This window comes from Theobroma cacao, chromosome 2, assembly GCF_053813885.1.
Source record: "Theobroma cacao isolate CCN51 chromosome 2, ASM5381388v1, whole genome shotgun sequence".
In the NCBI taxonomy this organism is placed as follows: Eukaryota; Viridiplantae; Streptophyta; class Magnoliopsida; order Malvales; family Malvaceae; genus Theobroma; species Theobroma cacao.
This window is the reverse complement of record NC_142640.1, coordinates 34,065,099-34,137,187: the sequence shown is the minus strand read 5'-3', so window position 1 is coordinate 34,137,187 and position 72,089 is coordinate 34,065,099. Positions and strand designations below refer to the sequence as shown.

Here is a 72,089-nt window from a genome sequence, read left to right as displayed (position 1 = left end):
ATAAGTTTTCACTTGAATTGATGCATGACTTTAGAGATTAGCTGAATGTTATCTTAAGCTGGAATTGAGTTAATTTTTTAGGGACAAATTGGGGAATCATGATTTCGTACTTCTATCTCTCGTTCAAGGATTGTTATGTTCAGTTTTCTTTTTGTCATTTTCTTTTCTCAAGGACTAGCAAATCTTAAGTTTGAGGGTGTGATAATTTTATTTTATAAAATTATTTTAGTTCAATTTTGTTATTAAATATTAGCTGAGTCCTTAATTTTCAATTATAATTTAGTTGTTTTTATTGTTTTTATAATTAGTTTATTTTTAAGTAAGTTATTTTAATTTTATATTTTTTTATTTTAATTTGGTTATTATTTACTAGTTTTTATATTTTTATAGGAACTAAGGGAATTTGGCTTTATTTTGGAAAGTAAGGTATTGAAAGACCCGAAAGTCTACTTGCATATATTTCAATATTTTGATCATAACTCACGCTACAAAACTCCAAATGCTGCGATTATTGAACCATTGGAAAGTTAAGAGATGGAGCTAAAACTTTTGTAAAGATCACTTTTCCCAGTTCTGCATTGAAGATAGAGGAAATTGCATTGGAAAATGATTAAGCCTACTATTGCGGGAATGGCAATTTTAAGACTAGATGTTTAGGCCTCATTACACTATTACGCCCAATAGTTAGAATTAGTAGGTTAGTTTAGGGACTTATAAATTAAGTTTGTTAGTATAAATAGGATATTTTTAAAAGACATTAGGTAGACAATATTTAGAGATTCAAGAAACTAGAAGTTGAGGCTGAAACTTAGAGAGCAAGGTTGCAAATATTTGCTTTGTTTTCTTTCTTAGCTTTTATTTTTTCTTGTTACTCTCAATGATTGAAATTTATATAATATTATTTGTCTTTGCAATTATGAGTAGTTAATTTTCTTTTTCTAGGATTGCAATTGAACTCACATGTAATCTACATTTTTAATCTCTTTCTTGCTTATCTTTAATGGGATTTGAATTGTTTATTTCAATTTGTTCTTAATGCTTTTAATTGCCTGATCACTAATTAAATTGACTTAGGAACCTAAACAAACTTGGGAAAGGGAGTTTAGTGCAGACTAAAATTGAGATAGCAAATGACATATTAATTGATTTACGTATAGGATAAGCATATACCTATAAGCCTTATATAGCTAGACTAAAGCCTGAACTTAATGAATCTGTTTTAATTTCAATTCACATAAGGATATAGTGTTTTGGTTAAAATAGATATTTTTATAAGATGAGTCAGGAGACCTTTATAAATAATTGAGGAGTCTAAGTTAGCAATTCAACCCATTGAAATATGTTAAGGATGAGAGGTAAGATTTAGATGAAGTGTGAGGGATATTGTAACCCTAAGCTTGTTTGATTTGATCTATACTCAAGTTATTATTACTTTGATTTTTCTTTTTAATTTAAATTTTGGTTAATTAGTTTTTGTTAATTAATTAATTTTGCTTGTTTGGATAAGATTAAATTGTTATAATTTTAATGCTTAGCAAACTTTTAGATCAATTCTCCATATGATCGATACTTTGCTTGCTTATATACTATCTTTTCAATACGTATATTTGCGTAAGTAAAAATTTAACTGACAAAATACATTAATTATAAATATATTTTTAAATATCGTATTAATAATATTTCCTCAAGGCAAGCAAAATTTAAGTTTAAGTGAAAAAACGAAGGGTTTTTTAGGATATCCGTTTCCATTTGGTTCAACTTAAACCACAAATTCTGACAGATCTATGAATGAATGCTAACAACTCAACAACTAAGATATTTTATAGTTTTTTGCTCAATAAGATATTTTTCCTTAAGGCAAGTAAAATTTAAGTTTAAGTGAAAAAACGAAAGGTTTTTTAGGATATCCGTTTCAATTTGGTTCAACTTAAACCACAAATTTTGACAGATCTATGAATGAATGCTAACAACTCAACAACTAAGATATTTTATAATTTTTTGCTCAATAAGATATTTTTATAGTTATTTGTTAAGATTAGTAACAAAATTTTATTTTAATTATTTTTCATTTAATGTATTATTTTTAGGATAAACTCCACATAGACCCTTATAGTATTTTCTTTGCACCTGAAGTTATTTTTTTCCCACATAAAAAAACTTAAAAAACCGTTCAAATCTTTTTTTTTAATTAAACAACCAAAAAACAAAAAGATTATAAAAGAAAGGTTCTTATTGTCTTTTTACAAAAAATTAATTAACAATTTAATATTGTTACTCCCTTTAGGAACAAAAGTAAAACATAGGATTTTATGTGGGAAAAAAATAACTTCAGGGTGCTATGTAAAAACCTGTCATACTACAAAAGGTCTATGTGGAGTTTACCCAAATAAATATGTATTGTACAGTAAAACCTCTATAAATAAATACCCTTGGGACCACAAAAATTTACTGATTAATTGAGATATTATTTAATCGATAAATTAATAATTTATTAATTTATACATTAAATAATAAAAAATTAATTTATCAAGGTTTAGGGTTTAGGGTATATTAAGTCAAATAAAAACATCTATAAAAAGAACATAAAATATCACAAACGGTAAAACTAAAAATAATGGTTTATCATCTCAAAGGTGTAAAAAATCACAATGACAAATGAAATACGTAAAACTTTGTATGCATATAACATATAAAATCCAAATTGCACCCAGAAGCAATTGCAACAGTAGGTGTTAGAAAAGTTTAACTTGTAATTGAATCAAGCAACAATATCAAATACAATCAAGAGTTCATCAGAGTATTTATCAGTCAACATTGAAAAAGGTGATGTCAAATGATACAAAACTACAAAATTCTCAGTGCTAGAAAAGGTTCTCTATGAGTGGTTTATTCAATACCATAAACATGTGAATATGACAGGAGATCTAATCATAGAGAAGGTAACGGAGTTTATAAAAAGATATACCCTGAAGATACTCCAGAATTCCCTTTTTCTAAAGGTTGGCTTGAACGTTTCAAATCAAGACATGGCATCAAAATGTATTGTTGTTTCAGAGAAAGCAGATCGGTTGATATGGAGCTCATGGAGAGCAATTTGCTGTCCATTAGACAGAAACTAGATTAATTTCCCGTGAAAGATATTTTCAATATGGATGAAACATGATTGTTTTATGGGCTACAACTAGATCATTCTCTTGCAACAAAGCAACTTGAAGCTAAGAAACAAGGCAAGGAACTTACAATTGTTATTTGCTATGATGAGGATGGCTCTTAGAAAATTCTTTTATGGTTCATTGGCAAGTATGCTAAACCACGATGTTTCAAGAATGTGAACTTAAGCAATACGAACTGCGAATATCATGCCAACAAACAAGCATGGATGACTGAGATTCTATTCCAAGAATATGTTCAACAACTTCATAGAAAAATGGATGGTAGAAAAGTTCTCTTGCTTGTTGATAATTGTCTCGTTCATCCAAAAGCTATTGAAGGTTTGAAAAATATTGAATTGGTTTTTTTGCCACCCAAAACAACATCAAAGATTTAGTCTTATGATGCGAGGATCATATGAGCTTTCAAGATGCATTATCATCATTGATTTTATTGAAATCTTTTAAAGGGTTACGAAATTGAGATCCCAAATTCAGAGAAAATAAATGTTTTAGATGCAATGAATCTTGCAATCTCAACTTGGACAACAAATGTTCAAGCAAGTATAATCACAAATTGTTTTCGACATTGTAAAATTTGGTCTATGGATAACGTGGCTTTAGAGAATTTGGATCAACACTTAAATGATAGAGCCGTTCAACAATTGCATGTTTTAATCAAAAATTGGAGTGTCATGATACAACAGATGTTGAGTACCTTTTGAACTACCCTGGAGAAAATAATGCAACTTGAAAGTTGTAGAGTGACAGGCAAATTATTGAAAATGTAATGAGAAATGACAAATAAGATGAAGTTGAAGACGATAGTTTTGTACTATAGCTTATCTCGTGCAAATATGCACTCAAAGCAATAATTACATTGCATAATTTTCTCTTACAAAATGAGAATACTACACCAGAGCTTCTTAATGCACTAAGAAAAATTAGAGATGAGATCTAAGGAGACATCAATTTCAAGAACAAACAAATAACATTGGAGTCATACTTTACAAAGGCCTCCTAATTGAGTCATATTTTACAAGTAACATTGAAGTCATATTTTACAAGATCCTACGCGAGCACATGAGTGTGCAAAATGAATGATGTTCTGATTGATATATATATATATATATATATATATAAAGAGAGAGAGAGAGAGAGAGAGAGAGAGAGAGCTAACTTGAGTTCAGTGTTTGTGATAAATGAAAGTATGCCTATTAATATGGTTGTTGAAGTCTACAAACTTTCAAGCATACGTGTGACAGTATCATGTATAGGTGTATTACAAAAAGTAAGGCTTGCTTGGATTAAAAGGGACTATGATACCCCATACCCCCATATAGTAGTCAACATAACTGTATCGATAAGACAAAGGGCTAATTGATGTGGATTTAAGTGTCAAAGAGCGGTGGCGGGTGAAAGGAATATTCTAGAGTAAAATATTTCGCACGAGAGGAAATAATAATTAAATAATAATATTTTTATTGAGAATAAATTAACTAGATAAAAAGTGATCCAGAAGTGAATCGGGGCATAATAAGACATTTTGGATACCAAAGAGACACGTGAAAAATTTTAGAATAAAATAATATTAAAATATTAATATTTTATTCGATGTCGAAATTGGTCATGAAGGAGGAGTATATAGTCAATCTAAGTGGGGGAGAAGAAGAACAAGGGAATTTCAGAGAAAAATGACGTTAGTGGAGCCCGCCTTTCTTTATTAAATAAAGCTAGCGCTGGTAAGTATATATTTAAATATTATAGTGATACCGTGTTGAAGTACGAACTTGATATTTTATTGGTACAAGTGTTAAGGAGGAAAAATAGAAAGAAATTGGAATTAAAAGATTGTGGGAGGACTTAATTAAAAAAGGGAAAACCTTAGAGGGCAAAATGATAATTTTGCCATTAACTTGGTCAAGGCCTCCAAAGGAAGCTTTGACTCTTATCTTCTTCTTCCATGACCGGTTCTTATCTTCACCAAAAGGCATTTTCTTCTTCTTCTTCATACTCCCACACCATTTTCTCTCTCCATCATGAAAAATCAATTTTCTTTCATTTTCTTTTCCTTGTTTTCATTTCCTTTCCTTTCTTTTCTTACTTCTTCCTTCTCCTAACTTCTTAGGCACCAAAACCCACAACTTTTAACCCTAATTTTCAGTACAACCAAACCCTAGGAGAGAGAAAGAAAAATCTCTCTTTCTTTCCTTCATTTTTAAAGCCAAAAGGTATGTATTTTCAAGTTTTGAATTTTAGAATTTATGGGTTATATTTTCATATTTTATTTCCTAATTTCTTCAAATTCTTTTTCTTGGAAATATTATGTTTTTGTTGATCTTTATGCCTCCAAGCTCACTAAGGTAAAGAATCTTTAAATTGGAATAGTTGGTATAGTGGGTTATGAATTAGACTAGAATTCTAGGTTAAATATTAGGCTAGAATGTAGTTTATCTAGTGTGTGTTTATTGGAATTATTGAGTTCAAATTTATGATATATTTGAAGCTATTATTGTTTATTGGCAGATATAGGTTTTAATGGTACTTCAAGACTTAACTTGGAGTAAAGCCTTATTGGTGCTAATTTTGTAAGGTGGCATTACCAAGGTGAGTAAACTTGCATTAAAATGTTTTGGGATAAATGCACATGTGTTGGATTGAATCACTTGAAATATTTTATTAGTCTTTTCTTTAAAATGTGGATGGGAACAAGCCATTGATGAAACATTTTTATGCTGTGAAATGTGTAATATAATGAAACCATGTGTTCCTATATTATGTGGATATGTATGTTATGCCTTACATGAAAATGTTGTATGATAACTATAACCGTGCATGTGCAGTGTGGGAGTGCACGTGACGGTGCCGATTGTGTGCGATGTGGGAGTGCACATGCCGATGATGATGTGGTGTGGGAGTGTACATGATATTTGCCATGTGAGGTGTGGGAGTGCACATGAGGATATCAGCTATGTGCGGTGTGGGAGTGCACATGAGCTGAGTTGAGGATGGTGGTTGTATGCGTTGAGCCATGTTCACTAGTGTGGGAATGATCTTGATATATTTGATGAATGTTTGAAAATATATATATATATATATACAAAATGTATACATGAATTCTTACACGCTTGTGTACTTGCCCTGTAGAGCAGGGATGTTTAGAAAATGAAATGTGATTGCATTGATTATTGAAAGTTGAATTTCCTAAGCGTTTTAAAACGAGTTAAAGCGTCAACATGGTATCGAGCTGTTTATGATATACAAATTGCATGGTTTTAAAACGAGTGCATCATGTTTTCGAAAACCTTCAGTATCGTTTGCTTGTTCCCTTCCTATGTTCACTCACTGAGTTTATACTCATTCTTTTCAATTTCATGTTTTAGTTTTTAGGTTCGAAGGTAGTTGGATCCTATGTAGAGGTGCTTCCTCTCGTTCATCATACGGTAGGTTTACCAGGACACTCCATGATAATACCCACACCAAAGCCACTCCGTTGATAGTCAAAGTCTTTTGTATGTGTATATGGTCATTTAAATGTAATTCATGAGATTTGTTGTAAACACTGTATGTTTGGTTTTCATGATAATGTCGCCACAGGTTGGCAAATGGTAATATTATTTTGTGAATGGTATATGTTCGGTTACCATGATTTATTCTTGAGAAGAAATTATTTTTGAAAACTATGAATTAAGAACTTTAGAGGTAAATGAGGGACAGAGGGTCTAATGAACAAGTTTTCATAGAAAGGCTTGCTTGGGCCCAATGAGCCATGCCTATTAGGTCCATGTGCCGGTCATGGCTAGGGATTTGGGCTGTGACAGGAACATGTCTTCTTGGTCTTCGTGCTGGTCATGGCTAGGGATCAGGTCATGACACCTAAGCTCACTTAGGTTAAACTTAATCACCTTGTTGTGCGGCCTAAGGCACTTTTCATACTAACTTGGTAACCTAAGTTAGCCTAAAAACCCATTTCTACCCATCGAATTGGAATCAACTAGATATATACAACACACACACACACAGAGAATATAAAAGTGAATGAGGCAAAGAGTGTTTATACACAAGTATACAAATATACAAGAGAAACCTCCATTTCTCTATACAAGGATTGAAGAAACCCTTTTTATAGCCACAAGAGCTCCCTTCAATGGTAGAGAGCCTTGGAGTTCAAATTGAAAAGCCCTCAACAATTACAAACAATTTTGGTACATAAGAAAGGCTCCTTAACCGTTGGAATAGTGCTTTGCCAAATATACCCCTTTTGCTAGTTATTGCATAATGCTTAGGTTCCTTACCTGGCCAATTGTTTGGCTTGGCCCACTAGCCTACTCCTAGCCTTTCTTCTTGTTGGGCAAACCCTTGCTACCTTACCAAAGCTTTTTGGGGCTTGGCAAAACTCACAAGTCACAACGAGTCGTGATGGTAGAATTTAGTAGGGTTGAGTAAAACCAAAGCAAACCAATTACCCATCCAAACCAAATACGATTTGGGTAAAATGGTTCAGTCTAATTAGTTCATTGGGTCAATTGATCCAAAATGCTTGGTCCAATTAGTTTTTTTGGTTAGTTCTCAGTTTTAAAATTTTTAGATCAATCCACCCAAAAAACCAAACTAATTTTTCTATATATTTATACATATATATAATATTTTTTATATATATTAAGAAGAATTGATGGTAAACTTAATTAATAATATATAATAAATTAGTTTATTATATGTACGTATACAAATCATAATCATAACAATTTAATTTTAGTTATATATTTATTTATAAATCTGTGTTAATATGCAATTATTAGTTATATAGTTTAAATGATATAACTTATATGTTAATATTATAATATATGATAATAAATATCCTACATATTAATATGCTATAATTATTACATCTTAGTAATGGTTTGCAATATAAACTGTTATGAATGTATATATAATTGTATAAATATTACGTATATTTAATTTATATATAAGCATTATTATAAGTTATAATAAACTTTATTTATATGATTATACTTAATAATCTTATTAATTATCACCTTAGTTTTTATAACATATTCTGTATAATTAGGTATTATTTATACAAACTTTGATATAATACATTATAACATATAAGTTGTGTCATTAATTTCATATATAAATAATAAAGTAATATATTATACATATATATTTATTTAATTTATACATAAGCATTATTGTAACTTATAATAGACTTTATTTATATGATTACACTTAATAATTTTATTAGTTATCGCCTTAATTTTTATAGCATATTATTTATAATTAGTTATTATTTTTTCAAACTTTGATGTAAAAATTAAAATATTATAACATATAAGTTGTGTCATTAATTTCATATAAATAATAAAGTAATATCTTATATATACATATATTTAATTTATATATAATTTGTATATTTTATAATTATGGATAAAGTTTATAAGTTTTAGTATTATAATTTGTAAAAAAAATGATAAAATTTTGGTTAATTAGTCCAAAACCAAACTGACCAAACCAATTTTATGTTTGGTCGATTTTGGTCGATTTTCAACAAATGTTTAGTCATTTAATCTTTAGATATGACAGACCAAATCACTTAATTCACTCATTCACTCACCCCTAGAATATAGCTATTCCATGAGTGGGGCGAAAGTCTTACTTGATTTAGAGCATTAACTTTTAGCTCTTAAAAGCCCATTTTCATCTTTTGTAAAAATTAAAAGCTATCTTTTTAAGAGCTATTTTTAAAAAAAAATCACTCAATCCTATTGGTGCATTTTGCTTTCTAGAGTAGACATGTAGTTCTTGAAGTTGGGCCGAACATGCGTTTAAGAGCTACTTGATTTTTGGTTCAATTTGTTCGCATACTTACAAGGGTGAGCATTTAGCTAATTTGATTTTAAAATTTTGAAAATTAAATTAATGGAATTCTCATAAAAAAATAATTGAAATTGATAAAATTATAATAAAAAAATTGAAATAACCAAAACCGACTTATCTCAATTGGTTCCATTGATTATAACACTTTTTCAACAATTTTCAGCAACTTTTTCAACAATAAATTTCAAGAAAAAGATAAGTAAAATTATTCATCTTCGCATTTTAATCAACATAAATTCAACCCACAAAGGTAGTTCAAAATGCAAATCGGAAAAAGTATTCCTCTTGGTGGGAAGTCAAATGCTAGTGCAGTGGTGTGCTTGTGGTTGTTAGCTACGGTTGCAAGAGACGAGAAGAAATAGAGGAAGTAGCTGTTGGGCACAAATATTTGGGGATTAGGGTTTTTTTATATAATGTTCAAAAAAACTTTTGAAGTATTTCAATAGAATTTAAATAAATATTTATATTTTAGTACATTTAATCAAGTTTTGTATTTTTATTTTAGATCAAATAAGCTTTTATAATTAATAATTGATTAATTATTATTAGTCAAAATACTATTTATTATTTTTTGGTCGCGTGGCACTGAAGTGGAGGGTAAAAAGTTTTCTTTTGAAAGGTTGGAGTGTGACAAATACCACATAATTATGTCATCATGCTAGATAAGCATATCATGTCATCATTCATTATGACATGTCAGTATATCTATCAGCAACATGTGGCATAAAAATCATAAGTAACATTTTGATTAAGTTAACAATTAGTTATAAAAGCTTATTTGGCTTAAAATAAAAAGATATAAATACTTATTTGGCTTAAAATTAAAATCTATGGGTTTGATTGAATACAAAAAAAAAAGAACTTATTTGAATTTTTAGAATAGTTTAGGAGTTTCTTTAGATATTTTTTGCTTTTTTTAGTATGGAAGGGGATTTTTTGGGGGTATTGAGATTTATTTTAAAAATATTAATAACATCTTGATATAATGATATTTTAAAATATATTATTAATGATCAGTTTGATTGTAAATTTTAAACACAGTAAATCGATTGAATAGTCAAATAAATTGTCCCTTTAAACTGATTAATATTGAGATAAAAAAAAATCAACCTAAATTAACCTAATTCAATCTATTTCAATCAATTATTTCGATTTGAACTGATAATACTCACTCTTACGTTATTTTTAAACATCCGTACTTTTACTGTGTATAACACATCACGAAGTTCTTGTTTGATAGATTGAACAACCTAACTATTCCAAATTATTTATTTGAATAAACAAAAGAGATAACATATCATATCAGTATTCAATAGAAAAAAAAATTCTTTTTCTCAAACTTTTCCTTTTGAAATACATAAAAATGAAAAAGTGAAATAAATGAATTTATCCTTTCTCAAATGCAATGGGGTTCTTTTTTTTTTTTTTTTCTATCTAAAAAGCTTTTGTCTCTTATTACATGAATATGTGGTATACATTTAACATTTAAGTTCTGCTCGTAAAGTTTAAAATCTGGCTAGAGTATATCCATAGGATAATTCGTTTTGAAAGCAGGTCATAAGAAGTGGATGAGTATGCATGATTAAAATAGAAAAAAAAAAATGGATGTGTCATGCTTATGTTTGGCACACTTTGATTGATAAAATATTTAGGAAGCAATAATTATGGATAACCCACCAAGATGAAAGTTGCCACTAACTTACATGGTTCACAAGATGGAAATGGGTGCATCATTTCCACACCTTTTCGTTTGTTTTTGTAAAGCCACTTCCTCAAGTTGATAATTTTTTATAGAAGTATACTGATCTTTGGATACATTATTAGCAGAGGGAATCTAGTGTACTTGGCAGGTAACTGTTTGAAAGTTTGATTTTGCTGTATAGATTAAATGTTTACCAACAAAGTAAAAGAAAATACTTGAAACTTCAGGGATTAATTAAAATTGGGTAACAGTAGGAGGATTGAACTTAGACACATATGCAAGGAAAGTATAACCACTTGCTAGTTCAAACTTATACTACATCATTTGTAATGAAGAAGACATTGTCTGTATGGATAAGTTGTACGTACTACAAGCTAAATCAATTTGATTATGTTGGAGTGATATTGTTATTTTACGATACGATTACGATTACCATATTATTAATTCGATTCTCTTTTAAATCACCGAAAATTTTGTATATATATTTTATTAGTCTCTTTGTAAAACACATAATTTAGAATACAAGATTTTTCTTTTTGTAACATGATATTAAAACTACCAGACGTTGGCAACCCTGTTTCATGTACCCCATGTGCCAACAACGCCTATCTCACGCATTAGTTGCCCTTGCATTGATGTCTTCTGCCACCACAACTTATTTGACATGTTAATTGCCATGTGCTTTATGACATCATTCTACGACATGTTCTGCCACATATTCCGTCACCTATTTTGTCATATAATCTGCAAAGTGTTCTGTCACATTTACACTTCTATAAGATCATTACTTTTGCTAATTTTGACTTCTTGATTTTAATTTTGATTTCTATTTTGTTAATTTTGATTGTAAGATAGAGAAATCTGAAATTTTCAAACCAATTGCAATTGTTTTGATGAAAGCAACTACAATTTGTAGATCTAAGGTATGAGAAGCTTTTTGATTAGACGCAAACATCGGCCTTACGTCACCGGGGATTGTTGTTCAGTCACTAATAAGTTTCAAAACTTAATCTTCAAACTCAAGTTAACATTTACCAAATCACTTTAAATTTGAGAAACGGGTGTTAATATAATTATATAATTATAAGCTAAATCAATGTAATTATGTTAGAGCGATATTGTTAAATTGCAATATAATTATGATATTGTTGGATTACAATTATCATATTATTAACTTGATTCTTTGTTTTAGAATACAATATTTCTTTTTTCGTAATAGTTATGTATGTTGTTATCTTATGAAAAGTTTTACAAAATCAAATGTGAAAGATACATATAAAGTTAGAGTACTAAAATGAATAAGAAAATATTAAGTGTGGAAGAAAGTCAACTATTTTTATTCAAAATTGTACACCACGTTCTTTTCGTAGAAACAAAATCATTAAGTATAGATCATAAGTCAAACATTTCAACGGTTTATTCATCAACATAAACAACAAGATTATTTGTTGCAAAATATTATTTTAACACATTTTACCACTAAAAAGCTACTTTATTGATTGAGTAGAGAGTAAAACAATCAATATAAGACAGATCAATTTATCAACTAGAAAATACATCTTTGGCATCTGCCTTTCTACTAATTTTTAACTTAGTCATACTTCACAGGTAAACCTGAAAAAATTAATAATTAAAAAAAGAAACATAAAAGAATTATTAATTTCGAATATTTATGCAATTTTGTAATTATATAAAGCAATTATTAGTTGAGAAAGGATCTCTATGACACAATGCATATTTTCCTCTTTTAACTTACAATTAGTTTTGATTGATGTTTGATTTATTTATAGATCTCAAAATTTATTTTTATTAAACTAAATTTGTTTGATTATTGGATATAATAATCACATTGATATTACACTATGTTTTATATTAAATTTTTTTATCAATTTTGATTATAAAAAATACAAAATTTTATTTTAAAATATCAACGTATGAACTCATTTACGTGCAAGGTAAGAAGTGATTGGTATAAAGGAATAGAGTAGATTAGAGAGAGGAGTTAAGGTACAATGTGGAAGTGGAGGCTTGGGCGTGGGCTTAGAAAGCCTCTGGCGTACGACAGTTGCGTGTATGTTCGTGGATTGGGCCAAAGACCCACAGTCGGCCATTCGCCTAACGGTAAGCCAACGGCCATCAACCAACCCCGGGCTGTCTCAGTTTCAGTCGGACTGATCAAAGAGCAACTCCCAACTCCCATCCTACCATTAATTCTTGACCACATCTTAACCCCTAGACCCTAACACTAACTCTAACCACCCCTCACTCCCATTTTACCTATGTCTTTACACTCCTCTTTTGTCTTCCATTGACATCTAACAACCCCTCACTTTGAACTCTCAGTTCTCAACCAAACCAAGACCCAGAGAAATGGCTACTCATAACCTTGCTGTTATCCTCGAAAACCCATTCAACGACTCCCAGTTCCTCCTCCTTAAGCAAACTCCTCCGCCTAAATTCGGCGAAGACGAGTACGATTCTTATGTGGATTCTCATCTCTGGGACTTACCTTCCACGCTTCTCAACCTCCAAGAAAACGCATCCCACCCCGGGATCTTAATACAAGGCGAAGAATCCTTCTCTGACAAGATTGATATGACAAAATTTGATGTCGAATTGGGTCTTAATCGGGTAATTTTGAATCCAAATTTCACCCTTTTTTTTTTCTTAGTGAAATCAATATTTTCATTTTGGATGTTCTAATTGTGGTTAACTAATTTTTTTAGGTGTTGGAGCAAGTGGGGTTTAAGGTGAGTGATGTAGGGGAGTGGAGTTTGTTTAAGTATGTGGAGGAAGCCGAGTTTGGACCTGGTTTTCCAGTTAACACTGTGTTTGTTATGGGACAATTGTTGGATGGAAACCAAAGTTGTCAAGGTTTGTTTACATTACTGGTGCTTAAAGCTTTAATATTATTGGTTTAATCTTTTATAGACTGTTTGTAACTTGTAAAATTTTCATGCTGATTGTAAGAAATTCATATAAGAGAAAGAGTTTGCTGAAAACATAAAGTTAAGATTTTGAATTCTTAGATTAGACTGACCTACAAAGGGGGTTCAGATGCAGTTATAAAAGCATTGTTTTGGTTTTTAGCTGTCTTTCTAATGCATTATAAGTAGGGAGTTTGTTAAAGCTGTAAACTTGATCAATTTAGGGGACACCAAAAGAGGGAAGGTTTTATTTTCCATGGTTACCCAGAAGTTGATTGAAATATTATTGCTGACATCCATTGGTTTTGTTTTTTTTATTCTGTCACCAGGATATGCTGTCTTTTATAAAGCACAAGCAACTGATTGTTAGAAATATTCCATTACTTGTTCAGGGCTATGTAAGTGGATGTCTACTGAAAGCTGTCTTAGTTTGCTTCTGGAGGTGAAACCATGTAATGATCGTCTAGGGCCTTTGGTAGTTGTTGGTCTTATAAATGACTCATTACGTTCTGTGGCACGGAAATTACCACCCGCCTTGCGTTATCAGGTTATCTGTCTTTTAAGTGATTGTGATCTATCAATTCATGCTGCATTAAGTTATAAGCTCGTAAGTAGTCTAGACATGAATAATTTGAGGGTGTTTATGACCTAATTTTATGAAATTATAACTTCTAGGGGCATTAGATTGATTCTTAATTCCCCAATATTAAAAATCCATATCTTTCTTTTCATACTCTGATAAAGTTTGCTCCAGCAAGGCAAGTTTCTGGCATAGATGATCCATATGTTCTTCTCACTCTTTCAAAGTGAAAAAATGAATATGAGAAGTGTAGTGCCTACTTCTAACATAATGAAGATTCACTTGACAAATACTTTTTTTCTTTTAAGTGTTACTTCTAGGATGCAGATTTATGTAGCCTTTGATACCTGGTTGCTTACAAGAATTTTTCTGGAAGTTTACTCTACCAGATTGCCTTTTAGTGCACTTATTTTCGCAGTTATCAATTTAAAATATATACTTAAAAGCTACAAATATGAAGCATATGAAGTTGATGTTTAACCACTAGTGTGCTGGCATAGAACTGTAAGTAAAAGTGTAGGACTATGGAGTTATCTATTCTCTGTTATGTACATCAATCATACCTAAGTTAATAGCAATATGATATTTTTCATCTGTGTGTGTACTTTTTGGGTTGTCCTTTTTGAGAATATATTTCTTAATTATATGAGATGTATGCTTAATATTTTCTGAATTTTAATGGAAGGATTTCTTTATGAATGTAAAGGCTGTCACCCTCATTTGTTATGACAGCTTACATTAAGTCTCCATAAGTATATATGTGTTCATAGACTTGGCTCAAGATTGTCTATCTTATGTTACTGAGGAAAAAAGGATTGATATTTTTAAATTCAGTGATTATTTGAATTCAGAATTTAACCTTAAGATGTTGTTATGAACTGAGATTTATTCTTATTTTCAGGAGTATCCTCCTGGTGTCATACTTGTACCAATGCAAAGCAGGACTGCAAAGCCCTTCCATACAACAAACTTGGTCATATTTGCACCTGAAAATGTTTCAGATACCTCTGGAGATTATAGCTTTGTTGCTTATGGAGATGCATTAATAGTGGATCCAGGATGCCGACATGAGTACCATGAAGAGGTATGAAATACCTGTTTGTTACCTTTGGTCTTGCCCCATTTTGTAAGAAAAACTATTTTCAATCTGAGCTACCATTTGCTATGTCATTGGTTAATCTTTGAAGTATATTGTCCAAGTTAACCCCTCACTTCCTTCAAAAATGAAAAGGCATCCTTTTCCATGAATTATTCATGGATGTCATTTATGAAAATTTGAACAGGCTTCTTAGCTAAATTTTCTAAATTATCTCTCAACAAAAGCAAAAGGTTCTAAGCATGCTTGTAGTTTCTTTGAAATTTATGAGATGTCATTCAAACTGCTCTTTCAGTTTAAAATGGAAGTTATTTTCCTGTAGCAACTCTAGTGTGATTAAATAATGTTCATTTTCCTAGTTTGATCACGTGAGGGGAAAATTTGTTCTTTGCATAATTGGAGACATAGCTTTTTCAGATAGGATTGGAATATTTCTAGACAAATTCCATTTTTCTCTTTTATCAAAACAAATTAGATGGTAGATACTTGAGTATAAAGAGAAAGGAAAATAGCCTTCTCAGGCTGTAAATTTCTGTTTGGCTTAGTAGCTAGTCCATGCGAATAGAAAATGGTTAACTTGTATTTACACCTTAATAAATATGCTTTTGTGTTTAATTGTCATCTAGCTATGTGCGCATTTAGTACAGTTGACCTCTATCTGCCTTATTCAATGGCTGTAGTGTTAGTCCAACAACAGAGGTAGGCTTAGATATTCATAGTTGTCATTTTGACATGTTTTACTTATAACTAAACTTATGTTAACATTATTGCTTTGCTTGACCAGCTCAAGAAAATTGTCACCTGCTTGCCCAAAAAGTTAATTGTGCTTGTTACTCATCACCACTGTGATCATGTTGAAGGTGAGCTTTCAGAAAATACTTCAAACTGATACTTTGCAAGTTGTGCATTATTAAGCATTCTCCATCTTTCTAATTACTTGATTTATTCAGCTTTGGTTTGTTGCAAGTCACTTATATGAATTATAAAAGAAAGGAAAATATTTACCATTAATAAAAGAAAATATGAAGTAGATACTGGTATTCCTTAAATTCTTTGTTCATGTTCTTGTCATCAATTTCACACTATATGTTTCACCATTTGACCCACACATGGGCTTCAAATTGATAAAAGTTTGCTTGTTAGTCTTTAATAGCTTTATCCACTTAATAGGATTGAGGAATGATGTGAATGAACAAGATGCATTATTTGTGCTTTTTCACAGAACGAAGCATCTGTTCTCTGAAGTACAAAAACTTTAAATATTTTCTCAGAGATGACTACAAGGTTAATGAATTATTTCCATGATGAGGAAAATGAAGTTGTTACCTCTGCTATTTTATTGATTATAGGTGCCTCTTACTCTTAATGCAATGATATGTACGCTGTACCATATCAAAGTTCAATGGTATTTACAAATGTTATATAATCAATTGAGGTTATTTATTGACGTTTCCTTTTAAAATAAGATTATTTCTTGCAAAATAACATGCTCTCCAGTTGTATATCTAGAACTTGAAGTTCTTTTTGCGATACATGATATAGGTCTACTGGCTTTTCTGTCATGGAGAAGCTCTTTACTGGATATACTGTTCTATGTTTATTTCAGGTCTTTCTATTATCCAAAAATGCAATCCTGATGCAACACTGCTAGCACATGAAAATACCATGCGTCGCATTGGAAAAAGTAAGATTGTTCAGAATGAAAATTGTGTTTATCTTTGAGTTCTTATCATTTTGTCATTTTGTTTCGATAACCTAATTGGTAACCACACTACTTCAAAAAGGAGATCCTAAGTCTGAATCCACTTTCCCCTAACTATTATAGAAAACAAAAGGTCATTGAACATGGTTTTCTTTCTTTAATGTGGGAGGCATGTCAAAAGGTAAATACCACATCCAAGCTGATGGTTCATGGAATAATTATAACGAGTATACATGCTATTTAAAGAATTTGTTCTCCATATAATGATTTTAATCATAATCTTGACCTACATCATGATTCCCCATCAAATCATGGTTTAGTTGTGCTTATACAATGACAGGCGACTGGTCTCTTGGCTATACCTCGGTTTCTGGAGACGAAGACATTTGGGTTGGTGGTCAAAGATTGACCGTAATTTTCTCTCCGGTATTTCTCATTTCACTTTGATCTTCTTCAAATTTGTTCATTTTTTTTAATTATTTTATTTTATTTTTTATCAAATGGCTTGGTTGCACTTCTGACACTATAGTGTTGATTGATCCTACCACAACACATGTCCAAGTGCTATAGCAAAGCAAAAGCAACATACTAACTACTCTCTGAACATATAAAAGAAGTTATATCACAATGACAACAAGATAGAAAAAGAAAACTGTATTTTGAATGTTGTTTCCATAGTAATTTTCTTGAAAACTACGTTAAAATTTGGAGTTGTCATACTTATCCCATGTTGTTTGAGTCAAAATTTGAATGAAATATAAGAACAATGTGATGTAGCCGAAAGGTTTAGAGCAATTAGAACTCAACAATTAGGGCTAGAATAGGGTTGATTGTGTTGGAACAATAAAAAGATAATTGGGTTTTCAAAAAAAGCTCTTGAATAAATATTCAAAATAACAAAAGATGATAATAATAATCTTCTACCTAAGATACTTATTTATAATTGTTAAGATAAATCCTAATCAAATAGTAATTCTAATCCTAAATAAAGACTTAAAGTACTAAAATTCTAATAAAGATAGGAAAAAGAATCTCAAACTAAATAAATAAAATAAAATCCTAAACTAACTAAAATACTAAATAAATTTTCATATGCGCCTGCATCAGTCCCCTCGGGTTAAAAAAGACTCGACTCCGACGAGTAGGCCTTGACATACTCCTTATAGATGTCGGGATCCACTCGTTTCAATTCTTCTTCTGCAATCTAAGTGCTTTCATTAGCAGGTTTACCAAGCCATTTCACTAAAAATCGTCTATACGGGTTCCCTCGTCTAGTTCGAACCTCTTTTACATCTAGTACATCCTCAATAACTTCAACCTTATCAATTAGAAGGTGCTGAATTTGAGCGTCTATGGTAGATGCAGTTCCATCACATCCATCAAATGGATACAAGTCCAAAACATTGAAAATAGGACTGATTTGTAACTCAGGTGGTAACTCAATTAAATAGGCATTTGAACTGATTTTCTTTAGCACCTTACAAGGTCCAAACTTTCTAGACTTGAGTTTGTGATAAGTACCCTTAGGAAATGTGCCATTTTTGAAAACCGATCCACCACCACAAAGATAGAATCAAATCCTTTTGCTGTCTTTGGAAGTCCCAAAACAAAATCCATACTCAAATGAATCCAAGGTGCATCTGGCTCAGGTAAAGGAACATATAAACTAGTGTTTTGAGCACTGCCTTTACCAAATAAACAAGCTGGACATCTTTTCACCAACCTCTCCACATCTCGGCGCATTTTTGGCCAATAATAACGATCAGCCACCATTGCCAAAGTCTTTTCTCTGTCAAAATGTCCTCATAAACCATTCCCATGAAGTTCTCTATGATTTGCTCCCTTAAAGATCCTTCTGGAATGCACAACTGGTTACCTTTGAATAAATAATCTTTGTGCAACCTATAAGGTAAATTTTCAGCTTGTAATGAACCCTGCAAATCAGCTATTATCTTGCTGAAATAAGAATCAGAACTATACTGATTTTTAAGTTCTTCAAATCCTGTGACTTGAGTGCTCATAACTGATAACATTTTACATCGCCTACTCAAAGCATCAGCCACAGTATTAGACTGCCCAGATTTATATTTTAAAGAGAAATTAAATTCATTGAGAAAAGAACTCCACTTAGCATGTTGATTACTAAGCTTTTTCTGCGAATGCAAATACCTTAAAGCTTGATGGTCAGAATAAACAGCAAACTCACGATAAGTCAAGTAGTGCTGCCAATGACGAATGACCCTTACCAAAGCATAAAACTCTAAGTCATAAGTTGAATAACGTCGTCTAGAGTCTGTCAACTTTCACTAAAAAACTCTATAGGCCTTCCATCTTGACTAAGAACTGCTCCAATTCCTACATGTGAAGCATCACACTCAACAACAAATAACTTCTCAAAATCTGGTAGTGCGAGAACTGGGGCTTCAGTCATCAAAGCTTTCACTCTTTTAAAGGTTTTTTGTGCAGAATGTGACCATTCAAATCCATCTTTCTTCAAAGATTCAGTTATAGGACTCATAATAGAACTAAAATTTCAAATGAATCTCCTATAAAAAGATGCCAAACCATGAAAACTCCTTACTTCTTTGATAGATGTAGGTGCTGGCCACTCTAAAATTGCACGAATCTTCTCTGGATCTGGTTTCAAACCCTCTGCAGACACAATGAAACCAAGAAATACCACTTCTGGTTGCATAAAACTGCACTTTTTCAAGTTTATATAAAGTTGCTCCTTTTGAAGTACTTCTAAAACTTGTCGTAAATGTTTTAAGTGCTTTTCCTTAGTGTGGCTATAGATCAAAATATCATCAAAGTAAACCACCATAAATGAATTCAAGAAGGGCTTGAGTACCTCTGCCATGACTCATGAATGTGCTTGGTACATTTGAAAGGCCAAATGGCATCACCAACCATTCAAATAATCCATCCGGAGTTTTGAAAGCTGTTTTCCATTCATCTCCATCCCTCATTCTAATTTGATGGTATCCGCTCTTCAAATCGATATTTGAAAACACTCTTGAACCAACTAATTGATCAAGCATCTCATCTAATCGAGTAATGGGAAAACGATACTTGATTGTAATTTTATTTATGGCATGGCTGTCCACACACATCCTCCATGAACCATCTTTCTTAGGAGCTAACAAAGCTGGGCAAGCACAAGGACTTTTACTTTCACGCACTAGACCTTTCTCCAACAACTCCTCAACTTGTCTTTGTACCTCAGCTCGCTGCATAGGTGGCATTCTATATGCTGGCAGATTTGGTAATGCTGCTCCTGGTACCAAATCAATTGCATGTTAGATGCTTCGTAAAGGTGGTAGACTTTTCGGCAAATCCTCATTGAACAATACTCCAAACTCCTTCAATAACTGCTGAATTTCTGTTGGATATTGAGGAGATTTACCCATCTGATCACTTTTTAAATGCTTAGTTACCAAAGCATACATAATACCCATCTCACTACCTTCAGCTTCAAAATTTTCAGCAGATAAATACCCAGTGATCTTGCTGATCTTGCTGTTTGCTGATTTCTTAGTCTCTTCTTTAAGAGGATATAAAGTGTACCTCTTGTTATCCTTGTAGAAAGAATAGGTATTTGGCTTCGTCTTATGAACCATATTGTGATCATACAACCAAGGTCTACCCACAAGAATATGACCAACATCCATTGGCACAACATCACATAGGGCCTCATCATCCAAGTTATCTCCCATAGTAAATTTCACCAAACATTGAGTAGTTACTGGTACTTCGTGTCCCTTCTTTAGCCACCCAATCTTGTAAGGATAAGGATGTTTGTTTGTAGGAAGCTTTAATTTGTTCACTGCCTCTTTTGAAATAATATTTTCCATGCTTCCTCCATCAATGACAAGATCACACACTTTGCCTTCACAAACAACTCGTGTGCGAAAAATATTTCGCCTCTTCCAATCTTCTGCTTCCTCATTTACTGTTGTTGTCATTACTCTTCGTACCACTAATGACTCACCTTGTGCAGGATAAACATCGATTTCCTCTACCTCCTCCTCATACTCATCATAAACAGGTTCTAACTCTTCCCCTAATTCTGCTAAGTTCACCCTTCGTTGTGGGCAAGCAAAAGAAGTGTGCCCCTTTTCCCCACAAGTAAAACATCAAATATGGGAATTGCTGCCTCCTTTATTTGTAGAAGAACTAGAACTGTTTTGTCCTCCATAAGGCATTAGACCCTAGCCTTTATCATTCTTTTCAACATTGGTTGTACCTCTATTAGTTTTATTGATTGTGGCAGCCCCTCGATAATTTTGTTGGGATGTTGGATAATCTCATTTTGCTTCAGAATTATTTTGCCAATGGGTGCCATATAAGGGCTTTCTAGCACCATAGCGTAAAACCCGTTTTTCTGCTGATAGAGCATATTGACGAGCATCTTCAATGTTATATAAATGAACTACTCCCATCTCGTCTCTAATAGAATGATTTAAACCAGCAAGATAACGAGAAGTAATTTGTTCGTTACTCTCATCTAATCCAACCCGAATTGATAAGTTATTGGATTTCGATGTATACTCCTCAACGGTCATGTTATTTTGCTTCAAACAATGAAACTTTTCATATAATTCCATAGTATAATCAGCAGGTAAAAATTGCTTTCGTAATTTGCTTTTCATGTGCTCCCAAGTGCTGATTTTAAGCTAACCTTGTCGTGCATGTTGCTCTTCAACTCTCTTCCACCATTGAAGTGCAGTACCCTTTAATTTCAACGTTACAAATAACACTTTCCGATTTTCTGCCCTGGGTTTCCATTCAAAGTAATTTTCTAAATTAGCTTCCCAATCCAAATATTCTTCCGCATGTAATTTTTCATGAAAATCAGTTACTTCGATCCTGATTCTTCCACCGTTTAAATCAAGAGCATGTAATAACCGGCCCTCCAATCCAACTCTTGCCTTTTGATTTGCGGGTCCATCTTCATGAAAGGGGTTCTCATTCTCAAATTCATCATCATCCTCGAGATCGTGAATCTCAAGGGGGCTGTGGTCACCTTCCGGATTCTCTATTCGGGCTTCCACTAGTTCCTGACGCTGCAAGGCTTGCAGAGCCCGGGTCAAGTCATCAATCATTCTCTGCATCTCTGCCAACTCAGCTTGTTGGGGCTGATTGCCTCTACCTCGACCTCTGGCTCGACCAACCATAATCTCCTTACTCAAATCCTTATAGGATAGTAAGATCGTTTGCTCTGATACCACTTGATGTAGCCGAAAGGTTTAGGGCAATTAGAACTCAACAATTAGAGCTATAATAGGGTTGATTGTGTTGGAACAATAAAAAGATAATTGGGTTTTCAAAAAAATCTCTTGAATAAATATTCAAAATAACAAAAGATGATAATAATAATCTTCTACCTAAGATACTTATTTATAATAGTTAAGATAAATCCTAATCAAATAGTAATTCTAATCCTAAATAAAGACTTAAAGTACTAAAATTCTAATAAAGATAGGAAAAAGAATCTCAAACTAAATAAATAAAATAAAATCCTAAACTAACTAAAATACTAAATAAATTTTCATATGTGCCTGCATCACAATGTCATTGATCTCCCTATGTTGAGTGGAGTCTATGGTTAGAACTTAGAATAATAAGCTTGTTTGGTCAATACTATGTTACGGAGGTTTCTCTCATGAGAATTAGCATGGCTGAGTTGCAGTTTCTTGTTGACTATTTCGAGATTGTAGAGGTGAATATTAATTAATATGGTATTTGCAAAAGAATATAATTAGCATTCTTGATTATAGGTGCATTAATTTGCTAGTGTCTGTGGATATGTCCCCATCGCGAAATGACTAAATGTTCACCTAAAAATGTAATGAACATTTCTGAAGCCCTTCTTGTTTTAGGGGCTTGTGATCACTCTTGTGTTCTATCTTTTATATGAAATTTGGATATGCAACCTGCTCTTTTATCTGGATCTGAGAAAAGCATTCTTCTTAATTCAGGGACATACAGATGGCCACGTGGCGCTGCTTGATGTTAGTACTAACTCATTAATTGTGGGTGATCATTGTGTGGGGTAAGATTTTTTTTAAAATTGTTGTGTAATAGCATTCTACAAATAAGGGAAGCTAAAAAAATGCTATTTTGGTGCTTTCTGCATGAAGAGTAAGATTTACATAATTCTACTGTTTGTGTTTGGATAAGCACATTAGTGAGGTGAGTGTTTGGATATGTTTGCTTTGTGGAAAAAAAGGTAGATGTTATTGTTGATAAAATTGAGGTATTTTTTTGATAAAATTGAAACTCAACATTGAAAAATAAGTTTTGAATGCTAAATATGTGCTGTAACAACTGTTTGGTACACTCTTGAAATTTAAAAGATAAATATAATTAAACTGTTTATTAATACCAAATGCTGAATTCTAAAATTTATATAATTTATATTTTTAACCTTATAGTTATCATATCCTACACTATTATATAATATACAATCCTAGATTAATTTGTTTTGAATCAAACCTTAAAATGGTTTCGGGATTATTGCTTTCTCTTGGTTAATATATTTTTCTTTACTATAAAAACTAGAGACAGAAAAAATACTTTAAGAAAACTTCTTATTTTGAATACTATCCATTCCTATATTTAATTCAATGAATCAAATTGATTAATCAAAAGAAATTTAAAAGCATATCTCATTGTTCTATCAAAATTATATATAGTTGGAAGTTTTACTTGTGAGAATTTTATTTTTGTACATGAGGGGGCTCATTGGGCCCTTAGGCTATATGCCTACACCTTTTCCCATTCCATAGACTCCACTCCCTAGCTAAAGTTTGAACCTAAGGCCTTCAAGTTGAAAGTCCTGAAGTTCTAACCATCGGGGTGTTGCAATGAGGATTGAATTATGAGATTATTAATATTGTTGTATAAACACCATAAAGCACATGAAAATGCTAAAGAAAAAAAAACCAACAAAAGAAACAGATAGAAAGACCTTATTTTAGTGGCTGTTGAAGTGTGGATGATATATGCTGTAGTAGATGTTGACAATGTTTTGCAAAAAGGTGGTCTGTTAGAGCCATCTTAAGAGAAAAAAATTCTACATTCGCGAATAAGTAGGCCCTTAGTTACTTAATTCTTCCGATACTTATTTAACTTAATAAACTTTCTATTAAGTGGCTCCACAATGAGTGACCAAACTGAATATTAAGAATTTCAATTTTCATCACTTCACGAAATGGGAAGAGAGGGGGTAAATACTGGTAGGAAACAGTTGCAGAGAAGGCCTTTAAGGACTTTAATTTTTTCATAAATGACTATTACTTTTTCTTTCGATTTATCGGAAATTTAATCTTGGTTAATGAACAGAGCAATTCCATCAGGCTGGATGGCAACTCTATGCTGTTGGGTGTGTTACTTGTGTACGTCCAATGAATCCTAGATAATTTGTTAGCTATCTTTTGAGACTGGTCTGAAGCTTTCAGTGGCTTTTAGTATATGAAAATGTATGGCTCATTACAATCATATTGCTCTTCTACAATGGGTTGCAGAAGTTTGTGTGAATATATTTGGAAGCTGAACCCATCTAAAATGACTTGATTCTGAAGCTAAATAAATGGTCATAGCCTTTTAAGCTCTTAATTTCTATTTTCGTCATGGAACTCCCTTGTTAATACATGTATGGATTTGGTACAGTCAAGGAAGTGCTGCATTGGACATTACATCTGGTGGGAACATGACTGTAAGTGCATGTAAAAGCCCTAATACTTTTTCTTTCTTGTCTAGTATTTCAATGGCAGAATACTAATAAGATTAGTATTTTTATTTTCAGTGTTTTCTATTGATATCAGATTTTTGTTTGATTTCATTTTACTAAAGTCTAGCTAACGTTAGTTCTTCTTTAATTGGATTTGTAGTTAAATGTTATGGAGGTACATTGAGAATGCAATAGTTGCTGGGAATTTATTTTCTCAATTCATATAGTAATAAAGTTGATTGTTGGCATCTATTGCTTCTTGCAGAAATTATCGTTTGTAATGATCTTTTTCAAAAATGAGTTGGGTTTTAATTAGAAACACATTATGCATGATACAGATTTCAATTTTTTTTTTTTTGTTAAAGTAGCACTTTCAACTGACGTAACCTACAAAGTTCCTTAAACTAAAAGTCATAACTCAAAAAGTAAGGAAAAGAGAATGAAATAAATTATCAGATAATAATTTTTTTTTGATAGGCAGATAATAATTTTTTATCTTGTGCTATTACTTCAGCCTATTTGTATACACTGTTTCCCAATGAAGTTTCTTCACTTTATGCAGGAATACTTCCAAACAACTTACAAATTTATGGAGCTTTCACCACATGCTTTGATCTCGATGCATGGGAGAATCAACTTGTGGCCAAAGAACTTGCTTTGTGGATATCTTAAGTATGAAACAATCTTAGAGCTTTATCTAAATTATTTGGAAATCCATCCTGGGAATCTAGAAATTTGCGTCATAGGAATTCAGCCCAATATTAAACTATTGACAATTAGCACTTCTCATGTCTGAATTGTCTTTTCCAGTTTTTCTTTTTGTCTTGGTGATATCATCATAGGTAGTTTAGACAAAGTTATTCAATGCTGAAAACATGGCTGAAAATTAATTTGTTTTAAGCTCCTTTCTTTTGTTGTTCGACCATATATATATGAGGCCAATAATTATATATTGGCCAATTTGAATTTCTTGCATAATGAAACTGCTACAAACAACAGAAAATTATTTTCTGAATGAGAAATTCATTCTTTCCAGGAACCGCAGAAGTAGAGAGGCTCACATTTTGAAAGCCATAGAAAATGGAGCAGAAACACTGTTTGACATAGTTGCTAATGTGTATTCCGGGGTTGACCGCAGTTTTTGGATTGCTGCTGCATCAAATGTCAGGCTACATGTGGATCATCTGGCCCAGCAAAAGAAGTTACCGAAGGTAAACATTGCCCTGTTTTAGGATAAAATTTTTTTCCCAGGCTTATATTCAATGCATATTTTCATACAACTGCACCATCTCAGTTGGTAGTCCTCTTTTTCCTCATATATGGCATGTAGGCATAAAGTTTCTTTGTTCCTTTTTTTTTTTTAATTTTCTTTGGTTATTAATGTTGTATAAAATCAAATCACATAACTGAATTGGGTTCATATGGATTAGAAAAATGTTAAATCAATTATACATTTTAGACATAGCTTGATGGAGGTCTTAAGTAATACATGAATCTCCAGAATGCTTTCTGCTGAATTACTGGTGGACATGTCATTGTTTTTCAGAGGTTCCATCTGAAATTGCTACTTTCACAATGGTGTTTTCTGGAATCTTGACACCAAGAGCAAATAGTTGAAAATATTATAAAGCATGCTTTGAAATGATTATTTGCCCCTGTTAATTAGCTCATATATTTCATGTCTAGCTGATGCAAGACCTCCTAGAAATGGTTGATGCATGATGCTGTTTTGGGAAGAGGAAAGCTAATGGATGGCTTTTGGAAACAGTTAAAAAGGGTTTTCCAAGGTGTAAACTAGGGTTTGAGGCCTCTTTATGGTCTGATCTTTTAGATTACAATAACAAATAGCCACCCCAATGAATTCTTTGAAGGGCACATGAAATCTAGGTGACTAAAATTACATTAAAGAATGCTTTAAGACAATCATATTTGAATTAGGTTTAGCACATTTAACTAAAATAGAAAATATTCAAACAAAGAAAATGCATAAAATTTTTAAATTTCCTCTAGGACAAGCTCAAAATGTTAAAATACCCCTAAATGAAATTATGCATAAGTTTACAGCTTGGTATAACTTATTAATGCTAGCCTGCCTGCCTGCTTTATTACTACATGAAATTATGCATTAGGTATGTCTGCTTTATTAGCACTAGAAGACAGCCAATAGTCACTTACATCCATGTATATTAGCATGTGTTGATTTAGTAGCTTTCTTACCCCCCCCCCCCCCCCCCCCCTTCCCCCCGAATCCAAACAATTAAAAAAAAAAACCACAAAAATCACACGTATGCATAAATAGTGTATATCTTAATGGACCCTTATGTGTGCATATGCATGCATGTTCATGATAGTATGACACTAACATTTGGATTTAAAACTAGAATTTGAAAGTCATCAGAGTATTATTGAGAGAAAATAGCTGTTACCTTTACTCTGTATCTCCTCATCAATTACTTTTACAATTTTTATATCTTGGAAATTAAAGCTGTAACTAATACCGATTTTGTAGTGCATATTTGCTTGTATGTTCTTTATGTTTTTCAAGCAAGAGTAGAGAGCTGTATATCATGATCACTCACTATGTTCTTTCCATCATTTTACCTTTGATAGTTATAATTTTAGTTCGTTATCAACATAGCTATGTATTGACCATCACGCAGATTATGTAGCTTCATATGGTTTTTTTTTTTTGTGTAGAAACAATATCATTATAGGGGAAGCTGTCATTTGTTTCTTCTATAATTTTGAAATTGCATATGCCTTGTAGTAGTCATAATTGGGTGTTTCTTGCAGATCTAAAATTGCTAGGATAAGCATTTTAGTGACTTTACATTATTGAGACAAACTGCAACCTTTACTGTGAGAATATGCAGGGCTTCTCTGTGGAAAATTTCATTGACAGTTTGGTTACATTTGAGAGCTTGGTGGGTGCTTTTGAGTGAAAATGAGGAAAGCTTATAATTGTGGACCACCCACCTACCTTCTCTGTTGGACCGTTTCCTTTTTACATGCAGCTTCTCTGATTTATATAAGCAAACAGGTCCTAAAAAGTGCAGTTTACATGCAATTATCATGTCAGATCTGAACCAGTTCCATTATCTGAGAATAGAAATTCGCTTTGTGATATTTAATTATTTTCTAGTGGGATTAAGCCATGCTCGCATTTCTTTTAATTTGGCTACGATAAAAACATTCATTATCATCCATGTGTGCTCAATTGATTCATGTAGGAATTTTCTGTTCAGAAGTTCCATAAAACTTGGGTGCCTTTCTTTCTGAGGTGGACATGTGCATATCTTAGTAGCAGGTTTATGTTTAAGTGTCTGACGCTGAAGATTTCTAGATTTCTTATTGCTGGGACAGTGGCTGGCATTGCTGTATATTTAATCAGGTAAAAGCATGCTTAGATCTGAATAAGAGAGGTAAAGGTGTGTGAAGCATGCTTGGAGCTCGTGACAGGCTCTGCCATCGCTTAAGGCATTCATCTAGTGATAATTCAAGAATAAGTATTATTTTTATACTTTCTAGCATGGAAAGGAATCGCTAAAATGGGTTGTTGGAGCAAGAATCTATGGTAGATATTGATATATTATATTGTGATGTTGATATGATAAGTTAATTGATGCTTATGACATCATATATCACCATGTGAAGAATACATGACAAGAGGAAGAAAATATCTTTCATTCTATTTCTTAGGAAACCAAATGAAGTTGATTGTTTCAGCATGATCAAAAGTATGATAGTTGTAGAAAATGCCGAGTTTGATTGCTTGCTCGATGATCGAGAGCCTTATCTTGCACCACCCTAGTCCTTAAACAGGCTTTGATCCAGGCATAGCCGAGTAGCTGTGACTCAAAATCAGTTCAATTTACGACCTTAAAAATGCAATATGGGATTGTCATGGCATAGTGTCAAGGAAATCACTCCAGGTGCAATTTGTTCCCAAATTTGGTGAACTATAATTCAATAAAGCATAATTTTTGAGTTATTGATGGCAAAGCCAAAGAAGAGAAGTGATTCAAGAGCATGATCATCACCAAAATTCTTACAAGAGTGCAGCCAAGAAACCATAATTTTTGCTCAACTGCAGCACAGTTCGGTTTTGTTTGATGACCAGAGCAAGTTAAACCACTTTTGTTCTTGTAATCTGCCGGCATTTTCTGTCATCCAACACATGAGATTCGTGGTTTTCAGTGGTGTGCGAGCAATATGAACCAGCTGGTGAATTCATGCCGTGTCCATCATTTTTACCTGGTAACGCCCCATTGCCAGAAACAGTAATACCTTCCCTTTATCCATCTTTTAAGAAATAGCTGTAAACCTAACATTTCCCTCGTTCTCTCTCTGCTTTATCCTTCTAATAAGGTATAGCTTTTAAATGGGGTTTTAGATTCTTCTGTCACCTTCCATGTGTACCTTGCTTGATGCAGAACGTTTTAGGCCCTACCTAAAACACTCCAGGGGAATACTGCCTAAGTTAATTCATTGCCTTAAAACACCTTCTCAAGCTTAATTTGCATGCAATGATTTTGATCCTCATAACCCAGAGAGAGAGAGAGAATGAAGCAGTGTGAAATGGCTTGTTTTGAGAAGGAAGTCTCCTCTCACATTAGAAAAAGATTTAGAGAAGGGAAACGTAACACTACAATAACTATATTGTTTTTCTTGTCAATGGCTTCTTTCGTGGTCGTTCTTGGGACGTTCATCAATTACCATGCTTGGAAGTTCTTAATCTCAAAGGACTCTAACATCCCTCGACTCAACGGATTTTCTCCGCCATCACCCTGGTCTCCCAATTCCGACGTTGTATACAACTTTGCTCTCTCTTCATCCTCCTCCCTACAGCAGCCCTTCAACTCTTCAGAGGACGCCTGGCATTCTATGACTGATGAGGAGCTAATGTGGCGTGCCTCGACAGTACCAAATGTTGTGGAATATCCTCACAACCGAACGCCAAAGGTGGCATTCATGTTCTTAAGCAGAGGAACACTACCTTTGGCTCCACTCTGGGAGAAGTTCTTCATGGGACATAAGGGCCTCTACTCTATTTACTTCCATACATCTCCGGACTTCATTGATAAGCCACTAGTAACCTCCGTCTTTTACGAGCGCAGGATACCAAGCAAGGTTAGAAATATAAACATACAATGATCAATGGTACGTAGGTATTAAATTGGAACATCATTTCATATGCAAATTTCAATCCCTCTTTCGATTTGCAGCCTGTGCAATGGGGAAGGGCGACAATGGTCGATGCTGAGAGGCGCCTGTTAGCCAATGCCTTGCTCGACTTAACCAATGAGAGATTTGTGCTACTCTCAGAGGCATGCATTCCGCTATTCAACTTCACCACAGTTTACAACTACCTTATCAACTCCAGCCGCAGCTTCCTTGGTTCATTTGATGATCCAACGCACACTGGGCGTGGCCGTTACAATAAGCAGATGTGGCCGACTGTGTCATTGGCAGATTGGCGCAAAGGCTCGCAATGGTTCGAGGTTAATCGAATGCTTGCCGCTGAGATAGTCTCTGATGACAAATACTATCCTGTCTTTAGAGACCATTGTCGCCCCCCGTGTTACATGGATGAACATTACCTTCCAACTCTCGTGAACTTAATTTGCCCGGAGCTCAATTCCAACAGGAGCATTACTTGGGTTGATTGGTCTAGAGGTGGCCCACACCCCACAAAATATTTGAGAAAAGATGTATCAGTAGCATTACTGAATCAAGTCAGGCAAGGATTTAACTGTACTTATAACGGTGAGAGGAGCTCAATCTGCTTTCTATTTGCCCGGAAGTTTCATCCCAGCACTCTGGAGCCACTGCTTAGGATAGCTCCAGCATTGCTTGGATTTGGTCATCAGTGATATTTGTCCAGCCTAGACCCCAGTCAACTACAATTTGTTGTGATGTTGAGGATAATTATGCTTAAGCTGTTTGAGTGTTAGTTACCAGAAAACATACAAAGTTTGCGCCTTTGTCACCAAATGTAATGCTTTGGCTCCATTACAGGGGACAGCATGCAATTTTTTTCATCACCTTGATGCCTCTCTTTCATGTTATCTATATTGCTCCCTGTAGCATCCATAAATGGGACCAACTCAATGGAGCCCCATTTGTTTGAGTGGGGTTGACCCCGCTAAATTTATAAAAATTAAAAGAGAAATATTTTATATATAGTAAGAATTAAACTTGTGGTGTTGACTTGGCTGTCCCCTGTCACTTGGCACACACATCATCACTATGTCATTTGTTGTATTTTAAATTGTTTATAATCAACGTAAGGATGGATGGAAGTTGAAAATTTTTAAATGAAAGATGAAAGTCACAGTACTATGCTGTAATCAGAGCTTTGTTACAACTAAGATTATTATTATTATTAAAGTAATTCAGACACATCAAAAAGGTTAAGATGACATAATCAAGATTAGATTTGCCAGTATTGGTAGAACTTTATCTCAACGGTGTAAACCCCCAATTGATTGTAATAACAATAAGAATATTGATTTGATACAAAACCTTAATGGATACATTAATCAAGCTATTTAGCTGGTAGTTAAACTCACATAATAAATCCAATATTTTACGAATAGTTTAATTTTATTTCCTTCTCAAATTCATTTTAAATGCCCTCATCAATTTTTCTGCATTTATGTTTTTGTTTTTAGTTGAATGGGGCAAAAGCAAGACTTTCACAAATTTTTGGTGCCTTTTTTAATAATAACCTTTAAAAGTTTAATGTGTATATCCAAACTTAAAGGTAATAACTAAGGATTTATTTTTGATGCAGTTCACTAAAATGTATGGTTTGCGGTAAAATAAAAAATGCTTAAAGATTTAAAATTACATGTTAAAAAATTTATAATAATTAATTAAACAAAAAATAAAATATTTTCACTTTTCTGTCTCTCTCAACCTTCTTTTTTTCTCTCTTTCCAACTCCATCATCTTCTTCCGTTACAATTAAATTTTACTAAATTGTACAACTTTAAGAGCAATTTTTAAATTCTTTTCATAATCTTTTAAAATTCAGAGAGAGATTGAAGAATTTTGCAAGGGATTTTGGGTTTTTTGTTGGAAGACACAAAAAAAGTGAAAAAATTTTATTCTTTATTTATTTAATTATTATAAACTTTTTAATATTTAATTTTAAGTCTTTAAAGATTTTTTATTTTATGTCATTAATGAGATGGCACATTTTGGTGGGTTGATATTATATAGAAGCTATATTATGCCAGTGTTTCAAATATAAACTTAATAACTAGTAGGCAAAGTCTAATTTAAATTGTTAGCAAAGCAAAATTCAATGGATTTATTTTCTTACACCTTAAAAACTCAATAATTTATTTGAATCAAATATGTCTTTATAATTAATAGTTGATTAACTATTATTAATTAAAATATTACTTATTATTTTTGTATTCACATGATATTGACATGGCATTCACATGGAGGGTGAAAATACCATATAACATGTCACTATCTCTACGACATGTCAACATCACGTGGTATAAAATGAGAAGTGACGTTTTAACTAACGACAATTAGTCAAATATTAATTAGAAAGGCTTATTTGATTTAAAATAAAAATTTTTACAAGAATTTGATTAAATACAATAAAAAATTAAAAATTGATTAAATTTTTTTAAAATAATTTAAATTTTTTAATATTTTTCCATTTAAACAATTACAGGAAATAATATAGTTTTCTTTCCTCTCGATTTTCCTGTTCTCCATTTCTTTTTCTTAAAAACTATTTGTATACTTATTATAATTGTGATAGTCTTATCTTTCCCCTTTCTTTTCCTCTCAATTTTGGTTATTCCCATTTCTTTTCTAAGAGAAAAACAGGTTTATTAAAATATAATGTTGAATTACAAGTCCTAATAAATTTAGGTTCATGGTAAACATGATAAGAAATTCCAAGTCACTTTGCCTATGCTTAATTTTTTTTTTTGGACTGAAAAATCATTTCATTAATATCAATTGACAAACACGAAGAGATTATAAAAGCATTCAACCAGAAAAACAGACATCCCAACCCATTTGTTACTCACCCCATGAATTTGAGCCTCGTTAAAAACTTTATCATAGTAAATCCAGAGGGACAAACCTATAATAAGAAAAAAAAACACTCATCTACCATGAGATAGGATAATCTCATAATCAAATTCAAATTACCCTTCATTTCTTATAAACATATCTCTATCAATATCAATAACTTCTTGTATCAACACTGGTAGATGTGAAGAGTCCTTCCATTCTATCATCTTTTCCATCATTCTTTTGCCTATGCTTAATTAATTAACAACATTGATCATAACTGAAAATTAAGTCTAGCGTAGGACGGTGATGATGTGACTTGGTACGTAGAGTTGGGTAATCAAGGAATTAACGAAACTAAATGGTCAAACAATTAAGTATTAGTAACATCACGACCAACGGTTGGAAATGAATATTCTTTGGGGGTTAGTTTCAGCGAAATTATCGGAATTTTCTGATTTGTAAGAATCATTGGTCCCAAAAGAACCTTCCAAGAATATCGACGTGTAGACCAATTCCTAACATCACTGCCTCATGCAGCCTAAATGTGACACGTGTTTGCGTCACTCACGCTTCTCCCTAAACCGAAAAAACGTGTATGACAAGGGAATTCCTGAGGCAGACAGCCCCATGCACTTGTCGTTTGCCCTGGGTTGAGCAAGCCCAACACGCAAACCACCTTCCTTTGTTTGGAAAAATTATTGATTGGCGGCTAATGCTGAGGGGGGCTTTCAAAGTCCAAGTTCAAAATACTTAGGCTCTTTAAGGTCCTTGATGCTTGAAGCGGCATGCTAGAAACTGTTTTTATTAATGCTTAATTAAGGATCAAACGTGTTAAATTAATTAAAGCAAAAGTTGGAGTGAGAAAGGCCGTTTTGACTTGTTGAATATGGAAGATATTAGCTTCCTGTGGTCTAGAAAGGCAGCAACTGGCTTGCAGCCATCACCCATTCAGACATAAATTCAATCCCTTCACAATTTCCCATCAGCTGTTTCTGACCTGAGCTTCCCAGTTTTTCTGTCCTTGCCCTTTTGCATCTTTTCATATTCCATGTTAACGTTGATCATAGATCAATGGTTTGTGCTTCAAACTTGCTTGATTTCATTCTCTCTTTTATAAGAATCATCGAATGGGCTTCGTTTTACTACTATAGTTTTTGATGGCTTAATTTTCGATCATTACAATAGTTTTTCATCGACAGCTCTGGTACAGTATTATTTTTTACTTCCTTCTCTGATCATTACACAGTTATATGGTATATAATCTCAGCGTCTGGTTTGTTGTGTCCAAATTTTGATTCCTCCCAAGTTCTTTTCTCTTGCTTGTGCAGTGTTGGCATCTCTTGTCCTCAAAGAAAAGAACTGTTGTGGAGTGACAGAAGAATCACTTTTCTTGAGAACAAGAGCTTTTGGGTCTCTTTAAATTTAAAGAGGTATCTGAATCTCCCTCAGCGACAAAGCTTCCTGATTTTCAAGGCAAACAAAACCAAAAAAATGAAGGGTGAAAACAACAATCCGTCAACCTCATTTGCCAAGCTCTTTAATGCCCACTTGCATTTCTTCAATGTCCTCTCTTGTGTCCTCCTCTTTGGCTCTCTCCTATCTCTTGGAATCATACTCAGCTTTCATCTTAAAAACTTTTCAATTGACCTGCATATCACGCAGTTATCTCTGACTACGAGATCAGCATCGGCACCGCCGCCCCCGCCCCCGCCGCAATCATTTACTCCGGCTGCTAAAACATCTAATGTTGCGGGCATAGGACTAACAGAATTTCTGAAGCCACCGGATGTAATGCATGGCATGGATGATAAAGAGCTTCTGTGGAGGGCCTCAATGGTTCCCCGAATTCCACAGTATCCATTCGATCGAGTTCCTAAAGTTGCTTTCATGTTCTTGACAAAAGGGCCTCTTCTCTTGGCTCCGCTGTGGGAGAAATTCTTCGAAGGGCATGAAGGGATGTACTCAATCTATGTGCACTCCAATCCATCATTCAATCTATCAGACCCTAAAAGTTCAGTGTTCTATGGCAGAAGGATTCCCAGCAAGGTTAGCCTTTAATTTTCCATGTGTTTTCTTCATTCATGCCTGCAATGCCTCCTACTTGGTGAGTTTGATAACGGATCCTGCCATTAAACAACACTATAACAAATGGTATTCTTGCAACAATGGAAATTCAACGCCTTTTCTTTTTAATAAACATCACTTTATTCTTTCATTAATATAATAATTAAGGTTGTCTGGAAACATATTCTGAAATACATTTTTGGGTAATCAAACTAATACTAAATTTCACCATTAATTACACCAGATGTTGGCTCTATTTAAGCTGCCATGCTTACAATTAAGGCCACATGGTTTGATTGATTATTTTTTTATTTTTTGGTATAATAAAAAAAAAACTTTAAACTATTAAAATAATTCAAATAAGTTTTTATATTTTTATTATATTCAATCAAATTTTTATATTTTTAATTTCAATCAAAATAACTTTTGTAATTAATGATTGACTTAATCAAAATATCAATTGTCATACCACAGACAGTGATGTGCAATGTTAACATATTATAATTGAGGATGACGTGATATATTAATTTGATATGATAATAAAATAATGTGATATTTTTTACCCTTGACATTAACGTTATATCAATATCATGTAAATATAAAAAAATTATTTAAGTGTTATGTTTTTTTTTTTTTAATTTTTCAATCGAATTCTTGACAATTAAACCACAAAAAATTACATTTGCATCTTTCCTTTTCCTGATGAAGAATTTTCACTTTGTTTTTCCCTTTTCAGTGCCTAATGAAGGAAAGATTTTAATCCCAAAAATGGCTTTTCTTTGATAAATTTTTTACTTATTACACTTTCGAGTTGTGGAACCCAGTTTAAATGTAGAGATAAGATGGATGCCTTGGTCACAGCTGGCTGATCATCAAAGCACCATGTGGTCCAATATATATGAACACAAACTACAACATTGAAAGCGGTACACGTCTGGATGGTGTACCCTATTCAAGCCTGACAGCCAATTGGGCTTCTACTGTTTGCATGCAACAAACCTAACTTTCCTTATCCCCCCAATTCCCATTTCTTCCTCATGCTCTGCTAAGCTTTCCCCTTGTGCCACATGTCTACTTTTTGCTCTTAATATTACAATTTCTTTAAGCTCTAATTAAGTAAACTAGTTATGTTAACAAATCTTTTGGTTTTTTGGGTATTCTCCTACCGAATGCAGGAAGTCGAATGGGGAAAGGTGAATATGATTGAAGCCGAGCGGCGGCTGCTAGCCAACGCACTACTGGATTTCTCAAACCAAAGATTCGTTCTTCTGTCGGAATCATGCATTCCAATCTTTAACTTCTCCACTGTCTACTCCTACCTCATCAACTCTTCCCAGAGTTTCGTGGAGTCCTACGATTTAGAAGGCCCCGTTGGGCGGGGCAGATACAGCCGGAGAATGAGCCCCCGAGTCACACTGGACCAATGGAGGAAGGGAGCCCAATGGTTTGAGATGGACCGAGAGCTTGCCATTGGGGTAGTTTCCGACCAAGAATATTTCCCAGTGTTCCAAAAGTACTGCAAGGGCGCTTGCTACGCCGATGAACATTACCTGCCAACGTTTGTGACCATGAAATTTGGGCACAAGAACTCGAACAGGACTCTGACATGGGTCGATTGGTCCAAAGGTGGGCCCCACCCTGCAAAGTTCCTGAGGACGGAGGTGACGGTTGAATTTTTGGAGAGGTTGAGGAGCGGAAGCCAATGCCAGTACAATGGGAACACGACGGATATCTGTCACCTGTTCGCCAGAAAGTTCTCTCCCGATGCTCTGTACAGGTTGTTAAAGTTTGCACCCAAACTCATGCACTTCCATGAATAAATACATTCATTCTTAGCACAGAATCTATTCTTTTTATTCATTTTTGTAATTTTTTTTGGGATAAAAAGCAAATTTGCCCCCATAATTATCAATCAATTTACTACTTTTCTCATTTTTTTTTATGTTGGATTTCAACTTCAAATTATTCATATATAGTCAAGTAGTAAGGTCCGGTGTCTCATGTGGGCAATCTCACACATCGGCGTCCAATTTTTTGTCTTTATAGTTAAATCAAACCACACACACTTTTTAATATCATTAATTATTACGTATATAAATTATGAATTATAATAGTTAACTGATCAATCTTGGTTGGATCGACATTTGATGAATACAATTTCGGTATAATTTAAAGTTTAATAGTGTGTGAACCTATAATCGTGTTCATTTGTGTCCTTAAATCATTAATTCTCAATTCAACAAACCACGTTGCCATGTATTTTTATAGACATAATATCTAAAAAACTCTTTCAAATTATTCAAAAAAAAAAATAAATCTTTATTTTTTATTATGTTAGATCAAACCCCTATACCTTTATTTTAAGTTAAATAAGTTTTTTATATTTTTATTTTGAATCAAATAAATTTTTATGACTAATGATTGACTTAGTTAAAAAACTACTTGTTATTCTATGTCATATAACATGTTTTTTTTAAACTTAAATATTTTATTTAAAAACGGGGAATAATGAGTTCCCTATGAGACATAGAAGCAACATACTAGATTTTAAGTTGCTATACATTAGACCCATATCAACTTAAAATTTAGGCTCACAATTTGCATAAAAGCAAAAGTATCCCACTCATTCCTTACACAACAGAACCTTTAACAAAAACAGGGTTCATAAAATTCCATATACAACAAACATTTCTCAGTTTTTGTTCTGTCACCCTTTACATATTCAAGCAGACAAGCAAAGAACAAATCACAACTCATTCGGCACTAGTAGAAAAGCTAGAGCTTCATCTAAAATATCCAACAACCCAAGATCAAGTGTTGTCCCAAAAAACATACACATACCTGATATAAGGTACCAACATCAAACAAACAAGCTCCTTGCAATTTGGAACGTCTCAACATCATGTCTCCAGAACACTTAGCAATCCAATACCCTTTAAATGGCATTCGTTTCAAGTAGTACGCTAGTGGGATTTGCCCCTATTTTTTCATCAATCACCCTTCTCTACAAACTATTTCTCTCCCTACTATACCTCCTTACCCATTTATTTAAAAGAGCTCTATCCCTAATCTCCAAGCCAATGATACCCAATCCCTCATCCTCCATATATCTATTAATTGTATCCCACCGAGCATAATGGATTTTTCTTTTCTCCTCCACTTCACTCCGGAGACACCTCCTTTCAATTTTCTCTAATTCATTTTTCACCTTTTGAGAGTTTTAGAAAAGTGACATGAAATAAATCGGAAAGATCATAAGGATGGATTTTAGAAGTGTGACCTTACCACCTATAGAAAGCACCTTAGATTTTCGCTCTGTCAAACATGCCTAGAATTCCTCTATGTTTGGTTTCCACATCTTTTTCGAGTTATGTTTGGCACAAAGTGGTCATTCCATGTATGTTGTAGGCAACTTTCCAATCTTGCACCCCAACATTGCTGCCCTCTACTAATCATATGTGAATCCACCCCAATTCCCATCAAGCTACTTTTTTGGAAGTTGATTTTCAGCCTAGATATTAGTGGAAAACATCTCTATATTCTTTTACCATTGCGGAGATTCTCCAAATTCAGTCCACAGACAAATTTGTGAATTGTAAATGGATATTGTGAGATCATTAGATCCAACGGGAACCACTTGACATAGGCTTAGGCATTCACCATGTTAAATAAATAAGCTTAAATTTAAGTAACCAAGAGGGGGGTGAATTGTTTATCAAATAAAAATTCCCCCTTTTTGAATTTTCAATATAGTTGAAGTATAAAGAGTGGAGTTAGAAAACAAAGAATAAGCTAAGTAAGTAAAGTGTAGAAAAGTAAAGAGTACTCAACCAAGTTTTTATAGAGGTTTAGCCTATGATGCCTACGTCATTTCCCTTGATAGCACAAAGAGTTCGAATCCACAATCAACTTGCCTTTTAACATAAGGTTAGGCATAACCTTGACAACAAAATGCCTTTCCAAGGATCAAGTACAATTTCAATCAAAGTCATTGCCTTTTAAGATCAAGCACAACCTCTACAATCGAAATGCCTTTTAAGGATAAAGCACAACCTCTACCAAATTCCTTTTAAGGATCAAACACTGTTGGTCCCAAAAAACGTGCTAAAGGGGGGTGAATAACACTTTTGGAATGACAAAAAAATTCTTTCCAAGTAAAGAGCTTATTAAAGGAATTTGAAAATGAAAATTTAAAGCTTGCTAGAAAAATGATTTAATGCTAAAAGTAAGAAGAAAATAAAAAAAATAGACAAAACACAGTGATTTATAGTGGTTCGATCTTTTTGACTTACATCCACTATCTTGATTTTTCAATCAAGGATTTTTAAACCAATTTACTAAAATCAGTGAAATTTTCAAGCTTCCACTAAGCTTTTACAATAGCTTTTCACAGGCTCAATTACAACCTTTAACAATGGCTTTTCACATGATTAACCAAAACCCAAAACTAACTTTTCTTAGGCTAAGTTAGACCCTGTAACAACAACCAAGCTGATCCAATCTTGATCTACCCCTTAGAGTGTCTCTCACACTCTAAGTAAATGAGAAATAAAGAAAAGATGAAGATGGACAAGATACTATATTTGGTTATTAGTTAGACTTTGAGGTCGGTACCAAGCAAGCACTCATTAGTTTTTGGGGAAGATTTATGGTTCACACAGAACATTAAGCTTCAGACTCCTATAGAGTTAGCTTATTTCATATTTTGATTTATGAGGAAAGTTGTGATAAGAACTAAGTCTAATCTTATGTATGGCCAAGTCATCACTCAGATAGTTGCTCATTTTAACAATGATGTCTCTTCCATGGATGATGCTACTTTTCAACCCACGATTAAACATCTTGAAAAAATTATGATAGGTAAAATGGGTTATATAGAAGATATTGAGATAGGAACTTGGGTACTTAAGAGAGCTCGTCCAGAAAGTGATGATGATGGTGATAATAAAGATGATGAAAATGTTCCTCCACCAACTTCAACTTAACCATCCTTCAGTATTGTGTCATCCTGTACTTCAGACATTAATGCAAAACTTATGGCAATTATGACCACATTGGATGAAAATTTAAAGCAACTTGATCTTATGGCTGCACAATTTGACAACTTTGACCAGCAAATCCAACACATGCTCCAAAATCAAGAAAACTTAGATACTCATCTTGCGTAACTCCTTTTCAAAGGAGGACACTAGTTAAGATGACTTGTACATCTTCACTCATGCTTATCATTCTCATTGTTCAGCATATTATATGTGTGTGTTATTATGAAAGATTAAAAATATTTATACATCTTGTTTATAGTGTTCTTAGCTTTCATTTATGTGTGTATGGGGGGGGGGGGGGGGGGGGGCGGGGCATTCTTGATTTGAGCCTTAATTGAATACTCTACATGGAAATATATCCTTGTTGAAAATACCTATATTGTGCCTTGATTGTAATGGTTGAATGTATTTCTTTGTGCTTTAAATTGAACATCTTGAGTAGAAATATATAATGATTTACCTACACATTGATCTTTAGATGTGCTAAATGAGTATATTTTCCTATGCTTTGCTTGAATATATATATATATTGATTAGAAATATATCTTGACTTGAATGCTATCATATTATGATTATTGGATATATTTCTTGATTTATTGATTAAATATTTTCATGGAAATATAGCTCAATGTTTTGATTTGATGGTTAGAGATCATTATTGAACTTAATGCTTATTTATATTTGATGATTATCACTAATCATTTTCCTTTGAGTTTAAATGCTTAAAGCTCACACTTCTTAACCTTTTTGATATAACAAAAAGGAAAAGAAGGTTTATGAGCACATTGAATTGATCTTATATTAGCTAAATTTTCCTTGAAAATATTTTTCAACTTCATGCATATATTGAGGGGGAGAATTTTCAAAGTTCATATTCATTACTTATACCCTTCTCATTTACACTTAAATGTTTTCAACAAGGGCATAAAGACTAATTAAGTTAGGGGGAGGTTTCAAGAAATTTCAAATGCAATATGCTAATGTTTTTGTCATACCAAAAAGGGGGAGAATGTTAGCTTTAAGTTACATTAAGTTTTGATTGACAAAAATCACATGTTTTCTTGAACTTAATATTAAGCATTTGAAATCATCTCAAATAGATTTTTAATCCCCTAAAATCATGTGTTTTTTTTGAAAAATTATACTTCATTAGAAAGCAACTCATGAGCTTTCAAACAATGCATATTCAGCTAAAAATTGAAAAGCAAACATGCCTTAAAATGTTATTTGAATGTAGAAACAAGGTAAGAAGGAAATAGTTGGAGAGAAACACCAAAAAGCTAAGGAAACCTTAAGACACAAGCCATAAGTAGATCCTAGAAAAGCTCAAGTCGATCCAAAGGTTGAAAAGTGCAAAACTTGAAGATTATGAAGCCATAAGTCGACCCTGTTCTAGAAAGCTCAAGAAAATCATGTTTGAACAGACATAGTGTGAGACCTCGACCTTCATAAACATGTAGGGGAGGTAGACCCTATGATGTGGAGTAGGGGTAGTTTGGTCATTTTCCTGGTGAGCTCCTAGAAGTGGGTTTTCTAATGTTATTAAGGCCTAAGTAGGCCTAAGACATAACTGAATGATGAAAATAAGTATAAAATGACGAAGAAAATATAAATAATGATCATTTCCAAGGTAAGGGTAAAATGGTCATTTTTCATCTTAGATCAAAATTTTTAAGTTTTCATAAACCCGAGTATTTCTAGACCATTATGGACTTCGTCTCAGTGTCAAAAAAGTAAAAAGATTGCACAAAAGATTGGAAAAAGACAACCAACTTGTTAAGGGCATTTTCGTAATTTAAGTGAAGTTTGGGTAAGGTTAGGCTATAAATATCTCATTTCTCCAGCAACTTCTTCATTTTTCTAGTAGCCTTTTATTTTTCTTCCTCCCATCTCACGTTTCTTCATCTTCCATGGAAGCCTCCCTTAAAGCCTCCATATTTCTCTCTCTCTAGCTTCAATTTTCTTACTTTTGAGCACTTTTTCATAGAACCTTTTGTGGTCTTTCACTATCTCACCTTAAAACCCTTAAAAGTCTTTGTTTAGCACTTTCTCTCACTAGTTGAAAGTTCTAGAGAGAGAAAGAGAGACTTGCCATAGTAGCTTGAAAACTCTTGAAAAGGAGTTCAACTATAAGTCCACCAAGGTGAGAGATGAGTTAAGGTTGATTTTAGGTGGTTAAAGATGGCTAATAATTAGAATTGTGGGCTGTTATATTTTTTATGGTTATATTGTGTGTGATAGGTTCCAACGAGACCTCACATGTCCGTTTGAAGCAATAATCGAAATTAAAGTCAATTAAAGATTCAACAAATATCGGTGAGTGAACTTGCATCAAAGTATTTTTGGGAAATACATATGTGTTGGGATGAAACATTTAAATGATTTTACTTGGCTTTTCATTAAATTATGCATGGGAACAAGCCCTTGATAAAATGTTTTGATGTTGTGAAAATGTGGAATGTGTAAAAGGATGAATCCATGTGCTCCTATATTATGTTGGTATGTATATACATGAATATATGTTGTGCATTTATGAATAATATTGTGTGATGATGTTGAAGTTTGCGAGTAGGGAGTGCACACATGATGATGTTGAAGTGTGCGAGTAGAGAGTGCTGAAGTGTGTGAGTAAGGAGTGCACACATGATGATGTTGAAGTGTGCGAGTAGGGAGTGCACGCATGATGATGATAGAATATGTGAGTATGGAGTGCACATGACGATGAATGAAGTGGGGTGGTGTACGTGTTTATATATGTTTATATATGTATATGTGATAGAAAGTTTATGATTATAATATGTGATTGAAATGAATAATGAGAAACTTGATTATTGTCAATGTGTTCACTTTGATGTGCAATATGGTAGGAATGGATTTTGTGACATGTGAAAATTCCTTAATTGTCATCTGCCTTGAATCTCGTTGCAGCGAGAAACTTTGGGTGGTGGGGGCACAAACCAGCCCTGTTTCTCGCTGCAGCAAATTGCAGCGAGAAACTCTCAGGTGGTTCCAAAATCCTAGTGCAGTACTTTCATTTTGACAATGATTTTGACCACATTTCGTTCAGAACTAGGCAAATTGATAAACATTAAAGTTGTAGCCCAGTTTCTTATCTTTCTAATAGTCTAAAAATCATGTCAATTGGACTTCTATAGTGGGAGATATGCTTGAAAAACCGAAACATATGCAAATCATGAATGTTTCTTGCTACAGCGAGAAACTTGCTGTCTGCTTGCTACCTTGCTTGATTTTGACATATTTTTCACCCATTTAACTTTATGGATTGATCATGAGTTTTTGGAACACTATGAGGTTATTAATCAAAGTTTGAAATGAGGGGTTTTTTAGTAAGAAATTAAATCAATTACATTATTTTTGAAACAAGTGCATCATGATTTCCAAGTTCTCCTTATCAATTGCTTGTTCCCTTCTTATGTTCACTCACTGAGTTTTATACTCACGTTTTTAAATTTCATATTTTCAGATTTGGAGACAGTTGGGACCTAGATTGAGTGTCCACGTATGCTCGTCTTCTTGGTAGGTACTATGGCATCTCAGTAGCGATACCTTCACTCACGGTCACTTCGCTGACGGTCAAGAGTCTGTTACCTGTGAACATATATATGTAATGTAATCTGCTAGGATCCATGTTATAAGTCAAATATGTATATTTGATTACTGATGCCACTATGAGTTGGCAAACAGGTGATATTATTTTGACATAATAAAATGGTGAGTATAAGGTCACTATGAAATGTTACTGAAATATTTTTAGTCGAAAATTACAATATGTGGTTTAGAAATGATGATTGGGAATGATGATCGAGATTGCATAAAAAAAAAAAAAAGGCTTGCTTGAGTTTAGTGGGCTATGCCCATTGGGCCCATGCGCCGGTCATGGCCCAAGATTTGGGCTGTGACACATAGTTGACGTTAGACCAAGCATAGTCGATCTTGATAAGTCAAAGGCAAGAAAAGTCAAGATTACACAACCATAGTTAATTATAGAGGAAGCATAATCAACCTGACAAGTCAAAGGCATGAAAAAGTCAAGATTACACAGCCTTAATCGACTATAGAAACTCAAACTTGCAAGAAACGCGCTCTCAAGAGATTGATCGATTAGAGGAAGATTATACTCGACTATGGAAGCCTTAATTTGAGAAATTTGAAGAACATAGTCAGCCTTAAAAGCGTTGTAGTCAACCCTTAAGCTTTAGCAACGGTCAGATTTGATTCAAACTTGTGTCTAACAGCTCCAAACATTGCCACAATATAAATAAATGCATTTGAGCCATTTTGAAGCAAGAAAAGAATTGAACCAAAGCTTCAAACCATTGAGAGACTATCCAAAGCTCATTTTTACTCTCTAGCAACGTTTTAGTCTTCCACTAAGCTTTCAAAGTTGAATCCTTGCTTCATTCAAGTTAAAATTTCTTCTCTCACCTTAAGCTAAAATCTATAACACCCAACCTTTTTGAGGCAAATCTTCGCTATTACTCCTTTGTACACACATCTTGTACAGCTTCTAGCTTAACCTTGAATAGCTATCTTGTAAGGTTTATTGCTTTCCATTTAAAAAACAAGAATCCCTTTTGTGAATTATGTGAGTTACCGCTTCATCTTGTGAAAAAGTAAGAATCTCTTTGTGGATTATATAAGGGCTATTACCTCCCATTTTAGATGCCTACATCCATTTCCTTGGTAACCAAGGTATACATCCATTTTCTTGGTAATCAAGGTATTTCAATCCACTATCAATGATTCTTGCTTTTTCACGGAAAGCGATAACCCTTAAACAATCCACAAAGTGATTTTTATTTTTTTCACGGGATTAAGTGATAGCCCTTACAACAGCTTTTTCACGAGATAAAGCGATAACCTTTACACAATCTACAAAGGGATTCTTGCTTTTTCACGGGACTATAAATTCTTTGTCTCCCTTTAATTTTTTGCATTATTATTTATTGTTTATACTTACCTTAGGAAAATAAATTTATATTGATTTATTATTTTATACTTAGGAAAATATTTTTTCTTTACATTTCATAGCTAGCATTTAACTTAAAAAAGATATTTTATTTTGATAGATTGTTTTTATACTTAATGGTTTATTGTTGAAAACTTGTTTTTGATGTTAGAAAATATTTTTAAGCGAAAAAGCATTGATTTTTTACACTTCGATTTTTAAAGAAATTTTTAAATATCAATCACCCCTTCTTGGTATTTTACACTTTGAGATTTCTACATTAACATTCTTCAACAAGTTTCTAATTTTTGTTTTTAGTGCTTCAAGAACCAATATCTTCTTCTTTCAAAATTGATTCCTTGTCTTCAAACTTGTGATCTTTGATTCATTCTCGCTCAAAACCGATGATTGTTTCATGGAGAATCAATTCTTCCATGCTCGGTTCCTTCCTTTTGCATTTTGTTCTTCCAGAATCAATATTTGCTCTTTGAGGTGTCAATTCTTCTTGTAAAGGGTTTATTTGAAGTTTCTTGAATAATTTAGAGATTTTTTCGAATATTATCATTTTTATATTTATTTAACTTTTGATAAGTTTTTTTAATATTATTATTAACTATTGTAAAAGGGGTTCTTCTGATAGAGAAAGGAAGCATTGCAAACAAGTAAAGGATGTACTGGAGGGGGCGGAGAGAAAGATTAGAATAGTTTTTTGAAGTACTGAGTGTCGTGATAAGTGAAAGAAAGTAAGAAGAGAATAAGTAGAGATGTATAACAGGGCTAGGGAGAGAAGTTAGAGAGAAAAGATATGAGTGAGAATAAGGTAGTTTTGAAAAGTCCCCCAAATGAATTGTGAAAGCTTTATAGAGTAACGGTTAGAAATACATTATGTGACTATTAAAGTAATAGATTTTATTACCGTTAATAACATAATGAGATTTATTTTTGAGTAAAGAGTAAATGGAAAAGATATATAAGAAAAACTATACAAGAATAATTTAAAGGAAAAAAATGTACGCGAACAAATATAAGAGAAGAAGGCAGAAGGGAGAAACACTTGTACTTTGAGAAAAATTTAAAAGAAAACCTTTTAACTACGGCCATATCTGAGCCACTAAGCTAAACTCTCCAAAATATCTCAAAATGAAAGTAACCTGTGAACCCTACATCTTATGCTAGGCTACTTTCACTTCTGTCTGTGTGAAATGGTTATTCTATGCAAAGTAGTTATTCCGTATGAAGTAGTACTCTACTTATTTTAGTAGTTTTGCATGAAGTAGCACTTCACTTATTTTAGTAGTTTTGCATGAAATAGCATTTCACTTATTTTAGTAGTTTTACATGAAGTAGTACTTCACTTATAATGGTTGTTCTCATTATTCTTTATACAATATTATGATGTAAAAGAATTTTTTAAAGAATAGGTATTAACCAAAATTAAGTATCTATAATTATCAATAATAACATAGCATTAGAATGTGCTTTACAATTTGTATGGTAATCATACAACTGTAAAACATTTATTAATTAAATTTGTAGAGTCAATTTTGTATGTACATATATATTTTTGAAATATCAAGAATATAAATTTTAGATAGTGATGACTAAATTTATTAATTTATGAATTTAATCAAATTATCACTTTAAGAAGTATAATAGTTATTCCATCACTGTAGAAGGGTTTAATTTAGTACAATGTTATTCATTTTGTTTGTATCTTAGAGTTAATATTGAAGAAAAAAAATATAAATAAAAAGTTAAAGACTTAAATATTAATTTTGTAAATTAACATTTAAATTCAATTTTCACCAACTAAATAAGAATTTAAAAAATATGTTCTCAAATTTATATTAATGCAAAATCATAATATTCCTAATTTAATCGTTCTTTAACTTTGTTAATATCTCGATCTTATATGAGATCGATTTTTAATTTTTACACAATATTACAGCTTTAGAGTGGCCAAATTAGTATTAGAAGCAAACAGCATGCTGTCACGTTTAATAGGGTAAACATTATACCATATAACAACTGGAAGAGCCATTGTTGCCATAAAAGTTCCCTTTTTTTTAGTCGTTTTCTTTTCTTTCTTTTCATTTTTTTATCCTTTCATTTCTGTTTAATTTGTCTGTTCTTTTTCTTTTTTCTGCATTATTTATTCACATAATTTTTTTTTCAAACAATAATTTATCACTCTATCAATGTAGATTACTAAGGGAAAATAATAGATTCTAATGATAGATTTCCAATTTACTTGAACTAATATGTACTCAAATAATTAAAAACTAATAAGTAATTACTATATAAGCATTAAAATTCCTTTTATTTAATAATTTCAATATAACGGGGTAGAGATTGGGCCACGGCAGAGTGCACCAATTATATCAGTCACGAATTCATGATTCATCTTACACAAGTGCACCATATGAAACAGGCCCTTCAGTGTTTATTTTAGCAAGAGTCAAGAGAGATGAGACCCATATGGCAAACAAGTAATGCTGGCGAGAGTATACATTTACATGTTGGGGTTGGAAACTGTGGCAAATGAACATGAAGTTGATGATGCAGACAGGCACTTCCTACAAAATTCAAGCCCCAAAACCCTTTTTCCTCCATGATTTGACATGACAAAGGGACCACTTTACTTTAAACCTCAATTAATTTTTTACTAATCAATCTCATCCTGCACAATGTGCAGTCTCATACTGGCACTGACACCAAAAGGTGATTAATTTCGAGCAGCACCTCACATTCTATAATCATAAACAAATAGGGATGCTTCCATGATTTAAGCTGACAACAGAATTTTCTATGCCCCCAGCCCTGTATTATTTTATCCTCGTTACCACCTGCAACTTGACTCTCTTTTAAAGTAAATTCCTTCCTCTATCATTGTAGCAAATGTGCTTAATAACAACAGGCTATGTGTAGAGATCATATTCTTAGCACAAAATTGACAAATGGAAACTGACATTAAAATGCAAGATAAAGAACAAAACCGTGATTTACATCAACTTTTCAATGATTTCCTAACAACTAATGGGAAACATCAAGGAAACTCACACATCACTGGCTTCCTGCCCCGCATGTGTCTTCAGACAAGCATGGTGAGTCGGACACCGAGTCAAGTCCCTCATGACACGGTGACACTTCTACCCCACGTATCTCCTCAATCATCTTCACCACGTGGCTTATTTTGGGCCGTTGATCGGGTGAGGCAGAGGTACAAGCCATGGCAATCTGCAATAGCCCAACCATTTCCTCCTCGATGTCCTTGTACCTCATCAGCTCCAAATCGAAAACCTCAGCCGTCCACTCTTCCCTCACCACAGATTGGACCCACCTGGGCAAATCGACGGCCCCACCGTAGCCATACCCTGGCCCACCATTATCCACTATGGAAGGGCACTTCCCTGTCAGTATCTCAAGTAGCAACACGCCAAAGGAGTAGACGTCAGATTTCTGAGTGGGTTTTCGACCATCTGATGATAACTCCGGGGCACGGTAGCCATTTGATCTTGGGGCATTGTTAGTGGGTGATGCGAAGATGGAGAGACCAAAGTCTGAGACGCGCGCATTTCCTGTTTTGTCAAGGAGGACGTTTGTGGATTTGACGTTGCCATGGGTGAGTTTAAGAGTCTTGCAGGTATTGTGAATAAAAGCTAAGCCACGAGCTGCTCCTGCTGCTATTTTGAGCCTTGTGGTCCAGTCCAACGGAGTCCTCCCAGGTCCTCGGTTGCCTGTTGGGAAAGAAATAGAGATATGTAAAACCCTAAAGTTCAATAAAATTACATGTTTTTTTGACATTACAAAACAAATGCCACAATCCATATCAGGTGGTTCCATCCGTATGAAGAAAGTGATGGATCATCATCGGATGGTTTTGAATACCCAGATAGGTTAATGATCAGACGGTGAGGATGGTATTGGGTCTATCGTTTTACTTTTTGGTCATATTCGCCCGAAAAGAGCCAAAAGACTGGCGTTGGGAAAAGAACAAAAAGAAAAAGTGACAAAAACAGAATTATCTACTGGCGACTGCAAAGGCTGGACCTCTAACAGTAATCCCCAATGTGATGTTACCGAATTGTTCAAAACCCACTCTTCAGCTGACATTAATTTCGATCACGTTGGTTGATAAAAGAGAATTGCCAATTCAAAAGCCTTGCTTTGCTTACACAAGCAACGCAGACTCAGACGGCCCAGCTTCATCCCATATATGAGCAGGGACCCACCATCACCTACCTTCTTAACCCCCACATGCGCATCTGGCCGGCAACCAATCCACCCCACTCACTACAAACGTGATCCCCGCAAAATTAACACTTCCCATCGGACATCCACAACCAAAGTCATTAGTTTTGTCTGTAATGAACTACCAAATAATTTTTCGTGCTCTTTTTCTTAGCATCCAAACAATAATGCAGAAAATGAGAAAAAAAATATAAACAACCGATTAATCAGAAAAGAGAATAAGAAGCCAGACTTGAGACGTACCATGCAGTAGCCAAAACAAGCTGCCATTGGGCATGTAGTCATAGACCAACAACTTTTCCTCCCTGGCAAAATAGTAAGCCTTCAAGCTAACCAGATTGGGATGCCTCAACCTTCCCAAAACTTCCATTTGTTGCTCAAATTCTCTCTTCCCACCCACATTTGCATCTTTCAATCTCTTCACAGCCACCACGTTTCCATCATCCAAAACCGCTTTATACGCCGTCCCGAACCCTCCTTTTCCCAACATCTCCGCGGAAGCCCTCAGCAAATCCTCCAGCTCAAACCGCTTAACCCCTTCGAAAAACACCATTCTTCCCCTCTCGAAACCTGGCTGTGCTGGATAAGGGCTCGAAGAGTAAACAATCTTCTCTCCTTCTAGAACCTTGGAGCCCTTCCCGTCTCTCATTTTGGCTACGTAGTTTCGCCAGAAGTAACAATAAAGCAAGAGAGAGACCAAAGCGAGAACCAAAACATCGCCTAAAATGATTGCTATTAAAGCCAATGGGCTTATTTTGGCTGCACTGTGACGTTGGGAATTTGGGGTTTTGTAAGGGTTTCCAGTGCCGGGCAATGAGCTTGGGGATGAAGCTACAACAGTTGGGTTTCGACCCGGCATTAACGGCGACGCCAACGCTCCGCCAGATCCGGGTTTTGTCGGGTCTATCCCAATGCTCTTACATTTCTCCATCGGGGCTCCGCAAAGAGCTGCATTTGAACCAAAAGCCGATTCTGAGAAACTCGACAAAGACTCGGGTATTTCACCAGAAAGCCTGTTACCAGAAACGTTAAAATCCTGGAGATTCGGAAGATTTAAACCAGAAACTTGTCCAGAAAACAGGTTCTCCTCAAGCCGGAGCGTTAAAAGATGGGTCAAACGGTTGACTGTAACGGGAATCTCACCGGTGAAGTTGTTAAATGATAGATCGAGACGGTACAACCGAAACAGCGACTGAACCGAAGCTGGGAACTCACCGGTGAACTCATTGTGGGATAAAAAGAGGAGCTTGAGAGCAGTGAGGTTGGAGAGGTTGGGAACCGGACCTGAGAGACGGTTTTGTTTGAGACTGAGGACACGGAGTTGGGTGAGTGAAGTGAGGGGTTCGAAGGAGCCGGTTAGGTCTAGGTTTTCCAGGACGAGTCGAGAGACTCGGCTTTTGAGACAGGTGACTCCGACCCAGGTGCATAGGTCAGTGGTTGAGTTCCATGAAGATAGCTTGTTGGCTTTGTCTGAAGCTGACTTGAAGTCCATTAATGGTTTCAAATCTGGGTTTGGAGTAGCTTGGACCAGAAAGAAGAAAAGAAAAGAGAGTAAAATATGCGGGATTAAGCATGTTCGTCTCGCCATTGTTTGCTCTGCGAGAAGCAGAGAGAGAGAGAGAGAGAGAGTGGGGAGGGAAGTGAAAGGTTTTCTGCAAGCTTGGTGTGGACTAGTACTAAGCCAGTAGTAAAGAACGGGCTAGAAGAGGGTAAGAGGTGTAATTAATGGGAAAAAGGAAGGGATTATTGGTATTAAAAAGTTGTAACTTCTCTTTTCTGGTTGTTTGAAATGGCTAGGACGAGCTGGGTGAACTGAAAAGCTTGTAACGTGTACTATTACGTACTGCGAGGTAAATTTATGATCAAAAAGACAATATTGTCCTCGCTGCTTTCTTCAGCATCAGTAACGTTATAATAATTTATGTACAAAACCAATCTGAATCTGATGGAATTTGGACGGCCAAGATCGAAGGGCTCAGTGTTACGTCGTAGGGATAAATAAGTGAAGCTGGTGATGAGACAGCGAAGGGTCTGATATGTGTTTTGTCTGTAAATCAGACCCATGCTCCGGACGTATACGATATTTGGGACAGCGCGTGGGTTCCCTCACACGTCGAGTTTTACAGCTGTAGACTAGAAACGAATGGCCCATTAGTAAGTTTTGCCTGAGAAAGGATAATTTGGAGGGAAAAGTGCGTTTTTAGTCCTGTCTGCGGCACCGATAAAGCGAACAATTTTGGTTTCTCGAAGTTGGGCTTTGGTTCAGCTTTTCGGCTCTTTGCTTTTGCTTTTCGTTGTCATGTCTTTCTTTGCTTTAATTTGTAACATGAACATGTCTTCTTATATAATATCAATCCTTAGAATGGGTCTTGATATTTAGCTTAATGACACCAAAGCTATTGAGTATTGGTAATTTCTCGAATGGGAAATGCTCAATGGTCCCAACATAAATGAGTCGACAAGACACATAAAACATTTTGCATTGGCTTCTTTATTTCAAATTTCGATTCTACTCACACCGAGCCTCTCAAATAAGATATGGTAAAGTAAAAGTATTGGTGATGAAATGGTTTTGGTCTAAAGTTGGCATTTTGTTAATGGTGAAATCAAAGCAAATGCACGCAGAGTTAGGGGACGACTTTTTTTTGTGTGTCTCCAATGTGGGGCAAATAAAACAGATTCCAAAACCGTTTTCCAAAGCTATCTTAACAAAGGCAATATAATAATAATAATAATAATTATTATAATTAATGTAGTAATAAACAATAAGAAAAGAATAGTGTAGTGTGGTCTCATTTTGACTCTGAACTTAGGCGCGGGGTTTAGGGACCCCTTTGCAATAGTGCTCCATGGGCCCCAAAAACCTTCAAGAAATAGTGCTTCTATGTTCCATGGTGGGAGGAAGAGCGTCTAAGCCACTACTAAAATGAACTGCTCATGGTAGTAACTGAAAATCATAAGATTAAGTGGGAGGTGATCAGCTTTTCTGTGGGCGAAACCATGGAGGAATAAGGTGCTCTGATTGATGGTTTCGAATTTGAAAATATGTTGAAAAAAGTTGGGTTTGTGGCTCATAAATTACATCATTGGTGTTAATAAATTTGTGCATTAGTATTTTGCAATGTGTTGGTGAAGTTTTTGAATTATAAAGTAAGCACTCAATTGGAAAAGAATCTCTCCCAAAGTGTTGAACTTCAACAGCTCATATTGAGAGAGAACAAAGAAATTGAATGTTGTTAGTTATATTAAGTTGTTTGAAGCCAAATTACATGTTCAAAAAGTTAAAAGTGCTTTGCAAAAGGACAAAAGAACTTAAATATTTCAATTAAGTAGTGTAATACTAAATTAATTTGTTTTTACGTAAAATAATTTATAAAAAAAATCTTCATGACTTATATTTATTTGGAAGATTGAGAACTTATTTTAAATATAACAAGTCAATGAAAAAAATTCATTAATCACATAAAATATCTTATACTTTTTAAGAACGTAACATATGCTTTAAAAAAACTAAAACAAAAACTGTTTAAACTTAAAGAATATTGAGAATTGTTTAGATTTTAAAATTTCAATAATGATTTAAATCTAATAATCTAAGATTTCTTAAAATGTGCCCTTTGTTATTAAAATTTTAAAAATTAAAATGATAATGAAAATATTTTTTACAAAATATCCAAACAACAATCTAGCCACAAAAATCATTAAACTTTTCAAGTAAATATTTTACACACAAAAATATATCTTTTCAACAAATTACTTTTCAATTACCAAACAGAACCTTAGGTGATGATATTGGCAAGACAGAGACCGGAGGGGCTTGGGTGGTATTTGAAAGGACCCCCTGCTCTGTTCCAACATCACCAATTTGACGGTTCAGTCTTTGCCTTTTCCTCTTTAGCTACTCCAGTAGTTTCAAACCCAACGTAGAAAATATGCTTGATGCGCCCTCTTCTTCGATATTTCTTTTTCTTTTAATAAAAAAATATTGGTATAATATTTAAATAAAATTTTAAATTATTTAAAAAACTTTTATTTTTTTATTACTTCCAATCAAGTTTTTATATTTTTATTTTAAATCAAATAAGTTCATATAACTAATAATTGACTAATTATCATTAGTTAAATGTCACTTATCATTTTATATCTACATGATATTGATATTTCATTAATATAAAGACTGAAAAATATCACATTATCATGTTATCATGTCAAATTAACTTATTATATCATTATCAATTATAATATGTTAATATGTCACGTTAGGACCATACGGCATATAATGATAAATAATATTTTGATTAAATTAATTTTTAATTATTAAGATTTTTTTGATTTAAAATAAAAATATAAGAGCTTATTTGATTTAAAAAAAAGTATAAGAATTTATTTAAATTTTTTAAAATAATTTAAAAACTTTTTTAGATTTTATATTAAAAAAAATTGGCTCCTAAAACTTAATATTGCGTTCGAGGTTATTCTAAATATCATAAGATCATACAATATGGAACGAGTAGTTTAGTATTAAAAATAATATTGGACCCACATTTGGAAAAACTAAGCTCTAACTTAGCTTATCTATATATACATAATATTTTTATTATGAAATAATAAAAATATTTTATATTAATATTTTAATATTTAAATTATATTTAATATTAACATTAAATAAAATACACTATATATAATGTGAAGCTACGCCAAACAAGGCTTAGACCTAAAATTCTAATTCAGTATAGGTTAAAATGATATTTTTGGTCTTGTAACTATTAACATTGTTAGTCAACGCTTAAAAAAAATGCAATACAATATTATATAAATATTTTAGATATAAATACACTCTTTTATAAAAAAAGGTATGTTATCTCTTTTCTCTTCCAAAAATTTTAATTAAAAAAATAAAAGAATTTGGATTCACTTTCTTTAAATTTTCATTTTTTACATTTCGATCCACTTGTAGAATTTTGTAATAATTAATATCCATTCTTTGAATTCTTTTTTTCTTCCTGTAACTTGAAGAATTTCTCTTTTCTTTTTGGATTTTGTTTTTTTTTCTTTTTCTCATAACTTTAGCTTTTTTTTTTTTTTTTTTAAAGATAAGATCACTGTACTCATTTGGAGAGAAGTTACATACTCTTGTTTTAAGTTTTCATCAATTTAGTTTTCATAGCAACCTACAACCCCTTATAAAATCTACAGAAACTTGGAACAAGTGTGAGTGCTAGTTGCAAAAAGGATAGCTACGCTTAGTGTGATTTACATAAAGATTATCACATCCCTTATTATTTGTGTCAATACGAAAAACCAACATCATCATAATTAGATGATTGTCAAACTCAAACTTAATAACAACATGCATAATACAACTCACCAACTAGACCACATGTTATTTAGACCCTTAAATCTTCTGTGATATCAACAAGGCCTCCTTCCACCAATATAAAAAATCCCATCAGATTTCAAAAATCACAAAAATAGAATCACCATGCACAAAAAGAACATGCAATAAGATCATATAGATCCATCATTTACATCTACTCATAGACAGATCAAACATGCTGCTTAAATACAAGAGAAAAAGACAAAGCCCATTGATGTTTTGATTTGACAAATCACAATTTTAGTTTTTTTAACTAAAAGAATTTTGATTTGAAAGGAAAAAAAATACCAAAAAATTGTTGATATTTCTTGCCCTTTACCATTTGAAGAGGAGAATATTCACTAATATCAATCCCATAAAAGCTACATTTGTCAAGGTCTTTCATTTCTTTTCTTCTTTTATCTTTTTTTGTAGTTTTTTAATCTTTTTTTGTGTTCAAAATCCTATTTTTAAAGATTAATTATTTTTTTGATAAAGGCTTTTGAAAGAGGACGAGTAGATTTTTTTTCAAAACAATATGCCTATATTGAAAAAAAAAATGATATAAGGGTCATTTGTTTTTTAAAATATTTATGTGATATTGAATCCTATTTTTTTTTAACTGTTGATTAACAATGTTAACAATCAAAGACCAAAAGCATCATTTTAAAACAAAAAGTACCAAAGTGCATTTTTAGAATGATTGCAGGGAGTATTTGGATTTTACTTAATAAAACACTACAACAATCTATGGCCGTAGACACCATATTTGGGAGATGCCTCCAAAATTTATATATATAATATTAAAGATCTATTGGGCAAGAGTCGTAGATATGAATGAATCTTACCTTCCATGTCTGAACAGTGAATCAAGCTCATCTATATGTAAAAGGGAAAAAATTATTATCAAATTACGTGCCATGATGTGGACTTGATAACGTCATAACCATATAATTTTTTTTAATTGAGGGAAAGATGATTCGAATCTTATTATTTAAATAGAGGACCATACACCAACCAATGAGCCAAATACTTGAGTGTGTCATAATCGTGTAATTAATTATAAAATAATTAATTTATTAGTTAGATTATTTCAAAGACACATAGTTGAACCAACTCACTTATGTGTTATATATTTATCCATTGAGATAATTTAAAGATAATATTTAAATTGGACCAATTAAAATTTAATTATTAGTCATTTAATTTATCTCTAAATAAATCAAGGTAATTTAGAGAAAATATTCATATTTTTGAACAATTTGGTCATCTAATTTATTTGTAATAATTATGATATTTTAGAGATGAAAATCAAATTTTATATTTAATTTATCTCTAAATAAATTAAGAGATAAAACTTAGATTCGGCTAATAAAAATTCAAAGTCTAGCCAATCAAAAGACTTTCAATGAGTCATCATGATTTATCTATAATTAAATTAAGATAATTTAGAGATAATCCAAAGAAAACACATCCTCATCAAGGTCTTTCATCTAGCACTATAAACAGGGGGTTCCTTCAAGCTATTGTAATGATTGAGAGGCATTTGAAGATTGACAGCATTCCAGAGATCGAGAAAAGTAAAAGATTTATGAAGTGAAGATATCAAGCGAAGGCGGAGTTCGTGATCAAGATATTAAGTGACAACAAAGTTTGTGATCAAGCCATCAAGCGAAGTTTGTGATCAAGCTATCAAATATAGTTTGTGATTAAGATCAAGTCGTAAAGACACTTGAAGCGAAGATATTAAGTGTAGTTCGTGATCAAGATTAAGTCGTCAAGACCTTTAAAGCGAAGATCAAGCAAAGTTTGTGATCAAGATCAAGTTGTCAAGACTTTTGAAGACAAAGTGAAGAAATTTATCAGAGGAATTCCAAAGATTATAACTCATATTAAATATTTGATATTTGTCGCATGATTTTTCAAGTCAAGAAATTTCGATGAGAAATTTGTGTGTACAAATTTCTAGCACTCCTGATGGGATAGTCTTTACCTCTCATCTTCTTTCTTCAAACAAATATTCAAATCGCAAATGGTTCCCAAGAAGAATATCGCTAGCAAACTTGTTGTCAAGCCTGCTCAAGCCAATCTTATAGTCTTTCCAACGTCATCATCAAGCACGGATGTTCCAACACATCCATATGATACTTAGAGAAAGACAGAAGCTCTTATTAAATTGTATGAGCAGACTTTCCCAATCCTCAACCAAAATCCTTTATATGATGTTTTTTCCTTAAGTTTTGAAGAAGTCTCTACTATGCAACTTGCTTCATCCAAAGGATCAAGTACAAATCAACTTAAGGAACATGATGGCTATTCAAGTAGTAGCTCTGTTTCATCATCCCCTCACCAAAGTTTTCATCAAAAGCAAATTCTAGAGTGATGGCTGTCATGATAATTAGAACAACATCTTTAGAAAAACAAGTTACACTTTTTGTGAAGATTATGGAATCTCTAATGACAAGCATAAGAGAAAAACATGAACAAATTGCGTCAATGATGGCAAAAATAAATAGCCTTACTAGAAAAGCACCAGTTGATCTTGGCCAAAATCAGTGCCAAAATCATTAAGATAATGAGGGGAATTCCACTACGGAAGTAGAAAATAATCTCCAACAAAAATCCAACAAAGTGGTCACCACCAACCAATTGAAGGAATTCATCAAAGAAACTATTAAGGAATAGGTGGAAAGTGTCTCCCAACCTTCGTACACTTATGCCAAGCCATACTCCCAAAGGATTGATCACAGGAAGATGCCACTTAACTACCAGCCACCAAAGTTCCAATAATTTGATGGTAAAGGAAATCCTCGTCAACATGTTGCACACTTCATGGAAACTTGAAACAACACTAGCATCAATGTGATTTTATGGTGAAATAGTTCGTTCACTCTTTGAAGGTAACGCTTTTGATTAGTACACAGACTTGGAGCTTGGGACGATTGACAATTGGAAGCAACTAGAACATGAGTTCCTTAATTGCTTCTACAGCACTTGATGTGTGGTGAGCATGATTGTACTCACAAGTTTGCGCCAATGGAAAGATAAGCCTATGATCAATTATATCCATAGGTGGAGAAATCTTAGTCTTAATTGCAAAGAGCGATTGTTCGAGTCCTCAACCCTTAACATGTGCACCCTAAGGATGAATTGGGGATTTGGCTACATTCTTCAAGGTATTAAGCCTAAAACTTTTGAAGAATTAGCTACTTGCATTCATGATATGGAATTAAGCATGTCAACAGTTGGAAATCAAAGACCTCTAATGCAAGAACCAAGGAAAGGCAAGGAATACGTTCATAAAGAGGGCAAAACTTTGATAAATAAAGGTGAAGGAAAACAGTCTATGACTGTAAATATTAAACCCATCAAGGTGACTAATTCAAAGAAGAGCCAATTGACAAAAGTTGGCCATTCGTAAGATAAAAGAAAAGTGTCTTTGAAAGAAAGCAAGAAAAGAAGTATCTTTTCCCAAACTCAGATATCGTAGGAATGTTGGAAGAACTTCTGAAGGCTAAGCTTATTTAGTTGCCAGAGATAAAGCGACTTGAAGAAGCCGATCAAATTAAGGACCTCAACTACTACAAGTTCCATCACTTGATTGGTCACCTTATAGAAAAATGTTTTGTCTTAAAAGACAAAATCATAAGTTTATACAAGGTTGGAGAAATTGAGTTTGAAGAAGAAGCAGTGACAACAAATATAGCATTAGCAACTAGCATGCTCTTTCCACTTAATGTGGGGTCTTTTAACTACATAATGTTGGTCCCAAATGTAGAGGAAACATCCAATCCTTAAGATAATGAGGGCAAAACTTGTGGTTTTACAATTGAGGATTTAGACAATGAAGTATGGATCCTAGTTGCTCATCAAAAAAGAGGAAAAAAGAATCCTCTTAAAGACAAGCAAGCACCAAGAAAATCCAAAATGCTGAACAACCATCTAGGAAATTGATGCCAAAGATAATGCTAAGGAAAACAAGTAGGTGTGAGAATTCAATTATGCAAAGGTCTAGATGACCAATCACGTAGAATGAGTTCATGCCAGTTCAATTTAAAAATGGCAATCTAATTCCCACATCTTGTTGTCGAAATTGATGAAGATATTAGGAATGAAGAAAAAATTAAGTTTGATTCTAATTCCTTTTAGGATGCATAAATTACATTTTCTGATGAAGATTATTGTTAGGGTTTATCCTTCATAATCGACCACTTTTTGTTCAGGGATATAGTTGTGAATAGAAGATCGAATGAATCTAGATAGATGGCGGATCTACTGTCAACTTACTCCCACTAAAGACAATGAAGGAGCTTGGAATGCCTCTAGACGAATTATCAAAGAGTCGTTTGATGATCCAAGTTTCAATCTTGAAAGGCAAAAAGATGTAGGAAAAGTTAGACTTCAACTTTTCATTGATGACATGGAATCCAATCCATTGTTTCATGTGATTGATGCTAACACAACATACAACTTGTTGTTAGGGCGACCTTGGATGCATTAAAATGGTGTAGTTTGATCAACACTTCATTAGTGCTTCAAATATTGTAAAAATGGTCAAGTGAAGACAGTCATCATAGACACTAAACCATTTACTACAATAAAAGCACATTTGACTAATGCTAAGTTCTATTGGAAAATACCTTCATGGAAGAGGTATAACCCAAACGCGATCAAGAAAATGATGAAGGAAAATCATCAAAGAAAAGGGAAAGAAATTGTTTTCATCTACAAAGGAAGATGATGATCTTATTGAAAGCTTAAAAAATTTGACTTTGCCAATCATTAGCTTGGAAAAGTCAAAATTCACTAAGCCTTCATTGAAGGGATTTGTAAGGCTAACAAAAGGATCGTTGCTTGAACACGATGATCTTTTCTCCCAAAGAGCTAATGGTTTCGACTTTAATACTTATAAGCTTCTAATAAGGGTTAGTTGCAAGCAAGAAGATGTTTCTAAGTTGGTAGACAAGCCTAGTGAGCCAACCAAAGAAACTCCACAAAATCCCTCCAAGAATCATAGTGTTTGACAGAAAAAGACTAATATTGTCAAAACTACAAAATGAGGGCTAGGATTTACTCCTTTAAAATTGAAAATTCACAAAGAAGCTTCAACATATATAACAACTGAAGAAGTTGACTAATAACTCTATTATATAGAGTTATCTTGACATATTTTGTGTGATAAAATGGCTAAGTCGTTGAGTTTAAGCAAAGTTTTAAATAGTTTTCTTCGTTTTTCTTTAATTGGTTAAGGCATGATTGAGGTAGTTTACTTCAAGTTATTTTAGTTCATTTTTAGAGTAAAAATGCCTATTTTTAGCTATGGTTGATTTAGTTCCTATCTTTTTAAGGTATTCCAAAACGAAAGGGTTAAGTGGTAAGGAATTGTACAGGTTGGTCAGGTGCAGACTTCACTAAATATACTGAGGTATTTTAGACATAACTCAAGATACAGAAGTCCAATCAGTGTGATTCTTAAACAATTGGAAAGATAAGAGGAAGGGATACAACTTTGGTGTTCATGACGTCACCTACTTCAAAAAGGATCATGGTAAAAAATGTAGAGAAAATAGATTGACTACAGTAGATTGCACAACCCAAGTTAAAGAGTTTCTCGCTGCAGCAAGAAAAATGAAGACAATAACCCCTAAGTCAAAGAGTTTCTCATGAGAACACGCCATTTAATGAACATTTCTACATGGGTTTTTAGGCTAAAGTTGAAAGTAAAGGGGTATAAATACATGTTTTTGAGTTGAGAAAAAGGAAGCATTCAAACACTAGTTTGGGAAAAAGGAGGTTGGAACCAAGAGGGGAAAGAAGAGAAAATTAAGAGATTGAAGGATCAAAAAACTACACTAAAGAATTTCTCACACTAGATTTAATTTTCTCTCTCTAACTCTTTTTATAGAAATACTTCATTTTGCTAAGATTTGTGTTTGTATTTTGAATATGTTGAGCTAGACTCTTAATCTAGGGTTATGGTGAATTTTAATATGTAGCTTGGATATTATGTTAGTTTATTACTAATTTTCTATGGAAATATTGATGTTTACGCATATATAAATTTATTGCCAATTTATTTGCTTGATTACCATTTAAATGTGTTTAGGTATTTAAATGATACTTGAGAGAGTTAGTCTAAATTAGACCTTGATTTGGGTAATGTGTGTTCACTACACTTAGAAAAGAATTTAAGTCTTTTGATGTGTAATTAGGGAAGACATGTGCCTAGTTGCCACATATAGTCAATTTTTAGAATCTAGGCTTAAAGAACTTAATTTAGTTGTTTCCTATAGACATATAGCAATTCAATTGAGTTAAGCAATTGGGTAATATCTCGATGGAGAATTACAAATGCTTTGGGATTCTACACTAGCATCAATTTTCATTAAGATTAGAAAATTAATTAGCAAACACAATTCCAAGTGAAATATTAAAAGGTACCATAATCCTATACTATTAAACCATTACTTCCACCTTAATTTTTTATTTGCACTTCTTAGATTAGAATTAGTTAATTAGATTACTTTTTAATCATTTCTCAGAATTTGGTGCTTGGATAAAATTAGCTTGTTTTAATTTTAGTAATTAACAACAACTAATAAACCAACTCCTTAGAGGATCAACAAACTCAACTTATCATTGTATTTCTTGTTGCGATCATGTACACTTGCACGTAATCTTTGCTTGTATTTTGCATTTAATTTTCAACACATTTCACATCACACAAGCAAAACACATAACAAGTTTTTGGCACTATTGCCGGGAGTTATGTCTTTATTTTTGTTTGCAAATATTAATACTAATCAAGCAAGTCTTAATTCAAATTTTGTTTCTTTTTATTTTTAGGTATTTTTTGGCCAGTGTATGAGAAAAGAAAAGAGCTTGGAAATTATCCTTTGTGATTTGCAAAATCAAGAAGACTTTCCACAGATTACTTAGACAAAACTCTCCAGAATCCAATTAATTGGATACAATGGCTGAGAATTAGGATGAGCAATAAGTTCAAAGGCATGTAATTGAGGATAACTAATCATCGAGGGATTATGCTGTTCTGCTAGTTCAAGGACTTCATTCAAGCATTAAGAGGTCAACAATTCAAGCCAACAATTTTGAGATTAAGTTGGCCATCATTCAATTGATCCAAATGTATGTTCAATTTGAAGGCTGCCCAAATGATGATCCGAACTCCCACATTTCAAATTTCTTGGAGATTTGTGACATTTATAAGCATAATGGAGCAACTGATGATGCCATTCAGCTAAAGTTGTTCCATTTCTTACTACGGGATAAAGCAAATGTTTGGTTGAACTCTCTTCTTATGGGGTCTACCACAACATGGGATGATCTTGTGCAGAAAGTTTTGGCTAAGTTCTTCTTTCTGGCAAAGATGAGGAATGGTATTACATCATTCACACAATGACTTTGAATTTTTGTATAAGGCTTGGGAAAAGAACAAAGACTTACTTTGGAGATGCCCACATCATGGTTTTCCTAAATAGTTGCAAGCGCAAACATTTTATAATGGATTGTTGAATCCAATTCGGACTACCATTGATGTAGTAACCAGTGGTGCTTTCATGGATAAGTCGATTAATGATGCTTATGATCTATTGAAGGAGATGGCCTCCAACAATTATACATGTAATCACGTGTCTACAGTAGAAAGTGACAAAAAAACTGAAAAAGAAGATGTCCAAGAAGCTCCCCCATCATTAAAGGAAGGGAATCTGCTTACAATTAATGAACTAAAAGAAGTTAACATAGGCATTATAGAAGATCTTCGTCCAATCTTCATAAGTGTTAGTTTAACTCTTGAAGAAGAAAAATCTTATTTTGACCTTTTGAAGAAGTATTGAGACATCTTTGCATGGACTTACAAAGAAATGCTAAGATTGGACCTTAAAGTTGTTGTACATCATATAGCAATAAATAAAGGTGTCCGATCCATTAAACAAGCTCAATGACGTCTTCGCCCTAACTTGATTTCTCAAATTGAGGCCAAAGTTAATAAACTCATTGAGGCTGGCTTTATTCAAGAAGTCAAGTACCCAACTTGGATCTCAAACATTGTTCTAGTTAGAAAGAAGAATGGCCAAATTTGAGTTTGTGTGGATTTTCAAGGCTTGAAGAATGTTTGCCTAAAAGATGATTTTTCTCTCCTTTTGACGAAAATAATGGTGGATGCAACAATTGGTTGTGAGGCTTTATCTTTTATGGATGGCTCATCTGGTTATAATTAGATTCGCATGGATCCAAAAGATTAAGAGCTTGCTTCATTTCTAACTCTTAAAGGAATATATTATTACAAAGTTAAGCCTTTTGGGTTAAAAAATGCAAGGGCCATTTATCAAAGGGCGATGCAAAAGATATTCGATGATATGCTTTACAAGAATGTTGAATGCCATGTTGATGATTTGGTGGTTAAGTCCAAAAAGAGGGTTGATCATCTTAAAGATCTTCACCATGTATTCGAAAGATTGCATTGATATCAATTGAAGATGAATCCTTTAAAATGTGCCTTTAGTGTATCTTTTGGTAAATTTTTGGGATTTAAAGTGTGGCATTGTGGGATTGAAATTTATCAATCAAGCAAAGATTTAATCATGAAGATGCCTGAACCAAGTAATCTATATGAACTTAAAAGTTTACAAGGAAGATTGGCTTATATTCGATATTTCATATCTAAAATGTCAACCATTTAGCCGTTTAATGAAGAAAGATACAGCTTTCGTTTGGGATGAGTCTTGTAGTAATGCCTTTAAAAGCATAAAGTCTGATTTACTAAGGCCTCCAATTTTAAAGACTCCTACAGTTGGACATCCATTGATCCTTTATATTACGGTACAAGAGTACTTTATAGAAGCACTTTTGGCACAACAAAACGATGAAGGAACAGAAAGTGCTATTTACTACCTTAGTAGAGCTCTTAATGGTGCAGAATTAAATTATTCTCCCATTAAAAAGACATGTTTGGCATTGATCTTTGCAATTAAGAAATTAAGATATTATTTTCTGCTTATTCTATTCACTTAATTTCACAAGTAGATCTTCTCAAATATCCCATGTTAAAATCAATGCTTATCTTCACCAAGTATTCGAAAGATTGTGTTGATATCAATTGAGGATGAATCCTTTAAAATGTGCTTTTAGTGTATTTTTTAGTAAATTTTTGGGATTTAAAGTGCAACATTGTGGGATTGAAATTTATCAATCAAGCATAAATTCAATCATGAAGATGCCTGAACCAAGTAATCTCCATGAATTTAAAAGTTTGCAAGGAAGATTAGCTTATGTTTGACACATCATATCTAAAATGTCAACCATTTAGCCGTTTGATGAAGAAAGATACAACTTTCGTTTGGGATGAGTCTTGTAGTAATGCCTGTAAAAGCATAAAGTCTGATTTACTAGGGCCTCCAAGTTTAAAGACTCTTACAGTTGGACATCCATTGATCCTTTATATTACGGTACAATAGTACTTTATAGAAGCACTTTTGGCACAACAAAACGATGAAGGAACAGAAAGTGCTATTTACTACCTTAGTAGAGCTCTTAATGATGCAGAATTAAATTATTCTCCCATTAAGAAGACATGTTTGGCATTGATCTTTGCAATTAAGAAATTAAGATATTATTTTCTGCTTATTCTATTCACTTAATTTCACAAGCAGATCTTCTCAAATATCCCATGTCAAAATCAATGCTTAGTGGGAGATTAGTAAAATGGACTCTTTTGTTACAAGAGTTTAACATCACATATATCCCTCAAAAGACCATAAAAGGACAAGCACTTGTAGATTTTCTTGCAGATCATCTAATTCTAGATGATTAGGAATTCTCTGAAGATTCCCTAAAGAAGATGCTTTTTTCCTAGAAATTCCTAAGCTTTGGAAGTTATACTTTAATGGAGTAGCTCGATAAGATGGGACAGGTGCAGGAGTCATCTTTATCATCCCAAAAGGAGAGGTGTTGCCTTACTCATTCACTCTCATTAAAAATTACTCAAATAATGTGGCAGAATACTAAGCCTTGATCATAGGATTAGAGATGGCGGTGGACATGCAAATCACCCAACTTAAAGTTTTTGGAGATTCTAAGCTAGTTGTAAACCAAATCTTTTCACTTTATGAAGTTGAAAAGCCTGTGCTCTTGCTATATGCCAATTATGTTAAGAAGCTTTTGAAATGGTTTGACAATGCTAGCATAGAACATGTGCCTAGAAAAGAAAATAGGAAAGTAAATTCTTTGTCTAATTTGGCATTTGCTGTTGGCTCCATTAGTTTTTGATAATAATAAAACATTCCCACTCATTTATGTCTAACTATGTTACTTGAGTGTGTAGGATGAAAAATATATGACAATAATAAATTAATAATTAAAAAGCAAATATCAAATCTCATAAGAATGAGGAGCTAAAATTGAGCCCCAAAATAGAAGCCTCTTAGTTGGATAAAGAAGGGAGTTAGTCAAATAAAACTCAAGAATGAAGATGGTCGGTTCAGAAACAAAGACAACTTAATCGACTAAGAAGCATTGTTAGTCAACTAAGAGCTTATTGCTAGAAACTGAGTTTAAAGACATAGATGACTTAATCTGTCACGACCCAAATTTCGGGCCATGACCGGCGCAAGGGCCCAATGAACATAGTCCATTAAGCCCAAGCAAGCTTATCTATTATCTTGCTCATTTTTCCATCAATATTGCTAAGTCACATTTCATAACTTTGAATCAAAATAGTGATAGACATTGCCATCTCCTAGTGGCTTACTCATTGAAATATACATACATTGTCTGAACATATAGCTTAATAATTTACATTGGGTTTACCTATACATAACAAAAAGAGTATTCGACTTCCAGCGGAGAGACTCGAACGAATATACAGCTACTGAATGCCGAGACACCTACCGAGGGTCGAATGTACGAAGACACCTCGACCTAGTTACCAATTATCTCGTGATTTGAAAACATGAAGTTGAAAACGGTGAGTATAAACCCAGTGACTGAACAAGGTAGGGAACAAGCAATTGATAAGGAAGAATTTGGAAATCGTGATGGACTTGTTTTGAAAATAATGCAATTTGGTATAATTTCTTTGCCAAACCCCCTTGTTTTGGACATTGATCAATGGACTCTTAGTATTGCAAAGACCCATGCTCAATCATAAAGATAAGAGAGTGGAGGAAATTATATCAGAGCTCGAGCTAGGTAGCAACGTGACAGCACGTTTCTCACTGCAGAAAAAGGCATTCTCGGTTTGCATATGGTTCTGTTTTTCAAGCATATCTTCCACTACATGGGTGAAATTGATATGCTTGTTAGGTCATTAGAAAGTTAAGAGGCAGGGCTACAACTTTGATGTTTACCATTTTTCCCAGTTCGGAAGGGAATATGGTCAAAATCTTCATCAAAGTGAAAGTATTGCACCAAAACCTGAGAGTTTCTCGCTGCGGCGAGATTTATTTTCGCTGCAGCGAGATTCATGGCAAATGACAAATAAGGGGTTTTCACATGCCACAAAATCCATCCCTACCATATTGCACATCAAAGTGAATACATAGGCAATAATCAAGTTATTGACATTCAAAACAATCACATATTATAATCATAAACTTGCTATCACATATACATGTATAAACATATATCAACAAATACACCATCCCACTTTATTCATCATCATAGTCGGATCATCATCATCATCGGCCTATGCGCACTACCTATTCACATATAGTCGGATCATCATCATCACATAAGATTATTCATATACACACATATATACATATATCAACACAGTATAGGAGCACATAGGTCCATTCTTTTACACATTTCACATTTTTACAACATCAAAATATTTTGTCAAAGGCTTGTTCCGAAGGCACATGTTTTTAAAGACAAGTTGGAATAAATCATTCAGTGTTTCATACCAATACAATTATGTCTTCCAAAATGATTTTTGAAATGCAAGTTCACTCACCGGTATTATTTGAGCCTTTAGCCGATCCTAACTTCCCTAATGGTCCAATTGGGGTAATGGGGCTTCGTTGGAACCTTGATGGTTTTGAAACTTTGAAATTCTTTCCAACAATTCCCAAGCTATTATAGGATTTTTTTCTTTCTCTCTCTCTCTAAACACCTAGCTAGTGAGAGAAAGCATGGAAACAAGATTTTTTTCAAGGGTTTAGAAGTGAGAGAATGGAAGAGCACATAGTTTCCATAAAAGGGTGCACCGAAACATGAAAATTTAAGCTATTTTGGGAGAGGTTATAAAGCTTGATATCAAGCTTCCATGGAGGATGGAAGCAACATGAAAAAAAGAAGAAGAAAAAGAAGAAAAGCTGCTGGAAAAGATGTGAGAAGTTGTTGGAAGCAAGAAGCTTATAGTCCAAGCTTATCCAATTCTCTTAGAAATTACAAAAAAACCCTTTAGCAAGTTAACTTGTTTTTCTCCCATCTTTTGTGCAATCATTTTATTCTTTTGACACTGGGACAAGGTCCACAATGATCTAAACTACTCGAGTTTATGAAAACTTAAAATTTTGACATTGAATAAAATATTAATATTTTAATATTATTTTATTCTAAAAATTTTCTCTTGCCTCCTCTTGTCTCCTTGGCACCCAAAATATCTTATTATGCCTATTTAGACCTTAAAATACCATAAAACCTTCTTCTGGAAACTTTTTGGAGAAAATGATGAAACTACCCCTAGCTCGTGTTATTGCGTCTATGCATAGTTATGAGCCTATAAGGGTTGAGGTCTCACATAATCGACCAAAAAGTATTGTTAGTCGACTAAGAGCTTATTGCTAGAACAGGGTTCAGAGACAGAGACGACTTAATCGACTAAGAAGCATAGTTAGTCGACTAAGAGCATTCTATCTGAAGATTTGAATTTGAATACTAGAAGACAGATTAATGGCTAGAACTACTCCAAACTATTTTTCAACGGTCAGAAACTGTCAAACATTCATCAAAGTTGATTTTTCAAGTATATAAGGCACTCCAAAGGGCTAAAAAGCAGATCAAGGCTTTAAAAAATAAAAAAAGAGCTCAAAAATAGTAAGAAATTCTCTGCATACTTTTTGCACTTCATTCTAATCCTTGTAAAAGAATTGAGCATTTCACTTTGTACGATTCAGATCAAGTTAGTGATCATAGGTACTTTTTTATTTCTACTCTTCTTGATTACTTAAGGTGTGCGAGACACTTTAAGGGGACTGATCAGGCTTGGGTTATATTGATTAAGGAGGAAATTGTGAGAAAAGGACCTCGTGATAAGGTGATTTCAGAAATAACCACCTATATAAAGTTATCTGTTTCTATCCAAAAATAAACATGAGTAGACCAAAATGCCCTTAAAAACATCGTTTCAAATAAATGCTCAGCTATTTGAGCTATTTGCCTCTCGCTAGAGAGAAAATGAAAAACATTAAAAATAAATACGTGTAGCTGTTTGGGCTCGGTCATCTTTCTCTGTCTCAACTCTGGCAAGTCTCTGTTGAGCACCATCTTTTTCAGCTCTCTCAGATCTCTGAACTGTATGAGCTCTGCAACTCTCTGTTGAGCACCATCGTCATCGGGCTGTGGTCTATCTTTCAGCATCTAGCCACATTATCGTAGATTAACACACCCTATAGCAGAGATGACATCAAGGTACCTGTTATTGGGTTTATTTCTGCAACACACTTAAATTTTTGAAACATTTGGTGTAAATGATAAGATGGATTAGAAACATTGCCCAAAGTTGTTACACGCCATGCATCTATAACATGAGTTAAGAGTTATTTTAACGTGTCACGGTTGTTACTGGCATGTTGTGGGTTAACTAGTTATTTTGGTTGTTAGCGTGTCACGGCTGTTCCTGGGGTGTGGTGGGTTAACTGAATTTATGGGTTTTTGGCATATCACGGTTGTTCCTAGCGTGTCATGGGTTAACTGATTTTTTGGGTTTTTAGCTTGTCATGGATGTTGGTGTAACTAGTCAGTAATTACAGTGATTGACATGTCACGATAGTGATGCATGGCGTGTAACGATATTGATGTATGGCGTGTCACGACATTTGACTTGATATGCATGGTGTGTTACAACATTTTATGTTATATGCATGGCATGTAACAACACGACTGACAAATTTTTGATCACTGCATGTATTGTGTAAAATGATTGACAATATTATTTTTTTTCAAAATTTCAGTGGGGTTCCAATTGTGTGACTTGTGATAACACACGGTGGTCAATGGGTGGATGGCATTTACAAGGGTGGTGAGTCACGAATGCGGGGGGTTAGGAGTGATTTGTCGTTTGTGGGCTTGATGAAGCTAGTTGAAGATGTTGTTGGGGTAAACTCAGAAATTGACGAGATTGAGTTACATGCATTGATCAGTACACCCTGAGAGCTATCACGGCCAATTATCAAGGACGATGAGGATGTTGTATTAATTTTGCTAGAACAGAGGAATGTTCCGACTGTGTATGTCAGCATTAAAGGACGCCAAACAAATGTTATGTCACATGGAGAAGTTGGACAACATGGTAATCAGCTCAATCAAAATGAGATTTACAATGCTTCACATATACCATAGCATTCGGTCCGTAACCCACAACAATGGGAATTGAGGTATACACAAGAGTTTGTGCAGCCCAGTAGATAGATGACATTCATAGAACAGTTGGCTGCACAATTCCGATAAAGATATGCATCAAACTAATTTCTTGCTTCTCTTGAACAAATGCAACGATCGAGTGAAACTGTAGAGTGTGTAATGCCATTATCAAATGAGAATATGACAGTTAAGGACAACAATGTGAGGTTAGAGGGTGACACTGCAACGTTGGAGTATAATACTGCATTTGATGAGGGAAATGAGGATTTGTTCGCTGTCGGTGAAGATAGATTTGATCACACTTCAAATGATGGGCTTGAACAATCGCAAGATGATAGTTTAGACGATGACTGCCTTTATGTCAATGACATTCCAATTTGCAATAATGTTGAAGGCCAAATGGAACCTGTTAGAGGTGTTGATGTAGGAGATGTTTAGTGTGATGACCCCATATACAATAACCCCATCACTAGTGAGAACGAGATTCGTTCCCTTGATACATTGCTCGATGATAGTGATCAGGAAAGGGGAAATACAGGGATATCTAGTACATGGATAATTGCAGGTGTAGAAAGGTTCTCCTTCCAAACAATTACTAATGAGAAGTCATCATGTGCCGAAGATCGCTTATACAAAGGAAGAATGTTTTTGTTGAAGGCCGAGTTGAAACGAGCTTTGAACATGTTGGTTATAAAAGAGAAGTTTGCGATAAGAGTAAAAAGGTCATGTAAAGCTCATTATGAGGTTGGTTACAAGGACAAGGCATGCAAGTTCGGTGTTCGTGCAACGAAGTTACTTGATAGAGGAGAATATTGGAAAGTTCAGACATTCCACAAAGTACACACCTGTACCGTTGATGGTTTGCAAGGGCGATTTCCAACTACGAGTGCGAAGATGATTGGTGAACTTATGTCACACAAGATTCGGGCTAATGGAGTAGCATTGAGACCTAAAGACATAATTTGTGAGATGAGGGTTCAGTGGGGATTGGAATGCTTGTATGGTAAGGCTTGGCAAGTGAAGGAGTATGCGGAGAGGCTTGTTTTTGGTCCACCGGAGGAGTTATTTCAACTACTACCATCATATTTTTGTATGTTGGAACAAGAAAATCCTAGCACAGTGACTACAGTGGCTACTGATGAGGAAGAAAGATTCAAATATTATTTCTGGTCATACGAGGCTTGTATTCGGGGATTTAGGGATGTAATGCACCCTACGGTTGCAATTGATGCGACACATCTGAAAGGTAGGTTCAAGGTGTTCTGTTTGTCGCTGTATGCAAAGATGCGAACGAGTACGTATATCCAGTTCCATTTGGCATCGGCCATGTTGAGGACGAAGACTCGTGGACGTGGTTTCTTAGCAAGCTGCGTGATGCGGTTGGTTGTCCTGAAAACACTATGTTCATTTCTGATCAGCATCTAGGCATTAAGAAAGCAATCCAAAATGCATACCCAGAAGCGCACCATGGTTTTTACGGTTACCACTTGAAAAAAAACTTTAAAAACAAGTTCAAGCGTGAAGATGTTTGTATGCTTTTCACCTTTGCTCGAGATTGCTATAAGGTGGCCGATTTCAACAGACATATCAACCAGATATAGTAGATTCACTTGGGAGCCCACGTGGACCTTATGAGAATAGGACATGAGAAATGGGCATGTGCATGTTCACCGGCAAGGCGATACCAAATGATGACATCCAACATTGCGAAATGTGTTAACTCATGCTTGAAGCATGCAAGACAAATGTTGATCACTATTTTGATCGAGTTCATCAAAGACATGTTCCAACGTTGGTTCCATGAATGGTACGAGGAGGCCGTCAAGGTGACCACGCCCTTCAACCCTTAGGTTGCCAAGCAGTTAAGTAAAAGGTTCAATGATGCACATCGCTTTCTAGTTAAGCCTATCAATCGAGTGGAGTTCGAAGTTAAAGACGAGAAGATGGACGGACTTGTAAACCTATCTAGGAAGACGTGTTCATGTTGCGAGTTCTAAATAGATTTACTACGATGTAGCCATGCCATTGCAACAATAAGGTCAGAATATCTTTATTTCTTATTTGAACCGTAATTGACATAGCATTTACATTGTGCTTGAAGATTGAGTTTTTAGTGTTTTTTAGTAAATGCAATTGTGAAGCCATTGAATTCTGCGCTGACTACTATAAGACAATCGTCTTCATGGAGGATTATTCAGGATCCATTAGGTCGGTAGGGCATCCTAGTGAGTGGGACATCCCCCCTCATGTGAAACAAATTATCGTCTTACCCTCACCTTGGAAAGGCCAAGCAGGAAGACCTAGAAGGAGAAGGATTCCATTAGCTGGTGAAGGCAGTTGAGCACGGAGATGTTCACAATGCAAAAGGTACGGGCATAATAGATAGAATTGCCCATCCCTATTTGCAGTTCCATCCATAAATTCGGCACCATCTTCAAGGTAATCGGCGACTCCACGACTGCACCAACCCAAAGCATGTTCAAGTTGCAGACAAACCGGTCACACACGCAATAACTGTCCAATATGAAGGACAATGTCTGAAAATGTAAGGTGTGTTGTGAATGAAGACAGCCTGACCGCTTAACTAAATGTGTCTAAAAATTGTAGTTGTATTCGTTTTGCTTTACGAATTTGTCGGCTCGGTCATTCTATGAGGCACTTTTAGTTACGGACTTTGTTGCCAAACATTTCGGGCAGATAAGCCTATCAAGGCCTTTGTCTGATTAAGATCGTGTTAAAGTACATTCTTACATTGTTTGTAAAAATGTTTTCAATTACAATCTCCATCAGACAGGAGCCATGTGTTTACTTATTTGCTTGAAATGTTTGGCAATAAAGTCCGTAACTAAAAGTGCCTCATAGAATGATCGAGCAGACAAAATGTCAAGATCCTCATACTGTATGCGTTGGATCTACAAAACATGGCATAGATGCACCAATGAGTTAAGCCATAATGTGCAACAAGGAATAAGAAAAAATAAAT

At 33.8% G+C, this 72,089-nt stretch overlaps 4 protein-coding genes across 11 annotated transcripts; 3 read left to right on the top strand and 1 right to left on the bottom strand.

Moving 5' to 3' along the window:
* Positions 1 to 12,915: 12,915 nt before the first annotated feature.
* LOC18609192 (Metallo-hydrolase/oxidoreductase superfamily protein) lies at positions 12,916 to 28,407 on the top strand. 7 transcript variants are annotated; one of them, XM_007044208.3, is made up of 12 exons: positions 12,916 to 13,359; positions 13,455 to 13,602; positions 14,048 to 14,202; positions 15,137 to 15,319; positions 16,116 to 16,191; positions 16,938 to 17,015; positions 17,374 to 17,459; positions 23,015 to 23,088; positions 24,708 to 24,753; positions 25,331 to 25,440; positions 25,805 to 25,979; positions 28,014 to 28,407. In XM_007044208.3, the coding sequence occupies exons 1-12, from the start codon at positions 13,099 to 13,101 to the stop codon at positions 28,161 to 28,163; spliced, it is 1,542 nt and encodes a 513-aa protein (XP_007044270.3). In that variant the 5' UTR covers positions 12,916 to 13,098; the 3' UTR covers positions 28,164 to 28,407. The 7 variants fall into 7 exon arrangements, with proteins under 7 accessions (XP_007044270.3, XP_017971341.1, XP_017971340.1 ...); XM_018115852.2 differs by having other exon boundaries at positions 12,917 to 13,359; positions 28,132 to 28,407; XM_018115851.2 differs by having other exon boundaries at positions 12,917 to 13,359; positions 28,112 to 28,407.
* Positions 28,408 to 28,596: 189 nt separating this feature from the next.
* Positions 28,597 to 30,812, top strand: LOC18609191 (glycosyltransferase BC10-like). The gene is made up of 2 exons (XM_007044205.3): positions 28,597 to 29,898; positions 29,994 to 30,812. The coding sequence occupies exons 1-2, from the start codon at positions 29,332 to 29,334 to the stop codon at positions 30,639 to 30,641; spliced, it is 1,215 nt and encodes a 404-aa protein (XP_007044267.3). The 5' UTR covers positions 28,597 to 29,331; the 3' UTR covers positions 30,642 to 30,812.
* Positions 30,813 to 33,714: 2,902 nt separating this feature from the next.
* LOC18609190 (Core-2/I-branching beta-1,6-N-acetylglucosaminyltransferase family protein) lies at positions 33,715 to 36,816 on the top strand. Of its 2 annotated transcripts, XM_007044203.3 has the most exons (3): positions 33,715 to 34,024; positions 34,149 to 34,866; positions 36,060 to 36,816. In XM_007044203.3, the coding sequence occupies exons 2-3, from the start codon at positions 34,312 to 34,314 to the stop codon at positions 36,702 to 36,704; spliced, it is 1,200 nt and encodes a 399-aa protein (XP_007044265.1). In that variant the 5' UTR covers positions 33,715 to 34,024; positions 34,149 to 34,311; the 3' UTR covers positions 36,705 to 36,816. The 2 variants fall into 2 exon arrangements, with proteins under 2 accessions (XP_007044265.1, XP_017972094.1); XM_018116605.2 differs by having other exon boundaries at positions 33,715 to 34,866.
* Positions 36,817 to 47,845: 11,029 nt separating this feature from the next.
* Positions 47,846 to 51,231, bottom strand: LOC18609189 (leucine-rich repeat transmembrane protein kinase family protein). The gene is made up of 2 exons (XM_007044202.3): positions 49,390 to 51,231; positions 47,846 to 48,632 (listed from the first exon to the last, which is right to left on the bottom strand). Exons 1-2 carry the CDS (start codon positions 50,732 to 50,734, stop codon positions 47,959 to 47,961), a joined length of 2,019 nt encoding a protein of 672 aa, XP_007044264.3. The 5' UTR covers positions 50,735 to 51,231; the 3' UTR covers positions 47,846 to 47,958.
* Between the last annotated feature and the right edge of the window lie 20,858 nt (positions 51,232 to 72,089).

Bases quoted from the DNA above. Each gene is read 5' to 3' on its own strand.
- LOC18609189 (XM_007044202.3), bottom strand. From the start codon at position 50,734: ATGGCGAGACGAACATGCTTAATCCCGCATATTTTACTCTCTTTTCTT. The intron at 48,633-49,389 runs GTACGTCTCAAG...CTTTCCCAACAG, and splicing joins CTTGTTTTGGCTACTGCATG to GCAACCGAGGACCTGGGAGG.
- LOC18609192 (XM_007044208.3), top strand. From the start codon at position 13,099: ATGGCTACTCATAACCTTGCTGTTATCCTCGAAAACCCATTCAACGAC. The intron at 16,192-16,937 runs GTGAGCTTTCAG...TGTTTATTTCAG, and splicing joins CCACTGTGATCATGTTGAAG to GTCTTTCTATTATCCAAAAA. The intron at 17,016-17,373 runs GTAAGATTGTTC...ATACAATGACAG, and splicing joins CATGCGTCGCATTGGAAAAA to GCGACTGGTCTCTTGGCTAT.
- LOC18609191 (XM_007044205.3), top strand. From the start codon at position 29,332: ATGAAGCAGTGTGAAATGGCTTGTTTTGAGAAGGAAGTCTCCTCTCAC. The intron at 29,899-29,993 runs GTTAGAAATATA...TTCGATTTGCAG, and splicing joins AGCGCAGGATACCAAGCAAG to CCTGTGCAATGGGGAAGGGC.
- LOC18609190 (XM_007044203.3), top strand. From the start codon at position 34,312: ATGAAGGGTGAAAACAACAATCCGTCAACCTCATTTGCCAAGCTCTTT. The intron at 34,867-36,059 runs GTTAGCCTTTAA...TACCGAATGCAG, and splicing joins GCAGAAGGATTCCCAGCAAG to GAAGTCGAATGGGGAAAGGT.